At 43.9% G+C, this 63,613-nt stretch overlaps 2 protein-coding genes and 1 pseudogene across 3 annotated transcripts; 2 read left to right on the plus strand and 1 right to left on the minus strand.

Moving 5' to 3' along the window:
- Nucleotides 1–28,748: 28,748 nt before the first annotated feature.
- Nucleotides 28,749–32,710, minus strand: CETN2 (centrin 2). Its single transcript, XM_024551137.4, has 5 exons — nt 32,576–32,710; nt 31,500–31,658; nt 31,047–31,175; nt 29,786–29,923; nt 28,749–29,352 (listed from the first exon to the last, which is right to left on the minus strand). The coding sequence occupies exons 1-5, from the start codon at nt 32,576–32,578 to the stop codon at nt 29,263–29,265; spliced, it is 519 nt and encodes a 172-aa protein (XP_024406905.1). The 5' UTR covers nt 32,579–32,710; the 3' UTR covers nt 28,749–29,262.
- Nucleotides 32,711–32,835: 125 nt separating this feature from the next.
- On the plus strand, nt 32,836–60,642 carry NSDHL (NAD(P) dependent 3-beta-hydroxysteroid dehydrogenase NSDHL). Its single transcript, XM_024551188.3, has 8 exons — nt 32,836–32,989; nt 42,091–42,196; nt 46,090–46,248; nt 48,798–48,944; nt 54,277–54,405; nt 57,521–57,663; nt 58,958–59,060; nt 60,226–60,642. Exons 2-8 carry the CDS (start codon nt 42,134–42,136, stop codon nt 60,556–60,558), a joined length of 1,077 nt encoding a protein of 358 aa, XP_024406956.2. The 5' UTR covers nt 32,836–32,989; nt 42,091–42,133; the 3' UTR covers nt 60,559–60,642.
- Nucleotides 40,117–41,008, plus strand: LOC112296301 (large ribosomal subunit protein uL6 pseudogene; annotated as a pseudogene). The gene is made up of 2 exons (XR_011650755.1): nt 40,117–40,124; nt 40,406–41,008. The product of XR_011650755.1 is annotated as a large ribosomal subunit protein uL6 pseudogene (transcript).
- Nucleotides 60,643–63,613: the final 2,971 nt, after the last annotated feature.

The following is a 63,613-nucleotide window of genomic DNA, read 5'->3' on the forward strand; positions in this document are numbered from 1 at the left end:
ACCTATCGATAATAACCTTAAATGTAAATGGATTAAATGCTCCAATCAAAAGACATAGAACAGCTGAATGGATAAGAAAACATGACCCACACATATGCTGCCTACAAGAAACCCATCTCAGGACAAAAGACTTACACAGACTGAAAGTGAAGGGCTGGAAACAAATTTTCCAAGCAAACGGACAGGAAAAAAAAGCAGGGGTAGCAATACTCATATCAGACAAAATAGACTTCCAAAGAAAGGCCATAAAGAGAGACCCAGAAGGTCACTTCATAATACTCAAAGGAAGAATCCACCAAGAAGACATAAGCATTATAAATATATATGCACCCAACATAGGAGCACCCAAATACATAAAGAAAATATTGGAGGATTTCAAGAAAGATATTGACAGCAACACAATTATAGTAGGGGATTTTAACACCCCACTATCAAAAATGGACAGGTCTTCCAAACAAAAGATTAACAAAGATATTGTGTCACTTAACAATACCCTAGAGGAAATGGACTTAACTGATATATACAGAGCTTTTCATCCCAAAGAAGCAAAATACACATTCTTTTCAAGTGTCCATGGAACTTTTTCAAAGATAGACCACATGATAGGACACAAAGCAACCCTCAACAAATTCAAGAAAATTGAAATCATATCAAGCATCTTCTCTGACCACAAGGGTCTGAAACTAGAAACCAACCCCAAGGGTAAAAACCCAAAACAATCAAAATCATGGAGACTGAATAGCATGCTATTAAACAATGAATGGGTCAAGAACGAGATTAGGGAAGAAATCAAAAACTTCCTGGAAACAAATGAAAACGAACTCACAACAACCCAAAACCTATGGGACACAGCAAAGGCAGTCCTGAGAGGGAAGTTCATAGCAATACAGGACTACCTTAAGAAGTTAGAAACAGTTCACACAAACAACCTAACCCTACGCCTACAAGAACTGGAGGAACAACAACAAAGACAGCCCAGAGCAAGCAGAAGGAAGGAAATAACCAAGATCAGAGCAGAACTAAATGACATAGAGACTAAAAGCACAATTCTAAGGATCAATGAATCCAGGAGCTGGTTCTTTGAAAAGATAAACAAAATCGACAAGCCTTTAAGTAGGCTTATCAAGAAGAAAAGAGAGAGAATCCAAATAAACACAATTAGAAATGAAAGTGGAGAGATTACAACTGATACCACAGAAATACAAAGGATCGTAAGAAATTACTATGAAGACCTATATGCTAAGAAATTTGAAAACCTAGATGAAATGGACACATTTCTAGAAAAATATAATCTTCCAAAACTGACTGAAGAAGCAGCAGAAAACCTGAACTGACCAATATCAGCAAAGGAAATTGAAGCAGTCATGAAGAAACTCCCATCACACAAAAGCCCTGGACCAGATGGTTTCACAGGAGATTTCTACAAAGCATTTAAGGAAGAACTAACCCCTATCCTTCACAGACTATTCGAAAAAATCCAAACTGATGGAAGACTCCCAAACTCTTTTTATGAAGCCAACATCATCCTAATCCCAAAACCAGATAAAGACACAACGAAGAAAGAAAACTTCAGGCCAATATCGCTGATGAACATAGACGCTAAAATTCTCAACAAAATATTAGCAAACCGCATCCAGCAATATATTAAAAAGATCATCCACCATGACCAAGTGGGATTCATCCCAGGGATGCAAGGATGGTACAATATTCGCAAATCAATAAACATAATACATCACATCAACAACAGCAAAGACAAAAATCACATGATCATATCAATAGATGCAGAAAAAGCGTTCGATAAGATACAGCACCCATTTCTGATAAAAACACTCAGCAAAGTGGGAATAAAGGGAGCAGTCCTCAACATAATTAAGGCCATATATGAGAGACCTACAGCCAACATCACATTCAATGGACAAAAACTTAGAGCTTTCCCACTAAGATCAGGAACAAGACAAGGATGCCCTCTCTCACCACTCCTATTCAACATAGTATTGGAAGTCCTAGCCACAGCAATCAGACAAGAAAAAGCAATAAAAGGCATCCAAATTAGAAAGGAGGAAATGAAACAGTCACTGTTTGCAGACGACATGATAGTGTACATGGAAAACCCTATAGACTCCACTCAAAAACTACTCGACCTAATAAATGAATTTGGCAAAATAGCTGGATACAGAGTCAATACCCAGAAATCAAAGGCATTCCTGTACACCAACAACGAAACTGCAGAAACACAAATCAGGAAAAAAATCCCATTCGATATAGCAACAAGAAAAATAAAGTACCTAGGAATAAACCTAACCAAGGAGGTAAAAGACCTGTACTCAGAAAACTACACAACACTGAAGAAAGAAATTAAGGAAGATACAAACAAATGGAAGCATGTACCATGTTCATGGATTGGAAGAATTAACATCATCAAAATGGCCATACTACCCAAAGCAATTTATAGATTCAATGCAATCCCTATTAGAGTACCCATGACATATTTCACAGATATAGAACAAACATTTCAGAAATTCATATGGAACCATAAACGACCTCGAATAGCAGCAGCAATTTTGAGAAAGAAGGACAAAGCAGGAGGTATCACAATACCTGATATCAAACTGTATTACAAGGCCACTGTAATCAAAACAGCCTGGTACTGGCATAAAAACAGGCACATAGACCAATGGAACAGAATAGAGAGCCCAGAAATAAACTCAAATCTATACGATCAATTAATATTTGACAAAGGAGGCAGGAGCATAAAATGGAGCAAAAACAGCCTCTTCAACAGATGGTGTTGGGAGATCTGGACAGCTACGTGCAAAAAAATGAAACTCGATCACCAACTTACGCCATACACGAAAATAAACTCAAGATGGATAAAAGACTTAAATATAAGCCGTAACACCATAAAAGTCCTCGAGGAAAACATTGGCAGGAAAATCTCAGACATTCCACGCAGCAACATCCTCACAGACACATCAGCTAAAGCAAGGGACATAAAGGAAAGAATAAACAAATGGGACCTCATCAAAATAAAAAGCTTCTGCATGGCTAAAGAAAACAGCACCAAATTACAAAGAGAACCAACAGTATGGGAAAACATATTTGCCAATGATACCTCAGACAAGGGCCTGATCTCCAAAATATATAAAGAACTCACAGGACTGCACTCCAGGAAGACAAACAACCCAATTAAAAAATGGGCAAAGGACTTGAACAGACACTTCTCCAAGGAAGACATACAGAAGGCCCAGAGACATATGAAAAGATGCTCAGCATCACTAGCCATCAGAGAGATGCAAATTAAAACCACAATGAGGTATCATCTCACACCAGTCAGAATGGCCAACATAAACAAATCCACAAACAAATGTTGGAGAGGATGCGGAGAAAAGGGAACCCTCGTGCACTGTTGGTGGGAATGCAGACTGGTGAGGCCACTGTGGAAAACAATATGGAATTTCCTCAGAAAACTAAAAATGGAACTGCCCTTTGACCCAGTAATTCCGCTGCTGGGATTATACCCTAAGAACACTGAAACACCAATCCAAAAGAATCTGTGCACCCCAATGTTCATAGCAGCACAATTTACAATAGCCAAGTACTGGAAGCAACCGAAGTGCCCATCAGCAAACGAGTGGATCCAAAAACTATGGTATATTTACACAATGGAATTCTACGCAGCAGAGAGAAAGAAGGAGCTTATACCCTTTGCAACAGCATGGATGAAACTGGAGAGCATTATGCTAAGTGAAATAAGCCAGGAAGTGAGGGACAAATACCATATGATCTCACCTTTAACTGGAACATAAGCAATAGAAGGAAAAAGCAAACAAAATATAACCAGAGACATTGAAGTTAAGAACAATGTAACAATAGCCAGGGCGGGGGTGGGTGGTGGGGGCGGGGACAGTGGGTAGAGGGGATTACAGGAACTACTATAAAGGACGCATGAACAAATCCAAGGGGGAGGGTGGAGAGGGGGGAGGGAAGTGGGTTCACCTGGTGTGGGGTGAAGGGATGGGGAGAAAAGGCATACAACTGTAATTAAATAACAATAAAAAAAAAAAGAAAAAAAGAAAAGCTCCATGCAACATTATACACATATTTAGTGAGACTTTCTGCATGCCAGAACCTGGAATGATATCTGTTCTGGGCTGAATTGTACTCCTTCCCCCCAAATTCATATGTTGAAGAACAAATACTAGTATGTCAGAATGTGTCTGTATTTGGAGATAGGGTCTTTAAAGAAGTAATTAAGTTTAAATTGGGTTGTTAATCCAAACCCCATTTTAATCCAATATGACTCTAATCCAATATGACTGGAGTTCTTAATAAGAAGTAAAGATTAGGACACACAGACACAGATGGCAGACCAAGTGAGAGCGCAGGGAGAAGATAGCCATCTGTAAGTCAAGGAGAGAGGTCTCAGGATAAACCAACCATGCCAACACCTTGATCGCAGATTTCTCAGCCTCCAAAACAGGGAAATAAAACATTTCTGTTGTTTAAGCTCCCAAGTCTGTGGTACTTTTTTTATGGCAGCCACGGGAGACTAATATAATATTCTTCCCACTCCTATGCTGCTCTCACTCCTATGGGATAGAACAGGAATATCTCACAGAGGAGAGACCTGACCCTATGAGGGATTAAGTATCTTGCTTAGGGTCATACAAGCTACCCCACAGCCATGCCAGGACACAGACTCAGGTTAGTTTGACACCCAAGCCTGTGCTTTCAACTCAGCCAGCCTGGATGGGTTGCACCCCAGCTCACACATCTCAGAACAACTCAAGCCCTTTCCTGGGTATGCCTGTACCTCTGTTGTCTTGTGGGCTCAGGTACTTTTGGCACAGTTCATATGCCTCCAGTACCCATGACCAGCATATTTCTGCCTGGGGCTCCAGTTTCTCAAAGCTTCCTGGTGGTTGGCACCCATGACCCAGCTGAGATCATTGCCTTGGCTGGATTCTTTCACAGAAGGACTCTTGGGCCATATTGACATTTGCTGTCTTAGAAGAAACAAAAAGATGGATCTGAAAAAAAGTGAAAAATGTCACAAAGCAAAGTGGCATCTGCATGGGGTCCCTAAACCCTTCAGCACTAGGGGGACACCTTCCTTTAAGGTTAAAATGGCCACACTAGGAAATACCAGATTCTGCTGTCCTCATGTAAAGGAGTAATTCAAGTCTTTCTTTGACTCTCTCCTTTTATCTCCGAGGCAGTCAAGTATCTCCCTAAGCAAAGAGCTGTTTACTCAGAGAAAATCATGTAACTACCTGCAAAGCAAAGCACCTGCAAGTAGTTAAGGGGAATTGCTTCTTTTTAAAAAAATTTAAGCTAACAGGGCTTTTTTTTTAGGTATAATGCGCATATAATAAGCTGCACAGATCATAAATATAAAGCTTGATGTGAAATTTAACAAATCTATACTCCCATGTAATCATCTAGGTCAAAATGGTAGCTATGGTTTTAAATAGAAACCCCTACCTCTCTGCTGGAAGGTTTCCATGCACAGTGTACCAACTCTGGCCATGTCAGGTATTAAGTCCAAGAATGCAGAGTTGAGGCACAAGGTCAGTGAAGTAGATGCCTTACTAACCCACCAGCACCAGAGCTGTGATGTAGAAGAGAGGGGCTAGAGGAGCACTGAGAAGCACATAGATCCAGCCAGGGCCAGTCACAAAAGATTCCCCTAGAGCATGTGACAGGTAGGCTGAGTCTTGTAGAATAAAAATGAGTCTGCTGAGGGGAGAGGAGAAATAAGGGGACATTTTGGACATACAAATATGCAAAGACTTAGGGGTATCATACAGCTTTGGGAAAAGAGTTCACAGAATGCCATTGGGTCAGGAACAAGATGTGATTACAGAGAAATGAAACTGACTTCTTGTCTGAGTTGGAAGCTATCTCTGAGGCCAGACAGTCAGTGGCTCTCTAATGGTCATGTCAGGTATTATTGCTTGTGTTCAAGGGCTGCTGTTGCACAATACACAGAATAAAGCACAGGAACAGCATGATCTCATAGCAACGTCCAGAATAAATGTGAGTCTCTGCCTGAAAAGTCGCATTGCAGAGCAAGTTACATAAATGGAATTATCTAACAGGTCCCCAGCACAAATTGATCCAATTATCTACAATCACCTTAGCACTGATGTTTAAAGCAGTGAGTATCAAAGAGATGTTCAGGGTTATAAAACCTAAAATGCATGTTTCACTTCATTCATTGTCCCAACATGTCATTTTCTCCCTCTTTAAATATTTGTTTCATTTTGTCACCAGAATGTATCTTTTAAAGCTTCATTTAATCCTTTCTGAAAAAAAGAAAAGTACACACATAGATGACTACATACATACATGCATCAGAAACGGTCCATTGTGTCACACCATCCATGACATAAGCCAAATTGCAATATACACTTAAATCTGTTTCAAGACCATTTCTTCTGTTCCAACAGTCATTTATATCTGGCCGTATACCACACTGTTTTTATTTTCTGTGATTCCCCCCCACACTTTAAATATTCAAACATTCTCAAGTCTCGCCCATTAAAAAAATTCTCCCCCATGCCACTTCCATATGACTGCTAGCTATCTTTCTCTTCTTACACATTACACTCAAATTTCTCAAAAATGCTCTACATATAATCTTCTACTTCCTCACCCACATGTCACCCCTAATCACCACAATTTGATTTCTTTTTTTTATTAAATTTATTGCAGTGATATTGGTTAATAGGGTCATATATGTTTCAAGTGTTCATTACGACCACATGATCTATATATTGCACTGTGTGACCACTACCCAAAGTCAAATTATTTTCCATCACCATGTATTTGGCCCCCTTTCACTCATATGTGAGATATAAAATAAAATGCAATCTGATTTCCACAGAAATTGCTCTCACTAAGGTCTGTCTCTTGACACACTCTTTTCTTGCTTCTGTGACATTCCATTTCTTTGGGTTTCCTGAAGTTGCTTTCTTTATTTTCACTCTTTTCTCTGCCTCTCTTCCTCTGCCCATTTCTTTTTTCTTTTTCTTTCCAATTTTTATTGTTATTCAATTACAGTTGTATGCCTTTTCTCCCCTTCCCTCCCCCCCCAGCTGAACCCACCTCCCTCCCCCACCCCCACCTTTACCCCGATTTTGTCCATGTGTCCTTCATAATAGTTCCTGCAATCCCCTCGTCCCACTGTCCCCACCCCACTCCCCCCTGGCCACTGCTAGACTGTTCCCAACCTCAATGTCTCTGGTTGTATTTGGTTTGCTTTTTTCTTTTGTTGATTATGTTCCAGTTAAAGGTGAGATCATATGCTATTTGTCCCCCACCACCTGGCTTATTTCACTTAGCATAATGCTCTCCAGTTTCATCCATGCTGTTGCAAAGGGTATAAGCTCCTTCTTTCTCTCTGCTGCGTAGAATTCCATTGTGTAAATATACCATAGTTTTTGGATCCACTCGTTTGCTGATGGGCACTTAGGTTGCTTCCAGTACTTGGCTATTGTAAATTGTGCTGCTATGAACATTGGGGTGCACAGGTTCTTTTGGATTGGTGTTTCAGTGTTCTTAGGGTATAATCCCAGCAGTGGAATTGCTGGGTCAAAGGGCAGTTCATTTTTAGTTTTCTGAGGAAATTCCATACTCTTTTCCACAGTGGCCTCACCAGTCTGCATTCCCACCAACAGTGCACTAGGGTTCCCTTTTCTCCACACCCTCTCCAACATTTGTTTGTGGATTTGTTCATGCTGGCCACTCTGACTGGTGTGAGATGGTACCTCATTGTGGTTTTAATTTGCATCTCTCTGATGGCTAGTGATGCTGAGCATCTTTTCATATGTCTCTGGGCCCTCTGTATGTCTTCCTTGGAGAAGTGTCTGTTCAAGTCCTTTGCCCATTTTTTAATTGGGTTGTTTGTCTTCCTGGAGTGCAGTCCTGTGAGTTCTTTATATATTTTGGAGATCAGGCCCTTGTCTGAGGTATCGTTGGCAAATATGTTTTCCCATACTGTTGGTTCTCTTTGTAATTTGGTGCTATTTTCTTTAGCCTTGCAGAAGCTTTTTATTTTGATGAGGTCCCATTTGTTTATTCTTTCCTTTATGTCCCTTGCTTTAGGGGACATGTCTGTGAGGATGTTGCTGCATGGAATTTCTGAGATTTTCCTGCCAATGTTTTCCTCGAGGACTTTTATGTTGTTACGACTTATATTTAAGTCTTTTATCCATCTTGAGTTTATTTTTGTGTATGGCGTAAATTGGTGATCGAGTTTCATTTTTTTCCACATAGCTGTCCAGATCTCCCAACACCATCTGTTGAAGAGACTGTTTTTGCTCCATTTTATGTTCCTGCCTCCTTTGTCAATTATTAATTGACCATAAAGACTTGAGTTTATTTCTGGGCTCTCTGTTTTGTTCCACTGGTCTATGTGCCTGTTTTTTATGCCAGTACCAGGCTGTTTTGATTACAGTGGCCTTGTAATACAGTTTGATATCAGGTATTGTGATCCCTCCTGCATTGTTCTTCATTCTCAAAATTGCTGCAGCTATTCGGGGTCATTAATGGTTCCATATAAATTTCTGAAATGTTTGTTCTATATCTGTGAAATATATCATGGGTACACTAATAGGGATTGCATTGAATCTATAAATTGCTTTGGGTAGTATGGCCATTTTGATGATAATTCTTCCAATCCATGAGCATGGTACATGCTTCCATTTGTTTGTGTCCTCCTTAATTTCTTTCTTCAATGTTTTGTAGTTTTCCGAGTACAGGTCTTATACCTCCTTGGTTAGGTTTATTCCTAGGTACTTTATTTTTCTTGTTGCTATATCAAATGGGATTTTTTTCCTGATTTCTATTTCTGCAGATTCGTTGTTGGTGTACAGGAATGCCTTTGATTTCTGAGTATTGGCTTTGTATCCAGCTGTTTTGCCAAATTCATTTATTAGGTCGAGTTGTTTTTTAGTGGAGTCTATAGGATTTTCCATGTACACTATCATGTCATCTGCAAACAGTGACAGTTTCATTTCCTCCTTTCCAATTTGGATGCCTTTTATTGCTTTTTCTTGTCTGATTGCTGTGGCTAGGACTTCCAATACTATCTTGAATAGGAGTGGTGAGAGAGGGCATCCTTGTCTTGTTCCTCATCTTAGTGGGAAAGCTCTAAGTTTTTGTCCACTGAGTATGATGTTGGCTGTAGGTCTCTCATATATGGCCTTTATGATGTTGATGAATGCTCCCTCTATTCCCACTTTGCTGAGTGTTTTTATCAGAAATGGGTGCTGTACCTTATCAAATGCTTTTTCTGCATCTATTGATATGATCATGTGATTTTTGTCTTTGCTGTTGTTGATGTGATGTATTATGTTTATTGATTTGCGAATATTGTACTATCCTTGCATCCCTGGGATGAATCCCACTTGGTCATGGTGGATGATCTTTTTAATGTATTGCTGGATGCGGTTTGCCAATATTTTGTTGAGAATTTTAGCGTCTATGTTCATCAGAGATATTGGCCTGAAGTTTTCTTTCTTCGTTGTGTCTTTATCTGGTTTTGGGATTAGGATGATGTTGGCTTCATAAAAAGAGTTTGGGAGTCTTCCATCAGTTTGGATTTTTTCGAATAGTCTGTGAAGGACAGGGGTTAGCTCTTCCTTAAATGCTTTGTAGCATTCTCCTGTGAAACCATCTGGTCCAGGGCTTTTGTGTGTTGGGAGTTTTTTGATGACTGCTTCAATTTCCTTTGCTGATATTGGTCTGTTCAGGTTTTCTGCTTCTTCTTCAGTCAGTTTTGGAAGATTATATTTTTCTAGAAATGTGTCCATTTCACCTAGGTTTTCAAATTTCGTGGCATACAGTTGTTCGTAGTAATTTCTTACAAACCTTTGTATTTCTGTGGTATCAGTTGTAATCTCTCCTCTTTCATTTCTAATTGTGTTTATTTGGATTCTCTCTCTTTTCTTCTTGATAAGCCTACTTAAAGGCTTGTCGATTTTGTTTATCTTTTCAAAGAACCAGCTCCTGGATTCATTGATCCTTAGAATTGTGCTTTTAGTCTCTATGTCATTTAGTTCTGCTCTGATCTTGGTTATTTCCTTCCTTCTGCTTGCTCTGGGCTGTCTTTGTTGTTGTTCCTCCAGTTCTTGTAGGCGTAGGGTTAGGTTGTTTTTTTGAACTGTTTCTATCTTTTTAAGGTAGTCCTGTATTGCTATGAACTTCCCTCTCATTACTGCCTTTGCTATGTCCCATAGGTTTTGGGTTGTTGTGAGTTCATTTTCATTTGTTTCCAGAAAGTTCTTGATTTCTTCCCTAATCTCGTTCTTGACCCATTCATTGTTTAATAGCATGCTATTCAGTCTCCATGATTTTGAGTGTTTTGGGTTTTGTCCTTTGGGGTTGGTTTCTAGTTTCAACCCCTTGTGGTCAGAGAAAATGCTTGATATGATTTCAATTTTCTTGAATTTGTTGAGGGTTGCTTTGTGTCCTATCATGTGGTCTATCTTTGAAAAAGTTCCATGGACACTTGAAAAGAATGTGTATTTTGCTTCTTTGGGATGAAAAGCTCTCTATATTTCATTTAAGTCCATTTCTTCTAGGGTATTGTTAAGTGACACAATATCCTTCTTGATATTTTGTTTGGAAGACCTGTCCATTTTTGATAGTGGGGTGTTAAAATCCCCTACTATAATTCTGTTGCTGTCAATATCTTTCTTGAAATCCTCCAAGATTTTCTTAATGTATTTGGGTGCTCCTATGTTGGGTGCATATATATTTACAATGTTTATGTCTTCTTGGTGGATTCTTCCTTTGAGTATTATGAAGTGACCTTTTGGGTCTCTCTTTATGGCCCTTCTTTGGAAGTCTATTTTGTCTGATATGAGTATTGCTACCCCTGCTTTTTTTTCCTGTCCGTTTGCTTGGAAAATTTGTTTCCAGCCCTTCACTTTCAGTCTGTGTAAGTCTTTTGTCCTGAGATGGGTCTCTTGTAGGCAGCATATGCGTGGGTCACGTTTTCTTATCCATTCAGCTATTCTATGTCTTTTGATTGGAGCATTTAATCCATTTACGTTTAAGGTTATTATCGATAGGTAGTTATTCATTGCCTTTATTCCTACCTGTGTTCCTCTCTCTTTCTCTTTTCCTTCCTTTCCTTAAAGCAGTCCCTTTAGCATCTCTTGCAGAGCTGGTTTGGTGGAGCTGTATTCTTTTAGACTTCTTTTGTCTGGGAAGCTCTTTATTTGGTCTTCTATCTTGATTGAGAGCCTTGCTGGGTAAAGTAGTCTTGGTTGGAGGCCTCTGTTTCTCATTACTTGGAATATTTTTTGCCATTCTCTTCTGGCTTGGAGCGTTTCCATTGAGAAGTCAGTTGCTAACCTTATTGGGGCTCCCTTGTATGTTACTTCCTTTTTCTCCCTTGCTGCTTTTAAGATCCTCTCTTTGTCTTGGAAATTTGCCATTTTAATTATGATGTGTCTTGCAGTGGGCCTCTTTGGGTTTCTCTTGCTTGGGACTCTCTGTGATTCCTGGATTTGGGTGACTTTTTCTCTCCTCAGATTAGGGAAATTTTCCATCATTACTTTTTCAAACAGGTTTTCTATCCCTTGCTCTTCTTCTTCTCCTTCTGGTATTCCTATTATACGGATATTGTTACGTTTCATGTTGTCCTGCATTTCCCTTAATCCCTCTTCATTCTTTCTGAGCCTCTTTTCCTTTTCTTGCTCTTTCTGGGTGTTTTTTTCTACTTTGTCCTCCAGCTCGCTGATCCGATCTTCTGCTTCATCAAGTCTGCTTTTCATTCCTTCTACTGTGTTCTTCAATTCAGAAATTGTATTCTTCATTTCCTCTTGGCCCTTGTTGATAGTTTCTATTTCCTTTTTCATGTTGATATAGTTTGCAGTGAGTTCATTGTAGTTTCCCTGTAGTTTCTGGTAGTTCTCTTTGAGCTCAGAGAGCTCATTGAGCGTCCTGATGACCATTGCTTTGAACTCAGTATCTGATAGTTGACTTGCCTCTTTTTCAGTTAGCATTCTTTCTGATACTTCCTCCTTTCCTTTCATTTGGGAATTGTTTCTTTGTCTTCCCATTGTTTGTGAGACTCTTCTTGTTAGCCTCTGCTTCTTAAATTGCTCTATTCTGACTCCCTGGGTTTATGGTATGACCTTCTACGGTAGAATGCCAATGGGATGCAGTGGTGCTGTCTCCTTAATCTCCTGTGCTCACTGGTCTTGAGCTGACGTTTATGGGTGTAACACGGTCTAACTCTAGTCTTTTCAGCACTCCAGGTTTTGTTGTCTCACCTGTGGGAAAAAGAGAAAGGGGGCAAGGAAAAAAAAGAGAAAAAAAAAAGAAGGGAAGGAGGGAAAAAGGAAATAGAAAAGGAAAGGAAGGAAGGAAGAGGGAATAAAGAAAGATCGGAGGCAAGATAAGAAGGAATTTTAACAAAAATTAAAACATAGGAATAAATAAAAGAAGGCAGGAAGAAGGTATAAAAAAGGTAAAGGATGGGAGGAAGAAGGAATGAAAAAAAAAGAAAGGAAGGAGGAATTCAGGGGGGAAGGTGGAAAGGGGGGAAAAAAAGAAAAAAAAATCTTCTGCTGTCCTTAAACCAATCAGGTTAGTTCTGCTGGTCATCCTGTCTGTGGAATAGGAGGGGGTGGTTGGAAGGATTGGTTTCACTTTTCTCCCTTCCTGGGCCATACTCTTCGCTGTTGTTCAGCCTGCAGTCCAGTTCCTCATGGTCCTTCTGCTCCCCAGTAGGCCTTTAGTTCACCAGTTGTGCTGTCCTTGAGTTGCACCAATTAGGTGCAACCTACCTTCTTTGTCTTTGCTGTCTTAGATGCTAGGGGCTCTGGGTGCTGCTATGGGGTAGTTCAGCCCCCTACTGGGTTGTGTCTTTCCGGGGAATGCAGTCTCCCCTAGCCCTGCAGCTCCCCTCTGCTGGGTGTTCTGCCTTTGTCCTAGAGAGCTAGTAGGCCCTGCAGGGCTCTGTGCGCAGGTGTTAAGTAGGAGTTGTAGGTGTGGTCCCTGGCAGGCAGGCAGGCTGTTGATCAGCCAATCCAGCCGCTTTGTGCTTGACACGCTCGGGCGGAGGGGGGGGGGGGCCGCCCTGGGACTGAGTCACGCGGCACTCGGGTCCGCAGTTTTGGGCCTGTGGGTGGAGCAGCTAGCCTCTGCTCCAGATGCTCTCCCACCTGAGGTTTCAGGTGTGGGAGCCCCGCCGGGGTTTCATGCGTGGGCCCCCAGTTCGCTAATCTGCGTGTGCGCAAATGGGCTTCAGGTCAGCGCCCAGGCTGTTCATCCTGCGTTCGCAGTCCAGGGGCGGAGGGGGGAGGGGCGCCAGGGGCCGCGGCTGCTGCCGAGAGTTCTCTAACCAGCCCCTGAGTGTCTCTGTTTTCTTTTTCTTTTTGAGAAATTCTTCCTATTCAAGCCCCCCTGGTCCAAACAAGCACCTAGCTGCTCACAGCTCAGCCTGGCCCTCTCCCAAGACTCCTGCAGCAGCCCCTGTGCCTGGGCTGGGGCTTCTGCCGCCCTTGACCCCGCGCGGGTCCCGGGTCCCGGGGACCTTACCGTCCTTAAGCACTCTTCTTACCGTCAGATCTTTCAATGTCCTCTATCTTTGGTCTCTGATCTTCATATGTGCTGGAATACTGTTGGCTGTTCGCTCTGCTCCTCAGATCAGCTAGGTATTTCCCTGGCATTGAGGGGAAGTGGACTCCACTCCCACCTATGTTGCCGCCATCTTCCGAGAGCCCTCTGCCCATTTCTTGAACACTGAAGCTCCTGGGACTTCAGTTCTTGGTGGCCTTCTCTTAGCACGCCCACTACACAGTTACCCTAGGAATGCTCTCCACATCTATATTATCTGTGACGTAGGCAATGCTACATGTTCATCAAACACCATTTCCTCTTCCTCCTTTACTTGAAGCTAGACCACATTTCCCAGAATCCCTTGTGATTCAGTGTAGTCAGGTGACTGAGTTGTGCCCAATGGGGTATAAGTAAAAGAGACAATGACACTTGCAGGTCTGGCCACTCAAATGTCACACATGGTTCTCCAAGATCTATCTCTTCATTCATCTGCCAGTCAGGTGCAAAGAAGCCAGTGGAGACCTCCAAGTGCTTAGAGACCTACTGGACAGAAGGAAGATGGTTCTCTAATTACCAGAGTGGAGCAGAGCTCAATCCCCACTACAACCACCCCCACTGACTTTGAACTGTAACATAAGTGAAAATAACCCTTTAATGAGTCAGCTTACTGAGATACAGAGATTATATGATACAGCAATTTGCCTGCCCCAACTAATACACTATCTTTATGCTAATGTAGTCAAATATATGAATTTCAGGCCTGTATTTATTGTGCATTAAATAATTGACAATAGTTCCCAAAATGACAAGTTAGAGAATGGTTTTTATTAGGAAGTCACAGAAATTCATCAATTCGTTCAATGAATATTTGAGTGCCTACTGTGCACTAGACTTCTAGGCTCTAAGGTTACAATGATGAGTGAAGATAGATCCCAGTTCTCGTTCTGACAGAATTTAGCATGAACTAGATGACAGCAGATCCTTAGGTCTCCTTATGATATTCCAACTTTCCAACTGTCAGGAACTTCCTCGGCACTGCTGTGTCATACAAACACACCATCCATAAAACTGAAGCTACTCCTCTGTAGTCCCTAGAAACCATTTTCCCCTTTATAAAAGGGTACAACCAAATCTAATAGTACAACATCCCTTTCTCTTAAGATTTTTTCATGTTTTTAAAATTGTGGTAAAATATACATATTTATCATTTTAATGATTCATAAGTGTACAATTCAGTGACATTAAATATTTGACAATGTTATATAACCATCACCATTATATATACTCAAAACTTTTTCATCATCCCAGCCACCCATTAAATAATAGCTCTTCTTTCCCCCTTCCCCCAGCCCCTGGTAATATCTATTCTACTTTTGGTCTCTGTATATTTGCTTGTTCTAGGTATGTCATATAAGTAGACTCATACAATATTTGAGTCTACTTCAAATATCCTTTGCTATAGCATATATCAAGTGTAATTCCTTCTTATAGCTGAATAATATTCTATTGTGTATATATACCACATTTAGTTCATTCATCTGTCAACAGGCACTTGAGTTTTTACCTTTTGGCTATTATGGATGATGTTGTTTAAACATGGACATACAAATATCTTTTCAAGTCCCTACTTTTGATTCTTTGGTAATACACCTATAAGTGGAATTGTTTGGTCATCAGGCTGTTTCCCACAGTGGTGCACCAGTTTATATTCCCACCAGCAATGTATCAGGGTTTCAGTGTCTCCACATTCTTGACGACACTTGTTATTTTCTGGGTTTTTTTATTATAGGCATCCTACTATGTGTGAATTGTTATTTAATAATTTTTTTAAATTATAAAATCATACATGAATAAAATCTTGTTTTAAGAAATTCAAACCCATATTGGAATAAAAGAAGAAAGTCCATTTCAGTGTAGCTCCCTCCGAGAGCCTTCCTCTCTCCAGAGAAAACCACTGTGAAAAGCTTGGTGTGCATCCTTCCAGACCTTGTACTCTGCCTTTATATTTTTACATAGGTATAATTGTTAGATTAGACATAATGCATATGCATATATTATACCAGTAATATGTTTCCATCATCCCTTCTATTCATTCCACTGCTCTTTCTGTTAGAGAAATCCCATCTCTGAAATCCATCCCACTGGTTATAATGCAGTCTTGGATTTCCAGTGTTGGGTAATTTTGTCACGAGCAGAACTTCAGTGTTCGTCTCATGCAGAAGAATGCATTTCCTAGGATGTCTCAAGCTTGTTCTGGAATGACCTTTACCTATCAAATATACCAACAGCTATGTTCCTTTCTCTCTCTGAAATTACCATATTTTGGTTGGGGGGAAAAAGAATTAGAAAGAGTGTCTGCCTTTTGAAGAAAACAACTGTGCAACAGTTCCAAATGGGAAACAGGCAGCATGTGGTAGGAGATGGCCCTCTACTGGCTAAACCAGTCTGGTTCTCCAGAGAAACAACCAATAGGAGATTAGAGAAGTGGGGGGAGGAGATTGATGTATTGTAAGGAATTGACTCACACAATTGTGGAGTCTGACAAGTTTCAAGATCTGCAGGGTGAGTCAGCAAGCTGGAGACCCAGGAGAGCAGATGTTGTCATTCCAGTCTGAAAGCTGGCAGGCTTAAGACCCGGAAAAGAGCCCATGTTTCAGTTTGAGTTCGAAGGCAGGAAAAAGCCAGATCCCAGTTTGAAGGAGGGCAATTTGCTTTTTGCAGACTGTGAATTTAAATCACAGGTGGCAAACACAAGGCCCGTGGGCCAAATCTGGCCCTCCACCTTGTTTTAGCCAGCCTGGCACCTTGTTTCTACCCAGCAGGAGCACCGAGGTCCTTGCCCCTAGTTAAGGAGTAGTTACATTTATACAGTCCTAAAATTACATTTGGCCTTTTGAAGGCAACTGCAAGGCTGATGTGGTCCCCCAGTGAAAATGAGTTTGATACCCCTTATTTAAATGTTAATCTCAACTGAAAACACCCCCTCACAGAAACACACAGAATAATGTTCAACACCCCATGGCCCAGTCAAGTTGACACATAAAATTAACCATCGCACTGGTCATGTAAGCCTCTTTGGGGGCCTACACCCATAGCAGGAAGCTGTGATGCACTTAAGTAATTGCCCTGATGGTGTTGTAGACAATCAAAACTCTAAATAAGAAATTCACAATAGAAATCATTCAAACCAAATCAGAGAGAAAGAGAATAGGATAAACCATCTAGTTATCGCTTAAAAGTATTTACCATATTTTGCCATGTATAACATGCTCCCATGCATAATGTGCATCCACATTTTTGGCTCAAACTTTCAGGAAAAAATCTTTCATTTTAATTTTTTAATTCAATTATTTATTTATTTATATTTAGAAACAAAACTGATTATCATATTCCAAGACATTATTTTGCATATGGATATTGTATTGCTTTCCAGTTACACTTTTAACACATAACTAAAATAATTAAAAACATTTATATAGATATGGAATTAGTACTACCCATGTATAATGTGCATCCTTATTTTTCCCTCAAAAATTTGGGCAAAAAAGTGTACACTATACATGGCAAAATACAGGTAAGCTAATTGAAACAAGTAGCATATTGTCTTACTTAGAGAGCAGATTGATAGAGTAGAAAGAACATGAACTTTAGAGTCAGAAACTCTGAGCTTGAGCTTCAGCTTCCATGCTTAACCTCCTTGAGGCTCAGCAGCTTCATTTGTAATATGGGGTAACAATAACCCCTGCCTGATACTGAGAATGCAAAGATCAAGTCCTTTCTAAACCATAAGAGTTTGGGAAATCCTTACTCCCTTACTCCCAGGGTCTGGGAGTTATAGGCCACTGACCCTGGAATGATCTATGAAACCTGGCCAACAAGAGAGGAGAATTAGCTGTGGATGAAGAAGTGATTAAAACTTGGGAAAATAATGATGACATTTTGAAGTTTATAATAATAATAATAGACAAGCTTGCATGGACATGCATGAGCTTAGAGTAGAGGACCTGAGAAGGAAGACTCCAGGAGGAAAAAGGCAGAAAACACAATAGCATACAACCCAATCTGTGGTCCCACTGCTAGAAACTCTAGAAAGTAAGGTGGTTGCTGAAAGATGATGATTCTAAAAGGGAGAAATCTTTCTCTATAACTTTAAATTCCAGATCAAAATTTTCTCCAGAAATTTCCCAATCTCAAGTAATCCAAATGTAATTTTTTTTTAAAAAAAGTCAGCCATGTGGCTATGTAGGGAGATCTCTAAATGAGCTCATATGTGAAAGGATATACGCTTCTACTCCTGCTCCCATAGGCATTTCTAAACATTCTCAACACAGCTGCCAGCACAAAACTTTACAATTCAAGACACGTTACTTTTCTGCTCAGATCCCAGTGATGGTGTCCCATCACCCACAGAACATTAACCCTTACTTATGGGGTTTACGAAGCCTTACCTTACCCCTGCCTACTCTGCAACCTGTCAGTTTTCACTTTGTGCACTTTGCTCCAGCCACATGGGCCTCCTCATTGTTGCTCACTCACAACAAGCCCACTGGTGCCTCAGGGCCTTTACACTGATGTTCCCTCTGACTGGGTATCTTTCCCCAGATGCTTGCATAGCTTCAGGACTTTGCTTGGATGTCATCTCCGCTGAGAGGCTTTCCCTGATCACCCTGTGTACAATAGTACCCCCTCTATCTTTTTCTATTTCCTTATCCTGCTTTATTTTCTTGATATTTTTTTTCTCTGTCTCCTTCACTAGAATCCAAATCCCATGAGGCCAGGGACTGTATTTCTGTTACAGAACCCTGCCAATGCTATTCTGGAACAGCTGTGGGGTTTGACTGCCTGCTGCCAAGAAGCGTGACTCCCAATGCAAGAGTTAGGTGAAAAAGGAAAGGGGTTGTTTGTTTAAAGGTTATACAGGTTTAGAATAAATGGCAAATTTCTGCCATTAAGTCCCGCTCCCTTTAAAAACACCCCAAAACGCATCGTCCTGCCTCCCTTTACCAAACCAGGCCAGTTTCAAAATATACCAGTCAGAGGTACCATCTTTCAGAAAAGCAGAAGTCTGCAGCTTAGTATTCCCAGTCATGGTTCAGCTCCAAGCATCTCTCACAAATCACGTCGCTAGGCAGGTCCCTGCTGCTCCATCAGCTCTACTGCTGTCTCCTTTAGGCGGCTTCCAGGCCAACCTCCTCATGGTAGACTCTCTCACTCCACTCTTCATGGCAGACCTTCTCCTCTTTTAGCCCACCCTAATTTAAGTGCTTGGCCCAGCATTTCCTGCATGACTTCATATCCAGCCCTTCCTATGGTGCATTAGTGTCAGGCATTTTTGCCAGTTTCCCCCGTATTTTTTACCTTCTTGTGGCTGCCATCTTTAGTCAGGGCAAAAATTCCCGCTGCTTTGTCAACGGTTCCTATGCATTCTCACAATCACATACACAATTCGCCCTGTGCAGCAGCCCTCAGCCCTCTTCCCTTCAGTAAGGCATGCTTATTAATTTGCCATTGTTATGCAATGTATTTTAAACTCTGTACCATCCACTCCCCCCTTCCCCCAATGAAGGATTGTGGGAGTTGGTTTCCTATTTTCAGGGGACTTATGCTCTGCACCCTGTTACATTTCTTTACCTCAAGGTCTGGGTTAGAATAGGTGCTCATTAAATATTTGCTGAATGAATGAATGAATGAACAGACATAATGATGGATTTTTTAAAAGCAATGGTGTAGATCCCAAAGAATAATTTCAGGGAGGCTAAAGCGGAAATGGATTGAGGCTCTCCAAAAAAAAAAAAAAACAACAACCTTCTGAAAACAGAGAAGTAAAAGTTCTTTTAGGCAGTGCAAGGAGGGGAAACAGCTAGTTTTCAAGAGAAAAGAAATCCTCTTTTGTTGCATTTTTCCTTCAAAAAGATTGATTTTCAAGCTAAAAGAAAAGGCTGAATGGAAGGGAGGGGAGATGGGAGGAAACCCAGGTGAATCATGAAGTTGCTGGATCCCAAAGGCTCAAAGGAGAAAATGAAAATGATTGCCAGGAGGTCTAGATAGCAGCAGAGAACAGCTTGGTAGAGCTTTCCAGGACCCAGAGCAGTAGGGAAGCAGCAGTTTTAGACCCTTAGGCACAACAGGCAGGGCCAGGAAACAGACAGACCTCGGGGAGTGCCTATGAGGACAGAGGTTGTCAATACCAGTGCCCCCCACTCACATACATACACACTTGATAACACAATCCTGTGGATTCATATAGTTCTCTCCATGTCCCAAAAAGCAACGTCCAATTACAGGGCAGTCTCTGAATCTGTTTTGTTGTTGTTTCATGGACTCTGAACAAATCTGGTGAAAATTGCCCACCTGCCTGTACCCACAAATTGTGCATGTTGTTTCAGGAGATTTAAGAATCTCCACTGAAGTGTAAGTGTCCCAAGTGAGGAATCCCTGTTCTACCAGTATACCCCTAAATTGCACCACTGGAATAAATGATGCAACCTCTGAACCCTACAGTTGAAGATTGCAGCGAAATTTTGAATTTATTCATTCAACAAATGTTTATTGAATGCCTACCATGTGTCAGGTTCTGTTCTAAACTCTTCAGTTATATTAGCTTATTTAATCTTCACAGATACCCTTGAGGTTAGTTCCATTCATAAATAGAACTAACTCTGCAGATAAAACCAATGAAGTAACTTGCCAGAGGTCAGGTAAAGGAACTTCACTAATCCAGCTCCAAAGACATTTCACTGCTACTCAAGGTGCCCCTCACAAGGTTGGTGTCAGTTCTTTCAGATAGCCGGGTTTATCCCTAAAGCATTTCTTTTCAACTGTATAGAGCAGAAACAACCCCACCACCACCCCACATGAGTCTCTGTCACCTGGCTCTACTCACTCGTCATTCCCATGGTTTTCTAACTCAGTTTCTAGTCATTGGTGTAGCTGTTGGACCTCTTTGTATGAGGAATCGCACAAATATTTTCCCACATGCATCACCACACAAGGAGATGGCCTCACACCCATGTATTGTACAAGCTTTCAGGCAGCAATGCCTCACACCCCTATGTGCTCACGGATGTCACAAGAGAGGCCACATCTAGTATCCATGGAAAAAGAGTTCTGCAGTGCAGATTCCAAGGCTGGGCTTTGTTTCTTCAACATCACCATGTGCATTTCCGGTCAGGACACTTAAAGGAACAAAGAAAGTTTTCAGTAAGAGAGTAGGATGAACAAGTTTGCTGGTCTGCCAAAACACAGTACCCCACCTGGTGACTTAAAACAACAGAGTTATATTGTCTCTCTTCTGGAGGCTGGGAGTCTAAGATCAAAGCATCAGAAGGATAGGTTCCTTCTGAGGCTGTGAGGGAGAATCTGTTCCAGGTCTCTTTCCTTGGTTTGCAGAAGGCTGTCTTCTCTCTGTGTCCTCACATTGTCTTCCCTCTATGCATTCCTCCTGTCCAACTTGCCCCTTTATAATAAGGACACCAGTCATATTGGGTCAAGGCTCACCGAAATGACCTCATAATAACTTGATAAAGATCCTGTCCCCAAATACAATCACATTCTGAGGTATTGGGAGTTAGGACTTCAACATATCTTTTAAGGGAACACAATTCAAATCATACATAACAAGAGATAATGCTCAGAAGAAAAGAGCAACAGGATGCTAGAATATTTTAATGATTTAATAAATCCTTCCTAGCGGATCAACAAAGTCGGTAAATGAGTAAACCTGATTGTGAACAGAGCTTTATACAAGGCAAAAAGCACAGCGATGAAGCAATCAAAGGCACATCTGTGCTCTTGCCTTGAGAAATGTTCAGTGTACTTGAAGAGTCTCAGTAAGGCCATTTAACAGGTAAACAATTTTCTCTGCACACACTGAGAAATGCAAACATGTCATTTCATTCTCTTCTATTTAGACCTAATTGACCATCCAAACAGACAAGCTGTCATTCCATTATTGTCCATAACTGGTGGCTTTTTCTAAGGGGTCCACAACCCCTCCAGGAATCTCACCATTATGACATCCTTTCCATCACATTCCAAGGCTGTTTGGGATCACAGCTCGCTTGAGGCATCGAGAAGCTGCAGTTTGAACTCACTGGTGGATTCCAGATGATTCAATGCCTTGCAGCCTCTGTGTCCTGGCACTCCACCTAGTGGCAAGAGACATATCTGCAAGGCTGATATCAGAATTCCAGCTGGGAAGCAGCCCACCAGTCCCTTCTACTCTGAAACCAAAGCTTCTTCTGGAAGGAGGGAGCTCTGGAGTGTGTGTGTGGGGGGGGGGGGGACTTTCATAAGAAGAAAAGAACACAGATTTGGGGGAAAGATGGGCATAATATGTTATTAGGGACAAAAGCAGAGGCATAATAAGTACAGGTATAGAAATGACCTCTATACCAAGGGTAACACACATAGGCACTTACTAAGGACAGAACTGTCCTAGTTAAGGAAAAAAAGAAAAACAAGCTAATAGGCAGTGGTCACTGGTGGTCAAGGGTGGTAGACTGGCTCTACATGAGACTGTGGCAGGAGCATCACCTATTGTGTGTCCAGCAGGTGTCTGGCACTACACTAAGTACATTCATTAGCTCACTTTGATGTCATAGCACCCCTGTGTTCTAGATGAGGAAACTGAGGCTCAAGGCAGTTGTCATGTCCCCCAAGGCCACAGCTGCTGAAAAGAACCATTGTGATTTGAACCAGGTATTAAGGCCTTTCTGAGCCTTCCTGAGCAAGGTAGTGGCATGAGGAAGATAGTACCACAAATCATCTTGGGAAAAGACAGCACAGAGAAAGCAGCTAAGAAGAAATTGCAGCAATCCAAATTTGGTTTGACGTGGTGACTTAAGAAATGAAAAAGGAAGGGATCAATCAGAGCAACTAGATGTTCAATACAAAGAAGAGAAAGGAAATGAAAATGGCATGCCTCAAAACTGTAGCAACCAGAAAGAAAAAATGGGAAATGTTAAGGGGAGGCTCAAAGAGAAGACTGGGGGTCAGGAGGGAAAATTTAGAGGAGGGGTGACTTGGCTTACAGGTGTATCAAGTTCCCATGGTGATTTTTTTTAAATTTTATTGTTGTTCAAGTACACTTGTCTGCATTTTCTCCCAACACTCTCCCCACCCCAGCCATCCCCACCTCCGTCCCCTGATTCCAGCACCCCTGGTTATATACATGTGTCCTTTATAGCCATGGTGATGATTTCAGAAATGGGTCCGGTGTCCCTGTGAGAGTTTTAGGCACTGCTGATGTCATGACTAAGATGCTGTCACTGCTTCACAACTGCGATCAATTCAGGCTGACTAGTTTTGCTACAATTAAAGATGCACAATATCGAGAACCAAGATGGTGGCGTAGGTAGACACACTGCGCCTCCTCACACAACCAGAACTGACAGAAAATCGAACGGTAAGGAAGTCCGACACTAAGTAGATAAAAAAGAAAAATACATCCAGACCGGTAGGAGGGGCGGAGACGGGCACCAGGGCGGAGAGGACTCGCGTGGCCATGGCGGGACCGAGACTGGCGGAGTGTGGGACGAACAGGGCAGGCAGTCTGGCCACTACAGACCCTGCGGCCCCACATTCGCACACAGATAAACCCAGAGGGCCGGACTCAGAGTGGCGGAGAATGGGGCAGGCAGAGCGGCGGGTAGCACCCCGTGGCCCCACACTCGCTCACAGATAAACCAGGACGAACGGCGGGGAGCGAAGCAGACTGCGCAACCCAGGGCTCCAGCGTGGGGAAATAAAGCCTCAAACCTCTGATTTCAAGAGCCCGTGGGGGTTGCGGCGGCAGCAGGAGAGACTCCCAGCCTCACAGGAGAGGTCGTTGGAGAGACCCACAGGGGCCTGGGGCGTGCACAAGCCCACCCACTCGGGAACCAGCACCAGAGGGGCCCAGTTTGATTGTGGGTAGCGGAGTGAAAGACTGAGGTCCAGTGGAGAGTGGAGCGGGTGCCATTGCTCCCTCTCGGCCCCTCCCCCACGTACAGCATCACAGCGCAACAACCAGCGTTACCCCGCCCCGGGGAACACCTAAGGCTCAGCCACTTTAACTAACAGACGCGCCAAGACACACACACAAAAAAAAGTGGCCCAAATGACAGAACACTTCAAAGCTCCAGAAAAATTACAACTAAGTGAGGAAGAGATAGCCAACCTATCGGATGCACAGTTCAAAACACTGGTTATTAAGACACTCACAGAATTGGTTGAATTTGTTCGAAAACTAGATGAAAAAATGAAGGCTATGCCAAGAGAAACAAAGGAAAATGTATAGGCAACCAATAGTGATGCGAAGGAAACTGGGACTCAAATCAATGGTGTGGACCAGAAGGAAGAAAGAAACATCCAACCAGAAAAGAATGAAGAAACAAGAATTTGGAAAAATGAGGAGAGGCTTAGGAACCTCCAGGACATCTTGAAACGTTCCAACATCCGAATTATAGGGGTGCCAGAAGGAGAAGAGGAAGAACAAAAAATTGAAAATTTATTTGAACAAATAATGAAGGAGAACTTCCCCAGCCTGGCAAAGGAAATAGACTTCCAGGAAGTCCAGGAAGCTCAGAGAGTCCCAAAGAAGCTGGACCCAAGGAGGAACACACCAAGGCACGTCATAATTACATTACCCAAGATCAAACAGAAGGACAGAATCTTAGAAGCAGCAAGAGAAAAGGAGACAGTTACCTACAAAGGGGTTCCCATAAGACTGTCAGCTGATTTCTCAAAAGAGACCTTACAGGCAAGAAGGGGCTGGCAAGAAGTATTCCAAGTCATGAAAGGCAAGGGCCTACACCCAAGATTACTCTATCCAGCAAAGCTATCATTTAGAATGGAAGGGCAGATAAAGTGCTTCTCAAATAAGGTCAAGTTAAAGGAGTTCATCATCACCAAGCCATTATTATATGAAATGTTAAAAGGACTTATCTAAGAAAAAGAAGATAAAAAATATGAACAGTAAAAATGACAGCAAACTCACAGTTATTAATGACCACACCTAAAACAAAAACAAGAGCAAACTAGGCAAACAACTAGAACAGGAACAGAACCATAGAGATGGAGATCACATGGAAGTTTATCAATAGGGGATTGGGAGGGGGAGAGAGGGGGGAAAGGTACAGAGAATAAACAGCATAAATGATAGGTGGAAAATAGACAGGGGGAGGGTGAGAATAGTGTAGGAAATGTAGAATATATTAATTTTACATTAATATGTAGAATATTATAAGTATGACCCATGGACATGAACTATAGGGGGGGAATGTGGAAGGGAGGGTGTGGGCAGGTTGGAGTGGAGTGAGGGGGTGGAAATGGGACAACTATAATAGCATAATCAATAAATATTTTTTAAAAAGATGCACAATATTCCAGCAGCTTCTAGAATATAGGATGTGGAGCCGAGCAGGTCATGAGACATGGAATGGAAGAGGGAGCCAGTTGCTGTAAGACACATCACAGCGGGCATGGAAGACTCTAAAAGAGTAGTTTTGGGACTGTGGGGAACTTGGCATCATGTGGGAGTGCCATCCAGGAGCAAGCAGTTCTAATCAAACCAAAGAGTGACTAAGTGCATAGCGGAATGACTACTGGCTGTTTACTATGGAGGAGTGACTGAGTTGTCAGCATCACCAAAGTATTGTTTGGAATGTATTACTCCCTTTGAGTGTGCTGCCAAAAATCCTAGTATTTGAAAGTGATGAAAACAATAATTTAAAATCTGAGGGTGAAAAGACCTCAAGAGGGCCCCTTATGGTGATCAATGTGCATTTATTTCCACCCTTCAGTGTTCAGTCAGCAATCTGGGTCCAGCTGCTCTTCCGTGTCTGAAAGGATAGGATCTGAGTTGCCTCCCTTCTTTAAACAACTTCCTTAGATAGAATCTACTTATCTCAAGCCTGAGTATGGCTACCAATGAATCCAGCCATTCCTAGTGGTTGAAACAGTTTGGAACAACAAAAAAAGACTAATCCACCAGAGAGTTCATTCAAGGAAGCTTGAAATGTTCTTGAGTTACTAGGGAGGAACGCAAGGCCTCACAGGAATTGAGTTCTTCTCCCACCCCATCTCTATCACCTTCCCTCTCCTAAATCTTCCATTCCCTCCATCTGCCTATATCTCCCCACATCCTCATAGTAACTGACTCTATCTACTCCTCTATCCCCTACACCTCTCTGTTCCAGCTTTATAAAAAGGCACTTCTGCTCCCTCACCATCCACATTCCTGCCACCTCCCTATGACTCTCTGGTCCATCTTACATCAACTAATAATGGCTCCCTCTCCTTCCCAACATCCAGTCAACATGAAATGCCCCCTTTTACTCTCCATCTCCCCACGCTCATATACTTTTCTACCATACCTACAGGAACTAACCTCCACTCTTTCCCCTCAACTACACCTGCATATTTCTCTCTGGTCAAGCTCCATATGAAGGTAACTTTCCTCCCTCTTCCTCTCCCTTACCCTCACCCCCCATGAAGCCCTCTGGTTCATCCTGTGGTAAACAGATGTCTGTGCTCTCTGTGTCAAAATCCCACCCCCATTCCACAACAGCTCTCTGCTCAGGCTGAACATGAACTAACACCTGCTCCCTCCTCTTCCCCATCACCCCCAAAGCCCCTACAGCTCTGGTTCACCTGCACATGATCTAACTTTTGCCCCGCTTTTCTCCCCCTCCTCCCAATCACTCTTTTCTGCCCACAGGGATGACTTCAGTCCCTCTACTTCTCAGTCCCATCTCACTCCCCAATATCTTGCAGGTCCATCCTCAACTGAAATAAACTCTTCTATCTCTCCACTCTACACCCCCTACATCTCTCTGGTCCACCCACAGATGCTTATCCCTATTCCCTCTCTCTCCCTGCCCATCTCATCCGCCCTCTCTAGCACTGTAAATCATCCCCATGAGCTGACCTGCCCTGCCTTTTTCTCCCTAACCATCCCCACACCCCACCTCAGATTTCACCCAACCACTCCGCCTACATCTCCCTGGTCCAGCCCCACAGAAACTAACCTCTTATATTTCTCCACATCCCACCCCATCTCTCCATCTCTTGGTCCAGCCCCACAAGAGAGAACCTCTTCCCCCTTCCCCACATCACCCTCCACTCACTCTACAACTCCCTGCATCATCTTCACCTGCAGTGACATCTCCTACCATTCCCTCTCCATCCCTCTCATCCCTTCTATCTGCTCCAGTTCTACACAAACTGACCCCAGACCTCTCTCTATCCACATACTCCCATCCCCTTGCAATTCTCTTTTCTGCCTCCACATGAATGGGCCCCAGCTTCCTCCCTGTCTCCATCTTCCTGAACCCACTGTGACTCTGTGCTCCTGCCCTCATCTACTGATTCTGTGTCCCCATCTCCTCCACTGAGCAACTGCCAACCTATCTTAGAATGGCTGCTGGGCACAGATATGGCCATCAGCTTTTGCTAATTTTTATCCTCAGAGATGTTACTTGTCACTCTCCCTTCTCTCAAGAGATTCGTGGCTTTCAGTTATGCAAACATCAACCCAAAAACATGTTTCCAGGGTGATAGTCAACAGTAAAATGGGAAGTAGGGCCCAGTCTTTTCACTCCTTTCCAATATTGTCTGTCTTTTATCAGATCATATGCCTGTTATTAGAAAATAGCAATGTGACAAAGGTCAAATCCTCCCAAGAAATGCTGTCAACTCAACTTTGTGGACAGAAATGCTGTCAATTCAACTTCATGGACCCACCTTTAACAACAACGCTTAGGTGACAACCATACCAAAGGAATGATAGTGAAAACAAACACTCTGAAATGCCTCCTTCTTAGACACTGTGAAGCCAGGTCCTTTATATATATTTTCATTGGACCCCCAGCAATTCTAAGTTAAGCACAACTCTTGTCCCCATTGTACAGACAAGGAACCCAAGGCACCCAGACAGGTGGCTTGCTCCAAATTACCCAGCCAGGAAATGGTGGAGCCTGTGTGAGAACCAAGTTCTGAGGCTACTCTGGGCTCCCCCTGCCACATACCCTGGTGTTTCTCAAAGAGCAGTCCCTCTATAGGAGACTCATGGCTGGGGGGTGGGAGCAGTCTTCCAGGATGCCAGTGTTCAGGGACTGAGGCCCAGGGTGATGCCTCTTTAACATGCTCCCCACCTAGGGTTGCTGGTTGAAATACAGGACACCCAGGTAAGGTGGAATTTCAGATCAATAATGAATAAGTCAGCAGCAAAGTCCAAATGGGATATACTTGTACTAAAAAAATTTTGTTGATTTGAATTTCAAATTGACCTAGGTTTTGGGGTTTTTTTTTCTTATTAGCTAAATCAGGTGACCCTACCTCAGTTTGGACTAGAATGCCGCCTCAGTTTGAAATCCATTCTCTCTCTACCCTGTGTGAGTATAGGAGCATTACATCCTTGTCTGTTTTCCATCCCCCCTGCCTATTCATGCTCCCCATCCTCAGCCTGGGGCAGAGAGCTTATTGCCATCTGCCAGGTTTTCTGTTATAAGTCATCCTGTGTAGGACCAGGAAGGAGCTGAACAAGGTCACCCAGCTCATTCTGATGCCAATATTCTGAGACACCAACCAGCAAATAAACTGACAAGAGGTTGGCTGAAATAAACCAACTGTCATAATAACCTGGCTTTCCCCTATTTGTCCAAGCACAAATTACCAATAACTCTTTTTTGGCCTTACACTTTGCCAAAACTATATTTAGAGAATCATTTAGGTTTGTGTGAGATGGATTCTTCTAGTTTGCACACTGATAGGTTCCCAAGGCAAAAAATAAAAATTCATGCCAATAACAAAGGATTATTTCATTTTCTGTCCACAGGCTGGTAACGAGTTTGGGATCTACCAGGCTGCCTTCAATACAATGGTTTGGAACAGCGGTCCCCAACCTTTATGGCACCAGGGACCGGTTGTCAGGAGATTGAGCTCAGAGGAGCTTCACTTGCTTGCACGGCTGCTCACCTCCTGCTGTAGAGGGGGCCTGAGAGCAGAGATAGGAGGTGGAACTGGGGCGGGGCTGGGAGGTAAAGCTCAGGCAAACTTCACTGGGGCCCAGTTCTTAACAGGCCATGGGCCAGACCAGTACCAGTCCATGGCCTGGGGTTTGGGAACCCCTGATTTAGAAGATTAATTCATAGTCAAGTCTAAAGAACTCATTCTTAGACAAAAAAAAAGCTCAAAATAAGAAAGGTTTTATTCTTAAGACCAAACAAATAATAAAAACATATCCAAATGCAAGTGAGAAAGTTCACTGGATTTTTTTAAAACAGAAAGCTGTACTCAAGTGTCAGTGAAAACCAGAACCATCCAAGAGATGCCCATGGCTATGGTAGCACAGGTACATGTGCTTGTCTAGGAAGTCCTTCTGTGGTGGCATAAATGTGGGAATGCATGACAAGTGAAGCACTACAAGGCAGAACAGCAGGTGGGTGAAAGCTTTCAGACCCTTTACTCTAATGTGCTCTGGTTCTGCCTTGGGGAATTAGAGTAAGCAGCAGGTCAGCTCACAAAGAATTCTACTGTCAAACAACACATGCAAAAGTCTAAAACAGACGAGGTTGTTACTGAAGTTACACAGGGAGGTCAGTGGGGAAAACAGTTTCTGTTCTCAAAAACCAAGTTTCACATGATGGCAGGCACTAAATCTAGTGAGGTGTGCTTGCACTAGAAAAGAAGAGAATAATCTTAATAAAGGCTGGTCTTTTTCATGATGCGTAGGAACTCTTGCTCATTGACTTCTCCATCTCCATCTCGATCAGCTTCATCAATCATTTCCTGCATGACAGTAAGGATTCAGGTTAGATTAATGAAACTAAAATGTGACCAAGCAACAGGCTTTTATAGGCTACATGAATAGACAACTGTAGTCCGCCCAATGCAAATGCACTGCTTTTTATAATTGCTTGGTTCCTGAAAAGTTATCTGAAATCTAAGTCATACTTTGTCACACACACCACCTATAAGGGAGTTTGAGGGGGGATGACTAAAACCTAAAATTGTAAGTAAAACTGTCCATGTTTGTATTTTTCTGGGAGCAGGGTTCATAGCTTTATCACACTATCAAAAGAGAAATTAAGTGGTCAGCAGAGGGACAAAAAAACACTAGTTTTCCTTCAAAGCAGTGTACATATCGGAGAAAATATAACTCAGAAAAGTCACCCAGGGCTCCAAGCAGGAATTCTGGGTTCCAGTATGATGCATTACAAACCTGCAGCTCCTCATCAGTGAGATTCTCGCCCAACTCCTTGGCCACGCGTTTTAGATTGTTGAACGATATTGTCCCAGTTTCATCATCATCGAAAAGCTTGAAAGCCTTCAAGATTTCTTCTTTGGTATCTTTCTCAGACTTAACAAGCACAACATAAAACACATGGGTAGGAAAACACTGCAGTTACTCATGTCCTATAGCCCCCCACTACTGCCTAACCCCTCTGCCCTGCCTCCACATCATTGCATGGCCTCAGTGATAGCCTTCGTGACATAGGTCCTAGGTCACAGGGGATCAAGTATCACCCAGTGTAGAAAAAAAGAACAAACTCAATGATATCATACAAACCCAGAGGAACTTGATAAAGTACTGCCCTTAAACCATCCTTTCTGTACAAACCAGAAAAACTGGACTTGTTTTTAAAATATAGAAGGAGAGGGGTGGAGTTAAACTTAGGAGAAATATAGCTTCTTAAACTGGTGTTAGTCCACAAAGAAAAATATAGGTATGATTAGATTATTTCAAAGCAACAGAATTATTAGAGTATGAATAGACCTATGCCTTGGGACAGACACCTGAGATGCTAATGGAGATACTTTTCCACAGACCAGTAGAGTGCAGATGAGTCACACTAAGGAGGAGCTGGGATGCCAAAGAAAGAGCAATGGTCCAATGGGAACACACTTCCTGAGTGGGATGACACTCAGGGAAGTGAGGTGGGGTGACATATTATGGTCTCTCTTGACCCTTTGGACCCTTTACAAGAGCGACACTTGAGAGACTAAAGAATGGGTGAGCTAAGCCCTGGAAGTGCTAAAAGGCCAAATCCCCAGTGCAGCAACGGGTCCTCAGGCTAAGGCTGCCCAGAATAACAACTGGGGAAAGAAGAATTTCAAACTTTAAAGTATAGGGAATTCATCTTCTCAAAATGCAAGACACTGTAATATCATTGGTATTTATATGGTGTTTATAGGTTTTATTGCCCTTGGTTATCACATTGACACATCAGTTAGAGAAAGAGAATAGTAAAAAAGTGACAACAGTAGTACCTTCACTACTTAACAGAGGTAAAATGACTTCCTGTGACTTTGTGCCTTGAGGAAAGACAAGTAAAACTTAAGCACCCTAATTCTCAGTCACCAATACAATGCTTTTATCAGCTGAACTCTCCAGTTTCTATTAATGTTTCTTCAATGAAGATATTTTCATACCCAGATTCAAATTTGTCCATTGTGGGTAGAAAATATGCTGATTATCTTACCATTTTCTGAGTCATCACAGTCAAAAAGTCATTAAAGTTCATTTTTCCTGTCCCTTCCTTATCAATTTCAGTTATCATTTTCTTAATCTCTTCTTTCTTGGGTTCAAAGCCCAGTGCCCTCATTGCCACCTGCAATGAAAACAGGATCAATCATCTCAATACGCACATCTAAGTGGAGCAAGGGCAAACAGGACAGTGAGAGCATTAAGCCAGCATCTGAAACGGTCATGTTAAAATGGTTGGGAAACACTATAACATTAAGCACGTTGATATTTGCACTTACTTTATTTAATAACAGTTGGGGTAAGTAAAGCTAGGAAAACAGCACAGTGCCTTCTTCCCTTGTCATATTTTCCAGGGAGGAGAGGACAAAAGGGTAGAGTGGTGACAGGGAAAGAAGACACAGAGGCAAAGGAAAGGCAAGACAGCAGAGCAGGAATGTACAGGGCTTGCCTTAAGTTCCTTAACGTCGATAGTCCCAGTTGCATCAGTATCGAAAAGATCAAAAGCTTGCCGGATTTCCTGCACCTGCTCCGCAGTAAGCTCCGGCTTAGGACTCACTCTTTTTCGCTGGGCAGTCGATGTCATGTTTGCCTTCTTAAAGTTAGAGGCCTTTAGACGTTTTACAAACACATAAGCACAATATTATGTAATATAGTCCGTATTTTACATAAAATGAAGACAACCATATCTGTTTTTAAAATACTTTATACTAACCTATCCCAGAGCTTTGCTTAACTGTAGAGATAATTAGGGTTTACTGGGAAGGACAATGAATCTTTCTATGCACCTTTTTCCCTCTCTTTTTTAACTAGTTTGTAGAAGCAAGGAGATTCCTTGACCTTTTGGACATCCCTTATTGAAAATCATCCCGAAAGACAACTAGTTAGCTAAGGAGCAGATATTAAGCTCTCCCTGAATTTGAGGATCCTAATTCTAGAGATGTCCTTACAATGCCCACTCGCGGTACTCCACTTCCCTCTAAGTACTCTTTGTGACTACTTCCGATTTGGCCAAATATAAATCAGTTGTTAGGATGTATATTCTGTAAATACCGAATAACAAAACTCAATTCCATTGGCACATTTGTCTGTACCTTCCCCAAGAAGCCCAAAGCGTGTCCTGGATGGCCCTATATTTAAATTTTAAAATGCACGTTAACAAATGTCATCAACCTCCCCCAGCATCGTGTGGAAACTTTGGTAGAGCTTGGCGGCCAGGAGGCCAAGGTCTGAGAAGGGTCGGGGCTTTGGGGAACCCGAGTCTTCTTTACCCTGGTACTGGTCGCCCAGAGGGCCTGGGGAGCCAGAGGGGCGGCTGGGAGCCGGCTGTGGGTTAAGAGGAGCCAGCAGCGAATCACAGGCCCAGCAAGGTGGCTGGCGTCTCTTCCTCGCCCTTAGGAGAAAGATATCAGAGGAAGGAGGGGCGTGCCAAAGCCGAGAACTGCACAGGAAAGACTGCGGAAAGGCCGAGGCCTGTGAGGGGCTCAACCTCTGGGCAAGGGGCGCGACAGGAGGGCCGGCACTCACCATAACGAAGACTCTGCTACCTGTTGTTACGGCAACCGATGTACACACTAACTCGGCGCTGTTCCCGTCGCCCTGAGCGCGCCGCCCTGCTCCCCATTGGTGCTCCGCTCGCGGCCGCCACCGCCTCTCACCACACGCGTAGGGCTGCAATGGGTGGGACTAACCTGACGAAGGCCCAGCCTAACGCCGGCAGTGGCGCGCTGTAGGCGGAGCCGTGGCCTCGTTTGGCAGGATCACGCCACAGGCGCCGATTGGCTGAGCCCGCGCCCAGCCACGCCAGTCCGAGTGTTGGAAGAGCTTCCTAGAGCCTCAGCCCACGGCTGGCTGCGAGAAAAACGTGGCGGCTGGCGGCCGGAGCTCAGTGGATGAGGCCTGCAGTGTGGTGAAACCGGCAAGGGGCACTTCTACGTACAAGTAAGGGTTGCGACCTCTCCCCCTTGGAGGCTGCCTTGTGTTGGCGACTGGGCAGGAACGCGAGGGGCTGGGTGGGGCGGTCCGGGTCGGGGCTTTTTGGTCTGGCCTAAGACTGAGTTAGGGTCGGTGGGCCCCAAATAGATTAGAGAACCTTACGTGTTGGAGTGGAGACTATTCATGGAGAAACTGAGACCCAGAGAAGGGAAGGGACATGCCGAGCATTGTCGCACAGGTTCCGGCGGCTGGGACTCAGAAGCTGAATCCAGCTGAGGCTTTCTTTGAAGGTGTCCCTTTGAGAGCATTCCCTCCCCTCACCAGATTCCAAGAGAGACTCACTTGAGTTCACCCCTGGCGAAAAGCAGCCCAGGAAGCTAGCTGGGGTCCTGGGAACGGACTTTGAAGGGAGTGAAGGAGATACGAGCGAACGTGAATGAGAGAGAGAGAGGTCATCACAATACACTCTTTTTGACACCCAAACACTCAAAGGCGGATAGGGAGGAGTATTCCAGGCCTAGACACCCTCATAAATAAAGCCGCAGAGGAGTTTTGGAAGTGTAAGGCATGCTTGGAGAATTATAGGGGGGCGTCTGCAAGGGTTTGGGCTGAAACGGAGCAGCAGCAGTGGAACTAGAAGTCCAGCGTCAGCCTTCCTCAACCAGTCCCGTGTTAAGAGCTCTGCGTGACTCTCAGCCCATACCTGCTTCCCCTCTGGACATTGGAGTAGTTTTCAGGGAGGCAGGGGTCAGAGCAGAAGTTTCTCAGGCTGAGAAAGGCCTGAGGTTTATTAGCGTCCCTTAAATGAAAGTGTTCGAACGTGTACCCTTTGCCCTCTTCCCCTCTGAGCATGAACCAAGTCCAAACCTTTGTGTCATACATTTTTTTCCCTGTCCCCTCATTAACGAGCCGCCAAATTCTATCAGTTCTCCCCCTTAGGTGCCATTTCTTTTCTTCTTTTCCACCTCTGGTGCTCCACTCCCGATGTGAGCCTTTATCATCATCCTCCCAAATAGTCCAAGGCCAAGTTCTCACCTTAGTCTGCAAGGCCTGTCATGACATGCCCTCTCCTCTCCCCAGACCATCCAGCCCTGGGACACGGGCTTCCTTGCTGGGCCTCAAAAGCACAGACACACTCCTACCTCAGAACTTTTGCTGCAACTGTTCTTTCTGCCTCCTTGGTCCACTTCTCCCCCCTCCCATCTTTGCTTTACTGTTAATGAGGCACCCTAAGTACCCTGTCTAGCACTGCAGCCCCCAGCACACCCAAACCCCACACCGTGCTCTACTTTTTTCCCCATAGTACTTCCACTTTCTAACCTGTGGTATATTTTACTTATTTTGTTTTTTATTGCTCCTCCAGCAGAAGGTTAGTTCTGTGCGGGCAGATATCTTTGCTTTGTTCACTGCTGGCACTCCAGTACCTGCAACAGTGAGGGACCCATATTAGGTGCTCAGTAAATCTTGGTTGAAAGACTGGTGAGTAATCCTTCTATTTGCTGTTCCTCACTTATTTAGTCCACCCTGTTCTACCAGGTTAATTTTCCCTGTGAACAGCTCTGGCCAGATCGCCTCCATGCTTTTAAACTCTCAGTGGTTCCCTTGACTACAGAGTAAAGTCCAAACTCAGCCTAGCATCTGAGACTCCTGCCCAGTTTTGCCTCTGCTAGTCTTTCTTACTTCCTGTCCCTCCACACCTTCCCAGTCAGTCTGTAGGTGGCAGCCTGGCAGAGTAGAAGCAACAACTACAAGTTCTCTCTTGATCGTGTACCAGCTATGTGACTTTGGGCAGGTCACTTAACTTCTCTGAGCCTCAGTTTCTCATCTGTTGAATGAGACCAGTACTGTCTCCCAAACTGGATGCTTTTTGGATCTTATTGGCATAATATTTATAAAAGGGTCTGACATTTAGCAAATCTTCATGTAATATTAGTTGTTTTTTTTTTTTCCCTCTGATTTGTTCTTGTCATTCCACCTACCTGGCATACTCGGAACCACAGACTTTGCTAAAATCCCTTCTCCACACTGCAGCCAGAGTGATCTTTCTGATGTTAACATTCACCCTTGCTTACAGCGTCCAGGGGCTCTCTCCCACATCTCCTCCTAGGGTAACTCTTTAACTTGATAAACAGCCTACGTGTGCTCTCAGTTTTGCTCCCAGTCTTGCTTCACACTCAACATGACACAACTTGTCATAGTTTCCAGAACATACTGGCTCTGTACTGTCACCCCATCATTGTCACCCTGGGACTTGGAATGTCTTTTAGGACACCTGCCCTTTCTACTTGACTCACTTCTCCGGGGCCTTGAGAGCTCGGCTCAGGGATTGCCTTCTAGGCCAGGCTCTCCTAGGTCTGTTTCATCATGAAGTGGTGGGCTCCTTGTCTTGTGCAGGTTCTGCTTGGCAGCAGCCAGCATATACTGCCTTGTGAATGATGGAATATAGGAATGAGTGAGCTGACATGCCTGGCTATGCTTTTACAAGGTGCAGTGTCCTTTTGACACCTGGGACTTATTTGGGCTCCGCAGAAGCTCTGAGGTCAGCAGGCAGATTGCTGCCCTACAGGTGAGGTCTTAGACCAGCTGCAGCAGCACAGTTCAACCTGGACTCCATTCCAGGCTCTTTGCTGGCCCTCCAGGGGCTCACAGTCTGGCCAAGACAGACGTGGACGGGGGAGTATAAACTAGTGTGCAAAGTGATAGAATGGAAGCAGACACAGGTGCTAAGGAATCAGCTAACCTTTTTGGGGGAGGAGGAAGGGGTTTCACAGAGTTGGTAGTTGAGCTAGGCCTTGAAGGATGAGGAGGAACTCACCATGGAGCAGAGAGGGAATAGTATACACTAAGGCTCACAGGCATGCTGATGGGTTTCTCAGTGGCCACCACAAATTCACGGCCAGGGCCTTTGTATGTACTAAAAGTAAATATATAAGCAGAGAGATGAATGACAGAAACATACAGATACCTCAGGTCTGTGAAAGAACAAGGAAAGAACATTCATCTTTATCTGGTTTGAAATGGACAGATGATCCCTTCCTTTTCTCTCCAGGACTCAGTAGTGTGGAACTTTCCCCAGCAGGAAGGAGGAAACCAGGTTCATTCACTCCCGTCTTTGTTGAATCCTGTCAGCAACCCTCCTCCTCTTGCGCAGAAGTTGAGTGAGGCACTTGTATTTCACCAGGAGCAGGTAGTTCTCTTCTCCTAGATTCTTTTCAGCCTAAGACTTTGTCCCAGTGTGCATAGTAGGGCATACATTGCTGGTTTTTAATGGATTCGAAGACATACCATTTTAAAGGAGAAGATTTCAGGCTTCCGATTAGTGAATCTTAACAACCACAACCCCTGGAGTGTTGGTCTTTGGGGTCTTATTTTCCCATTCAGAGCTCTTCTTCTGAGTGAATGTGTGGTAAAATAGAACTGAAAATTTACCATTTTAACCATTTTCAAGTGTACAGTTCAGGGGCATTAAGTATTGGGTTGGCCAAAAAGTCTGCTTAGTTTTTTCCATAAAAAGACACATTTTTCATTTGCAACAATAACTTTATGGATTTGGATATTTTGAGTGTCTTGGTTATCTCCTGTGTGGTATAACGTTGATTGTCCTCAATTAATGTCTCAATTTGATCGCTATCAACTTCAACTGGTCTACCTGCCTGTGGAGATGCCTGTGGAGATGTCCAGTGAGACATCTCCAGCACACAACTTTGCAAAACACTTTTGATACGTTTGATCAATCACAACAACTTCTCCATACATTGTATAAATCTTTTTTGTGTGTTTCAGTTGCGTTTTTATCTTTCTTGAAATAATAAAACATAATATGCCAAAAATGTCACTTATTTTCTTCCATCTTCAATATTAAGATGGCTACACAAAAATTCACCAATTTTGTTAAGTTTTTTTAAGGCAAGCTGATATGACAGCTGTCACAATACAATCTAATAAAATTGTTTTGAATAAAGTTAAAGACAACTGAGCGCTACTAGAGCCATCTTAATGGGAAAAAAACAAATGAACGTTTTGGCCAACACAGTATGTTCAAACTGTGCAACCACCACCAGCATCCATCTCCCAAAACTCTTCATCTTGTAGAACTGAAACTCTATCGACTAAAGGGTCACTCCCCAGTTCCCTTCTCCCCCAGGCCTTGGCACCTAACATTCTACTTTCTGTGTCTATGAATTTAACTATTCTAGAGACCTCATAGAAGTAGGTTCATACAGTATTTGTCCTTTTGTGTCTGGCTTGTTCACTTAGCTTAATGTCCCCAAGGTTCTCATTGCACTTAACATAATGTCCTCAAGGTCCATACATCTTATAACGTGTGTTAGAATTTCTCCTTTTTTAAAAAATCGTCACCCAAGTATATGTTTACTGTTGATTTGAGAGAGAGAGGAAGGTCAGGAGAGCGAAAGAGATACATAAGTATGTATGTACATACGTACATACGTACATACATACATCTATGTAACATCTGTCAGTTGCCTCTCATACTCACCCTGACCGGGATCAAACCTGCAACCTTTTGGTGTACAGGATAATGCTCCATCCAACTGAGCCACCCAGCCAGGGCATAATTTCTCATTGTTTAAATGTTTGTTTTGGTGAATTGTGGTAAGAACACTGAACATGAACTCTGTCCTCTTAGGAAGTGTGTGAGTGTATAATACAATATTGTTGGCTCCAGATACAGTGCTGTGCAGCTCATCTCTAGAACTTATTTATCTTGGTTAACTGAAACTTTCTGCTCATTGTGCAGTGAACTCCCCGTTTCCTCCTCCCCCAGATCCTGATAATCAGCATTCCACTCTTTGCTTCTATGATTTTGACTATTTTAGATACGCCATATAAGTAAAATCATGCAGTACTTACCTTTCTGTGACTGGCTTATTTCACTTAGCATTATGTCCTCAAAGTTCACCCATGCTGTCACATTGTAGAATTACCTTCTTTTTTAAGGCTGAATAGTTTGCCATTGTATGCATATACTACATTTTCGTTATCCGTTTATCTGTCGATATTTAGGTTCTTTCCATCTTGGCTATTGTGAATAATGCTGCAATAAGCTTAGGAGTGCTCATATCTCTTTGAGACCCTGGTTTTAATTCTTTTGAGTATATACACAGAAGTGGAATTGCTGGGTCATGTGATAATTCTATTTTTAATTTTTTAAGGAACCTCCATACTCTTTCCCATAGCAGCTGCCCCGTTTTACATTCCCACCAGTAGTACATAACGGTTCCAGTTTTCCACATCCTAACCAAAACTTGTTATTTTCTGTTTCGGGGGGGGGGTTGTTTTGTTTTTTTTTAAATAACAGCCATCCCAGTGCATGTGAGGTGGTATCTCATTGTGGTTTTGATTTGCATTTCCCTAATGACTAGTGATAATGAGCAACTTCTCATGTGCTTCTTGGCCATCTGTAAAGTCTATCTTTTTTTGAGAAATGTGTGTTCAGTCAGAGCTATTCCTGGTGTTCATTTTAACCCAAGTGTAGTATCACATGGGAGATTTAGGTTGGGTGGGTTGCCAGTGGGATCTGACTCATTCCTCAGGATAGTCTTGGGTACCCTAGCCCCTAGAGACAACTAAAATATCACCAGAATTCTTACCTGGTTCATAGTATTCACAGACTTTGAAATATTTGTGTATAATTTGATACAACATAGATTTGGCTTTGTTTTTGTTTTCACAAGAGGCTGGTTTGCTGAGAGTTGCAGGAGCCTTGTTTGAATGGTATGGATACGTCGGGGGGCAGGATGTGTTTCTTCTTTCACCGCCTACATCCTCCCCTTGAGGTGGAAGGTGGGCAGGCTTTAAGATTTCTTGCTTTTCTAGTAGGGCAGGTAGACTATGGAATTAGCAGCTCTGCTGTTTGAGGGGGGGGGTTGTGTTTTTTTTATGTATTTATTTTTAGAGCGAGGGGAAGGGAAGAAGAAAGAGAGGGAGAGAAACATCAATGTGTGGTTGCTTCTCACATGCCCCCTACTGGGGACCTGGCCCAGAACCCAGGCATGTGCCCTGACTGCGAATCAAACCAGCGACCCTTTTGTTCGCAGGCCCGCGCTCAACCCACTGAGCTACGCCAGCCAGGGCTCTGGTGTTTTTGAAAAATATTTTATTGATTATGCTATTAGAGTTTTCCCATGTATTCCCCTTCCCCCAGTACCCCCCTTCCACCAGTATTCCCCCACCTTAGTTCATATCCATGGATCATATATATAAGTTCTTTGACTTCTCCATTTCCCATCCTGTTCTTTTTTTTAAACAGGCTATATGTTTTTTTTATTTTTTATTTTTTAAATTTTGTTGTTGTTCGAGTACAGTTGTCTGCATTTTCCTACCCCAGCCATCCATCCTCACCTCCCTCCCCTAATTCCACCCCCCTTGATTTTGCCCATGTGTCCTTCATACTAGTTCCTGTAAACCCCTCTCCCCACTGTCCCCTCCCCACTCCCCTATGGCTATTGTTAGATTTTTCTAAACTTCAATGTCTCTGGGTATATTTTGTTTGCTTTTTTCTTTTGTTGATTATGTTCCAGTTAAAGGTGAGATCATATGGTATTTGTCCCTCACCGCCTGGCTTATTTCACTTAGCATAATGCTCTCCAGTTCCATCCATGCCGTTTGAATTTCACTACTGTGGAGAATACTTGTGTTGATTTCCTAGGGCCGCTGCAACAAATGACCACACACTGGGGGTCTTAAAACAACAGACATTTCTTCTCTCCTGGTGCTGGAGGCCTAAAATCCAGGAGTGAGCTGGGCCCTGCTCCCTCTGGAGGCTCTAGGGGAGGGCTCTTCCTGCCTCTTCTAGCTTCTGGCGGCATTCCTGGACTTGGACTGCACCACTGCCAATGCCATCTGTCATGTCACTTCCTCATGCTTCCCTGAGGATCTGGGGAGATTGAGTGAGAAGCCAGCAGTGGCTATTTGTGTGTGTGAGTATAGCACCAACAGAAAAATGACAAACCTGTTTGCCCCCTTGAAACTCTTGCATCTTAGTTAAGTGCCCTTGTGTATGTGGTGGAGGGCAGGAGGGGTCTGCATGGGCATGTACACACTCCAAGTGCTCATGGGTCAGTGGATATGTGAGTGCCTGCTTTGTGCCAGGCACTGGGCTTCATGCTGAGATGCTGCAGTGAGGAAGACAGAATTCCTAGCACGTGCTGCTAGACCTTGCTGCAAGTGGCTAAAAACTCGTTCTCCAGCTGATAACACACTGAGCCAAATGAGTCAAAGCTCACCAGTCACGTCTGTTTAGGGTGGACAGATGACAGGGGCCCCTACCAACACAAGGAGGACTATGGGATAAAGACAGAGATGGGATAGGCGTAGAACTACAGGTCGGCTTACACATTGTGAAAAGATCTATAAAAAGTGAAGTTTTGGTTCTTTGCCACTTCCACTGCAAGGATGAAGAATCCCCGAGAATGTCGACATCACTCTGAAGGGCTGCAGTTATTGTGAAGGCCCCAGAGACACCCTGCGGAAGAACTTCAACCACATCAACGTAGAACTAAGTCTCCTTGGAAAGAAAAAGAAGAGGTTCCAGGTTGACAAATGGTGGGGAAATAGAAAGGAGCTGGCCACCGTTCGCACGATCTGCAGTCATGTACAGAACGTGATCAAGGGTGTTACACTGGGCTTCCGTTACAAGATGAGTCCGTACACTCACTTCCCCATGAACGTTGTTATTCAGGAGAATGGTTCTCTTGTTGAAATCCAAAATTTCTTGGGCAAAAAATATATGCACAGGGTTCGGATGAGGTCAGGTGTTGCTTGTTCAGTATCTCAGGCCCAGAAAGATGAGTTGATTCTGGAAGGAAATGACATTGAACTTGTATCAAATTCAGCTGCTTTGATTCAGCAGGCCACAACAGTTGAAAACAAAGATATCAGAAAATTTTGGGGTAGTATCTATATTTCTGAAAAAGGAACAGTTCAGCAGGCTGATGAATAAGATCTAAGTTGTCCAGGTATAGAAACAGCAAGACGCTGAATGATTCCTCACACTTACTTGATATATTCCTTACATTTATTTGTGTAATTTTAAAGATGCAATAAAATCTGTGTATTGAAAAAAAGGTGAAGTTTGGAAATATATTTTCTGATAACTTTCATATATTTTCCTGATAACTTTTAGAAGTGCCAGACCCTGTATATTTCCCCAAGCTGTCCCTATCAGTCATTGAGGATCCTAACATCTGTTTCCAGGCCATTTAGCCACCCACAAAATCAGTTCCTACAGGGACATTTGAGCATGACTGTGTGTATGCATGTGAGTGTGTAATTCGATGAGAACAATCATGCTATTTGAGACCCCAGTGCTGGCTGCCCTCCTGCCACCTCCTCACCAAAGAGTATTCTATGAATCCAGCCCTGTGAGCAGTCAGACTGTTCCTTGTCATGAATTTTGCTGTCTCTAGATGTTCGGGGATCTGTGATAAACTAGTCTTCTGTTGAGTATCACTGCGGGACCTGGTCAGCTCGTATGCTTCACTACTCTCAAGATTTCTGATGGTCCCAGACTCTCCGAGTTCTTCCATGGATAGTCAGGACGGCTTTAATTTCACCAAAAAGGAAAGGTCCATCTCCTTTTATACCCTTCCCCCTCCCAGCATCCCAGGCCCTGGAATCTCAGCGATGAGCACCCAGTCCATTTTATTGATGGGGAGACTGAGCTGCAGTAAAAAGGCATGACTTGAGCAGATTTGCAGTCTGTGATCAGGGCCGGGCTCCCTAGGTCAATGCATTCCCCACTGCACTGTCACACTATACTGATCAACAGAAGAGAAAGAGACAGTAACTGAAGTATGTGAGTGCCGTGGGAAAAGCTACAGTGCCAAAGACATTCTTTTTGATGTGACTGACAAATGAGGTCACTTAACTGGCCTCCCCCTCTGCCTCTAGTCCAAGTATACGGTGAGTTATGGGCCCAGTTATGACCTTCTCTAAGAGAGCAGCCTGCATCACAGGAATGGAAGCTGAGGGCTCCAGCCAACAGCTACACTAAAGTTCAGCTCTTTGTGAAAACTCAGCGAGGGATGGCATGCACACAGAATACCAACAGCTAAAACGTGTTTATGTTTAAATATGTCTTTCAGAAAAGAAGGGTTGATCACAAACAGGACCATATTTGGAGCTGAAATGGAAGAAGCATTTGGCAAGCCAATGAGAGACCAGGTCACAGGGACACAAGACAGCCTGAAGGTGAGCACTGACACAGAAAGGTTAGCCAAAACCGGAGAAAGGGAAAGTCAAGCACATACATACCAGCAAGCTATTCATAGTTAGTTGTGGGTTACACATTATATTTGGTACATTTATTAAATCAATTAATGTTGAATATTGTTTTTCTATATGAGATATACATCTTTATTTAAGGTATCAGTTACTGCTTAGTAACAATGTCAGTGGTTTAAAACAACACCCATTTCTTTGTTCATGATTCTGTGGTTTGGGCTGGGCCCAGCTAGGGGGATCCATGGCTGGTCTCCCCTGGACTCACTCCCAAAGCTGCAGTCATGGGGAGCCCCTGAGTTATATGTTCTAGGTAGCCTCACATGCCTGGTAGTAACTGCTAGCTATCAGCAGGGTGCCTCAGTTTGCCCTCACGTGGCCCCACAGGCTAGACTGGGCTTCTGAGTGGAATGGCAGAAGCTTTACCCAGGGGCACCAGGGGCAGTAGCAAAGCCTCCTGGAGATTTTCAGTTCACTTTTAATGAATGATAATACTTTAGAAATGTAGTCATGCCAAGGTAAAATGTGTTTATGTCAAATGTTAATAAAGGAGAACTCCCCAGGAGGGTCCCATGGGCCACTGCATCACCCTGGTTTGGGTGTGGAAGTCAAAGTAAAGCCTTCTTTGTGCCCCTGTAGTTGAAGGTTAATCTCTCATTCTAGTGTCCACACAAACCAGCAGAGTCATTTGCCAGCTACAGTTTCTTGTATGTATAAATTAGGATTTTACTGATACTCAGCAAACAAAAAAATGTCTAGATTCCAATGGTTATACCAAATATTGTTCTTTCTCATTGATTAACTTTATAGTAAGTAAAACCTATACATTTAAACTACTAAAATCAAAAGAACACTTTCATCTTATCTATACATTCTGTATGAGACATCATGGGATAAAAAGGAAAACAAATGTTTGGAAGAAACCCAGTTGCCTAGAACATTCTCTTATCTCAAGACCATACTGTTATTAAAGTAGGTCATCTAGCCCTGGCTGGTGTGGCTCAGTGGATTGAGCCCTGGCCTGTAAACAAAAGGGTCGCTGGTTTGATTCCCAGTCAGGGCACATGCCTGGGTTGTGGGCCAGGTCCCCAATACGGGGTGCGCTAGAGGCAACCACATATTGATGTTTCCCTCGCTCTCTTTCTCCTTCCCTTCCCCTCTCTCTAAAAGTAAATAAAATCTTTACAAAAAATAGGTGGTCTAGATGGCTTTCTTTCCTATACTTAAAACTCTCTCTGGAGCACAAGTTTTATTTTTGAAAAAGAAATTGGAAATCCTTAAATCACTTTTGTGATCAGGAACAAGATGACATAACTTTAGCATAGGAATAGCTTCTGAAATGTGAAAGAAATTTACACTAAAATAGTTGGGAGCAGTAGATAGATGGATACAGATATATAGATGGATAGCTAGATAAAGTAAAAGTTGGTCACTTTTTTAGAACTTTTTTCAATTACATTTGACATACAATATTCTGTTGGTTTCAGGTATACAGCATGCTGATTGGACATTAATGTGAATTGTGGGTGGTCACCCCAATTAGTCTGGTGCCCACCTGGCACCATGCATAGTTTGCAATGTTGTTGACTATACACATATTCCCTGTGTTGTACCCAGCATTACGTGTGATAGCCAAGACATGGAAGCAGACTAAGTGTCCATCGATAGATGAATGGATGAAGAAGATGTGGTACATGTATAAAATTGGTCACTTCTTGGTTTGGCTTATTACATTTAGTCTTTCTTTGTGTAAATTTAAGAGATATATCCCTGGATTTGCTTATATTTTTCAAGAAAGTTTGAGAATATAAATGACAGTGAATCAGAAAAAAACTCTCTAAGATAATTGATTTTATAACTTTCCTCAGTAACCCATTCTTGACTTTCGTTACCTGTTTTTAGTCTGGAGTTCTATTCTTACTTTCTAGTACATATTCCTTACCCATTGTGCCCGCTTCCCCGCACTGTCTTTTCATGGCCATGAAAATTGGTTATTTCACATGAACTCTAACTGTGTAGCATTATAGTTGTGATTAAAGACATTGGCCCCTCTTTAGGCCCAGGCAGACTTTGTGGAAACCAAGAAAAATAAGTTTGGGAAGCAGGAAGCTTTGGAGTTATTTGGAAAAAAAAAAAAAAAAACCTGAATTTACCTATACAACTAACTTGGGAGGAAGGGATGAGAAGGGTTTGCCAAAAACAGAATTGAATGGGATTTGTGTGTTTAATTTGCCTACGTCCTGGGGATATCTGAGAAATTTAAGTCAAGGTACAGATTACTAAGCATGATGTGATTACATGCACATGGGAGTAATGAAAACTGTAGACAAGAATGGGTTGAAAAGATCATTTGGTGCGAGTGGCATGTGAGGCCTGGACAAATGATACTAAAGCTCCAGAGCCATCTGCAGATGCTCAGTGGACTCCAGTATGAAAATGTCATTCCAGGTGGGACACCAGGGTGGCAAGAGTAGATCTGTAGAAGGGGCCCTGGCACCCTTCAAGTCTCCTGCTTATCTCAATTATATAGGTATGTAAGGAATAAGTGGAGGAATGAGTGAGTGAGTTAGTTTTTAATCAGAAACAGAATTTCTTTAAGGTATTTAATTTCTAGCCCCCCAACTCTGATTTGCTATGGACAAGCTTAGGAAAAAATGGTTGTTTGTCTTCTTAAGGAAGTCCAGATACAGTTTTAGAAAGACCTGAGGGTGTAGGGGGTCCTCATTTGGGGATACTTTTAGCATGCAACAGCCACAATTTTGTGTTGACTCCCTGGAGTGAGAATATTTAAGTGCTTGCACTTCCGTTATTTATCAGAGTTGCAATTTAGCCAGGAAAATGAATGTGTTGCAGAAGCTGAAATGTAAAGGCTAGAGCTCTCCCAGATTCATCAACCTCCTCAGACTTCAGAGAAGGCAAAGCAAAGCCCTGGCTAACAGCTCCCCCATCCTCACTGCATCCTTGCCAGCAGATTCCACTGCACTGTAATAGTCTTGGATATACTAAGGCGAGCAGGGGTTAGGCAGTGAGTCCAAGGCCACCTGGCTCAGCCTCATAGGGTCAAGAAGAAAAAGGGCCTGTCTTTCTCCTGAAAGTGTGGAGCCTGGGCTTGCGTCTTTCTGATGTTTTAAATGCATACTGTAGTTGAGTAGGGGTGTCTTTTGTTTTTGTTTTCCTTGTTTTGCCTTATAAGTGACCAATGATCAGCTATCAAAAGCAAGGAGACATCACTTTTTTTTTAGATTGTCCAGTTTTGATCATAGGAGGTTTAAGTTCTTTCTGAGATGCCTCCTTTTCCTTTTACTAAACACACAGCAGATATTGGATCATGTAATGTAGCCAAAGTCTTTCTCAGTCTCATTTGTGCTCTCTCTCCCCTGCTTCTCCCTATTTCCCCTCTCCCCGCTATGAAATGTAAAAGGCTACCTCTCCCCTCCTTACTGATCCCAAGACAGGAGGTTGCCACTGGTGATACGAACACCAGAATTGTGTAACACTTCCAACTTGGCTCAAGAAGGGTTTCTTTCTTTTTTTTTTTTTAAGATTCTTATTTATTTATTTTTAGAGAGAGGGGAAGAGAAGGAGAAAGAGAGGGAGAGAAACATCAGTGTGTGGTTGCCTCTCGTGTGCCTCCTACTGGGCATCTGGGCCACAACCCAGGCATGTGCCCTGACTGGGAATCAAACCGGTGACCCCTTGGTTTGCAGCCCGCACTCAATCCACTGAGCCACACCAGCCAGGGTGGGTTTCAAACAAAGAAATGGACCTGTCATTCTATTGGCTGATGACATGTGAGACCATGCTCTGTATAGGTTACAGTTCTCATCACACCAGTGTCCCTTGCCTCCCCTCTCTCTCCACAGGCCAGGAAGTGCACAGTGATCGGAGGCTCTGGGTTCCTGGGACAGCACATGGTAGAGCAGTTGCTGGCAAGAGGCTACACCGTCAATGTATTTGACATGCGGCAGGGTTTCGACAATCCCCAGGTGCAATTCTTTCTGGGTGACCTCTGCAGCCAACAGGTAATGGGCCATAGAGCCTTACTGATTTCCCATAGGCCCCCAAATGGAAACTAGTGGACTGCCCCTGCTCAAAGGCCAGACAAATTGTTGTTCCAAAAAAAAATTTATTTTGAAAAATATAAAAGTAGTGCAAAAGCAGCCTGGTCAATACATAAATGAATGGGCATGGCTGTGTGCCAATTAAACTTTATTTACAAATAAAGTTATCCATGGACTATAGTGTACCAGCTGCTACTCCAAAGTATATACTCAAAAGTACAGTTGCTGGGTCTATTTTAGTTTTTATTGTAATATAATACACATTCCATAAATTTCACATTTTACTTTTTTAAGACTTTATTTATTTTTAGAAAAGGAGGGAGAGAAGCATTTGTCATCTTAACCAGGGACTGAACGTGCAGCCCAGGCGACCTGACTGGCAATCAAACCAGCGACCTTTCACTTTGCAGGACAGCGCCCAACCAACTGAATCACACCAGTCAGGGCTGAATTTCACATTTCTAAAGTGCACAATTCAGTGGTTGTATAGCATATTTACAAAGTTGTGCAGCCATCACCACTACCTAACTCCAGAACATTTCCTCCATCACTCCATAAGAAAACTCCGGGCGGCTAGCAGTTGCTTCCCATTTCCTCTCCTACTCTCCCAGCCACTCATCTCCTGTCTCTGTGGATGTGCCTGTTCTGGACATTGCCTACCAGTGTAATCATATGGTGTTTGCCCTTTTATCACTAGCTTCTTTCACTCGACAGAATATTTGCAAGCTTTATCCATGTCATAAGAGTATTAATAGTTTGAATTTTATTAGATGTTGCCAAATTGCTCAACAAAGCTGCTTATGTCATCTTTTCATCCCCACCAGCAGTGTGGTAGTATCCCCATTGCTCCACATTCTTGCCAACACTTGGTATAGTTCGACTTCTTTGGCATTACTGTTCAGCAGTGGTTAGAGTCACGTGTCCTCCCTGTTTAGGAGCAATAATTAGATCATCACTGACTGCTGAAATCAATTGGTAGAAGGTTGCTGGGGAGGATATTCATACAGTTTCAAGTGATCGCCCCACAGATTTCTTTTTAATTACAGAAAGGGAAAGGTATCTTTTTGATGGCCAGAATCTGGCAGCCATCACCTTAACCAGTGATCGAAGTCAACACGCCAAAAGTATTAAACGTGAATCTAATCACAAGGAAACAGACTAACCCAAAATGAGGGACACTCCAAAATAAGTGACGTGAAAAGTGGCATTGCTGCAAAAGACAAAAAGAAAAAAAGATAGGGACATTCTTCCAGATTCAGTGAAGTGGGGGAGGTACGAGGACTGAATACGATGTGTGATCAACCCATGAATGGATCCTAGATCGAAATATAAAAATGTCTCTAAAGCACATTATTGGGGCCACTGAGGAAATTGGATAGACTAATTATTGGATAAGAGTGTCCCATGCGTTAATTTGCATATATGATGGTTGTTTTGTGGTTATTTAGGAGGGTGGCTTTTTTCTTAGGAGATGCTGGGTGAAGAGCTTAGAGGCAAAGTGGCACAATGTCTGCAAATTAGTCTCTAATGGTTTCACAAAAAAAAAATCATATCTATGTATATCTAAATAGAGGGAATTGGGACAAAATATTAATAAGTGACTCTAGATACTTAATTCATGGTTGTCTTTCTTTTGGTGATGTTAGTATGTACTGATGGTCCATCCCAGATCTTATTACTTAACTCAGGCTTTGCCAACTGGTGACATGCTGTCATTATTCCCTTTGTTTCTTACCTCAAATCTTTGCACCTTATGCAGATCAAATGCTTGACTCTTCCTCTTTATTTACTAATTTGCAGAATGTATTGTTTTCTTACTGGTGATCAAATTGTTCCCTCTTTGGCTAGTGGGAGCCTCTATAATTGGCTCTTAAGTCCTTTTAGCGGGACCCCAGGAGTCTTGGCTAGCTTTCTTACTTTCTGGTATGACAAGGTGTTCCTGGCTTATCTCGTCTATTTCCTGTCCCAGATCTGCAATCAACTATTGCTCTGCAGAACTCTGGTTCCTCTTAACAGTAAATTAAACATACCTGCTTTCAATCCCTTTCAGATTGCTGTTTTATGTCTAGTTTCACAGAGAAGAATACTCCTGTGTGTTGGCTATTTGCGCTGTGTGTCATGGTGTGGGGCTTTTTCATGAGATTCATAATTTGTGTCTATGAGCTCATCTTCCCCAGGAATTTTGTGTCCTGAATTGTGCCTCACTCTGTAGGGCATAATGGCACAGATGTCACCTTTTTCTGGATCCCACAGGCTTCTGATGCCCCAAACCAGTTTTTTATTAGGGACTAGTTAATGGGGAGGGGGCATTTAAAGGGACAACATTGTTTCTTTCCCAATGTACTCCTGTAGTTTGAATCTTTTACAACAAGAATGTATTTCTTTGGTAATTGGAGAATTATAAAAGGGCAAGACACCTATGTGCGACAGATCAGGGAGTGGGAATGTGAGGAGGCTGTTTACTTGTGTAAGGCAGGAGTGATTGGTGTTGTCTTTGTTTGCTTTTGCAGGACCTGTACCCAGCTGTGAAAGGTGTAAGCACAGTTTTCCACTGTGCGTCACCCCCACCATCCAGTAACAACAAGGAAGTCTTTTATAGAGTGAACTACATTGGCACCAAGAATGTCATTGAAACTTGCAAAGAGGCTGGGGTTCAGGTAAGGGGAAGGTTGAAGTGAGCACTGGCGCACATTTCTAAATGTGCGGGGGAAAGGGTTCTTGCTCTCCTCCTGGGCCTAGCGAGGCTTGCTTCCAAAAGTATTAGGAAGATCCTAGAAATTAAGCCCTGGAACAGTGGGGCCAATTTGGGCTGTAATATTCTAACTGCATTGGAGTAGATCATCTGAGAACCCTAAGGCTTATTATTATTAGTCTTTGGCTAAAGAGCTACAAAATGTAGATATTGCTTATATTTTTATTGTGACTATATATAACAGAAAAGTTACCATTTTAGCCATTTTTAAGCGTACAGTGCAGCAGCATTAAGTGCATTCACATTGTTTTGCAACCATCCCCACCACCCATCTCCTGAACTTCTTTTATCTTCCCAAACTGAGGTCTGTCTCCATTAAACAACAGCTCCCTATTCTCCCTCCCCCAGCCCCTGGCACCCACCTTTCCACTTTCTGTCTCTGAATTTGATCTCACACAAATGGAATCACACACTATTTGTCCTTTTGTGTCTGGCTTACTTCACTTAGCATGTGTCAGAATTTCCTCCTTTCTTATGGCTGAATAACATTCCATTGTGAACAAGACTACATTTTCTTTCCTCATTCACCCATCAGTGGGCCCAGGTTGTTTCTACCTTCTAACTGTTGTGAATCACGTTGCTGTGAATACAGTTATGAAAATACCTGTTCCTGTCTCTGCTATTGATTCTTTTTTTTTTTTTTGGTATATTATTGATTATGCTATTACGGTTGTCCCTTTTCTGCCCTTCACTCAACTCCATCCTGCCCACCCCCTCCCTCCCACATTCCCCCCCTATAGTTCATGTCCATGGGTCATACTTATAAGTTCTTTGGCTTCTACATTTCCTACACTATTCTTACCCTCCCCCTGTCTATTTTCCACCTATCATTTATGCTACTTATTCTCTGTACCTTCCCCCCTCTCTCCCCCTCCCACTCCCCCGCTGATAACCCTCCCTGTGATCTCCATTTCTGTGGTTCTGTTCCTGTTCTAGTTGTTTGCTTAGTTTGCTTTTGTTTTGGTATTAGGTGTGGTTGTTGATAACTGTGAGTTTGCTGTCATTTTTACTGTTCATATTTTTTATCTTCTTTTTCTTAGATAAGTCCCTTTAACATTTCATATAATAATGGCTTGGTGATGATGAACTCTTTTAACTTGACCTTATCTGAGAAGCACTTTATCTGCCCTTTCATTCTAAATGATAGCTTTGCTGGATACAGTAATCTTGGATGTAGGCCCTTGCCTTTCATGACTTGGAATACTTCTTGTAAGTCCCTTCTTGCCTGTAAGGTCTCTTTTGAGAAATCAGCTGATAGTCTTATGGGAAGACCTTTGTAGGTAACTGTCTCCTTTTCTCTTGCTGCTTCTAAGATTCTCTCTTTCTGTTTCATCTTGGGGAATGTAATTATGATGTGCCTTGGTGTGTTCCTCCTTGGGTCCAGCTTCTTTGGCGCTCTCTGAGCTTCCTGGACTTCCTGGAAGTCTATTTCCTTTGCCAGATTAGGGAAGTTCTCCTTCATTACTTGTTCAAATAAGTTTTCATTTTTTTGTTCTTCCTCTTCTCCTTCTGGCACCCCTATAATTCGGATGTTGGAACGTTTCAAGATGTCCTGGAGGTTCCTAAGCCTCTCCTCATTTTTCCAAATTCTTGTTTCTTCATTCTTTTCTGGTTGGATGTTTCTTTCTTCCTTCTGGTCCACGCCATTGATTTGAGTCCCAGTTTCCTTCGCATCACTATTGGTTGCCTATACATTTTCCTTTGTTTCTCTTGGCATAGCCTTCATTTTTTCATCTAGTTTTCGAAGAAATTCAACCAATTCTGTGAGTGTCTTAATAACCAGTGTTTTGAAGTGTGCATCCGATAGGTTGGCTATCTCTTCCTCGCTTAGTTGTATTTTTTTCTGGAGCTTTGAAGTGTTCTGTCATTTGGGCCATTTTTTTTTTTTTTTTTTTGTCTTGGCGAGTCTGTTACTTTAAGGGGCGGAGCCTTAGGTGTTCACAGGGGCGGGGGTAACGCTGGTTGTTGCGCTGTGATGCTGTACGTGGGGGAGGGGCTGAGAGGGAGCAATGGCACTTGCTCCCCTCTCCACTGGGTTTCAGCCACTCCCTCGGCTACCCACAATCAAACTGGGCCCCTCTGGTGCTGGTTCCCGAGTGGGTGGGCTTGTGCACACTCTAGGCCCCTGTGGGTCTCTCCAGTTACCTCTCCTGTGAGGCTGGGAGTCTCTCCTGCTGCCACCCTAACCCCCACGGGCTCTTTCAATCAGAGGTCTGAGGCTTTATTCCTGCCCCCCCCCCACGCTGGAGCCCTGGGTTGTGCAGTCTGCTTCGCTCCCCGCCATTCATCCAGGTCTATCTGTGCGCGAGTGTGGGGCCGCGGGATACTACCCGCCGCTCTGCCTGCCCCATTCTCCGCCACTCTGAGTCCGGCCCTCTGGGTTTATCTGTGCGCGAATGTAGGGACGCACGGTCTGCTGGTGGTCAGACTGCCTGCCCCTTTCGTCCCACACTCCGCCAGTCTCGGTCCCGCCACGGCCTCACGAGTCCTCTCCACCCTGGTGCCCGTCTCCGCCCCTCCTACCGGTCTGGATGTATGTTTCTTTTTTATCTACTTTGTGTCGGACTTCCTTGCCGTTGGATTTTCTGTCAGTTCTGGTTGTGCGAGGAGGCGCAGTGTGTCTACCTACGCCGCCATCGTGGTTCTATCAAAATCTGCTATTGATTCTTTTGGGTACATACCAAGAAGTGGACCTCCTGGATCATACAGTAATTCTTTCTTTAACCTTTTAAGGAACTGCCATACTATTTGCCAGACTTTGCTAATATTTTCAAAGAAAAATGATTTACTTTTATACAGGATAAACCTGTTAAAATGCAAACCCAAGGGGATATGAATGTTTACTGCGTCATTGCTTATTGTAGTGTTGTAAATCCTGGTTCTCAGAATCCCCTTCATGGGGTACCAGCCGCTGGACAAAGCAGCCCCCTGTCAGCCAAGCACTCCACCCTCACAAGTGTCATATGCCCTAGATGCTGTGTAAATGAGAAAAAGGACTACAGTGAGCCAGGGGTTTCTCTCCCAATAGTCCTGATGCTATCTGCCACCTCCTGGCACCAGCAAGAACAGGAGCTCTTCTGAACTCTGCACCCTGGGAAGGATCTGTTGTAATAATAGTGACCCCTTACACTTGGCAAATGACAAGAAACTTTCCCCTGCAATTGTCATCTGACTTGCTCTTCACTAGGTAGCCAGGGGCTACTAATATCACTTAACAGGTGAGGAAGCAGATTTTGAGGACTAAGTGCTGTCTCTGCTAGTAAGTAAAAGAAGTGGGATTCGAATCAGACCCTCCATTGCCAAAGCCCAGACCCCTTACTCCACCGTGCTTGAATAACACAGCACAAAGCACACTGCTGCTGGCTTTAAGTGGAATATCCCAGGCATCCAAAGAAAATTCTTCAATAATATAGCAGCCATGCACTTGTCACAGCATTTGAGAAACACTATCACTGGTAGAGTTGAAGCCCTGTGTGCCCTTACTCGATGCCATTGCTGTTCTTCCCCTAGCTATGGGGGGCCACTGCTGTGAGTTGGGGTTTATTATTTATTTGGTCCATGTGCAGCCAATATAAGGTATTGATTGCATGTTATAAAACTTTATAAAATGGTGTATTGAATAGATCGTCCTGTAACTTGCTTTTTTCCCCCTTAATGTTACATTCATCTACTGTATCCATCTTGATAATGTAGCTCCAGTGTATTCACTAAAGTGGCAGAAATAGCTTAGTGGGTAACAGTACAGGAAAGGATTTTTTGTGTTGTATTTAGGAGACGTTTCACAACACTGATATCCAAAGATTGTTTAATGTGGTTTTTTTCCCCTGAAAGGTTTAAGTGTTACTTGCCACATTTAAATTTTTCATCTACGAGGAATTTATGTTTATATTGGGCCTGAGGTAGAGACCACATGCTTTGATGTTCAGCACCATTTCTTGTGTGATCCATCCTTTCCCCACTTTCAGCACCCCATCCGGCACACCTCGCACGTTGGTGCTCTGCGTGGGTCTGTGCCTGGGTCTCTCTCCCACTCCGTTGGCCTCTGTCTATGCCCAGGCCACTGTGCTCTGCCTTAATTCAGTGAGCCTAAGGATGAATCTCAGTGTCTGGTAGGATAAGTCACCCCCAACCACGTTCTTCAGAATTCGCTTGGCTATCCTTAGCCCTTTGCTCATCCATATACTTTTTAGGATCAGCTTGTTTAGTTGATAAAACCTGCTGGAATGATTGTAATTGTTTCAAACTTAAAGGTCATTTGAGAGAGAATTGACATCTTTCCAATATTGAGTCTTCCTTATCCATAAATACATAAGATCTCTGTTTATCTCTTTAATTCCTTTCAACAGAGTTTTCTACTTCATAATGGTTTGTACCTCTTTTGTCAAATTTATTGCTCTGTACCTCATTTGTGATTATTAAAATGTCTTTCATATCACATTTTCAATTGCTAGTGCATAGGAACACAGTTAATTTTTGTATATTGATTTTGTACTCAGCAAGTTTGCTGACCTCTAACTTTAATATTTTCCGTATATTCATAGTGTTTTCTGTGTACACATATCCCATATCTCTGAATGGTGATGGTTTTACTTCTTCTTTTTAAATCATTATACATCATTCTTTGTCTTATCCTATCATGCTGGCTAGAACTCCAGGGCAATGTTGAATAAAAGTGGTTAAGATATAATTCAAGCTAATGATGTTCAATGTTGGAAGATGTACCTTTAACCAGAGGGCTGGGAGGTGGGGACCCTCATAAGAGAGCATCTTCCTTTTGAGGAGTATTTCTCAAATGGGCATGGGCATGTGCCCGCATGTGCTGACATGCCAAGCTTGGTATCAGAATCACCAGAGGCCTTTTTCAGACAGACATCTGTCTCAAAGTTTGTTGGCTGTTCTTCTCCCACACAGAATCACTCCCGTAGTGAGGTACCATGAATAGTGAAAGTGTGTCCTATCCCTCGGTTGTGAAAGGAGAGAAAAAAATGTAAAATCTGTTGTTCTAGAATGGAACGCCATAATGTGTGTAGAATCCACATAGCTGCAAAAGATGGTGATCTTTGGATTATTTTAAGGCCTGAAAAGCAAAGGCATTGCAGTAAATAATTTGTATGGTGACTTGCATGCGAAGGTCATGAACAAGTACCATTTGACTCTCTTTCATAAATGACCGTTGTAGTGCTTAAATAGTGATCATTCCTGACTTTTTTTTTTAATCTTCCTTTCTCCTCTGCCAGAAACTCATTTTAACCAGCAGTGCTAGTGTCATCTTTGAGGGCGTTGACATCAAGAATGGAACTGAGGACCTCCCTTATGCCACGAAACCCATTGACTACTACACAGAGACAAAGATCTTACAGGAGAGAGTACGTACCTGAGAACTGGTTGAGTGAGTGACAAGTGAGTTCCGTGAACATCTGAAGGGCCTAGGTTCTTAAGGAAAATATTTGTGAACATAATGAAGTTAGTGTTCTGAGGCCTAAGTACCTAACGTGGGAAGTAAAATTTATGGGTGAAATTCAGTTTTAAAAAATCATAAAAAGCCCTGGCTGTTTGGCTTATTTGTTTGGAGTGCCATCCCTTGCAACAAAAAGCTGTGGGCTTGATTCCCAGTCAGGGCGCATAGCTAGGTTGTGGGTTCAATCCCCAATTGGGGTGCATACAGGAGGCAACCAATTAATGTTTCTCCCTGCCTCTCCCTTTGCCTCTCCCTCTCTAAAAAATAAATCAGCCCTGGATGGTGTGGCTCAGTGGATTGATCATCGCACTGCAAACCAAAGGGTCACTGGTTCAATTCCCAGTCAGGGCACATGCTTGGGTTGCAGACCAGGTTCCCCCCAGTAGGGGGCGCACAAGAGGCAACCACACGTTGTTTCTCTCTCTCTCCCTCCCTTCCCCCTCTCTAAAAATAAATAAATAAATAAATAATCTTTTTTGAAAACACCCAAATCTGTAGAAAATTTTAAAAATCATCAATAAAAAAAAATAGCTTAATGTGGCCAGATACTGCTGAGTCTTTTACAGAAACTGCCTCATTTCAACTTCACAATGACCCCTAAGGTGGGTGCTACTGTCATCACCAGATTATAGCCAAGGACAGTTGATTCCCAGAAATTCAAAGCCTTCCTGAAGCCATGCAGCTACTAGGTGACTGAACCAAGACAGTTTACCTCCAGAGCCTGCACTCAAACCTATGCTGTGCAGGGTTACTCCATTGCTATAGAAATCAGCAATCTGACACATGGACAAAACCAAGGGGGAGTGGAATCAGGGGAGGGAGGTGGGGATGGCTGGGGTGGGGGAGAGTGTTGGGGGGGAAATGCAGGCAACTTTACTTTTGAACAACAATAAAATTTAAAAAGAAAGAAATCAGAAATCAGGCAATTTGTGATGATTCAAAGTGTGCAGGCAGAACTTGGGCTTAACACACAAGGAGTGTGTTTTCATTTGAAATACCTTCCTAGTGGCATTCCTGTTTCCCTCCTTTTTAAAAAACTAAACAGTGGAAGGATCTTGCTTTATCTGAAGGAAAGTTACTTTTCTACTTGACAATCTGGGTTCTCCTGGGAGCACCTGGTTTTAGCAGCCATCTGAGTTGAGGAACAGGCACCAACCCTTCAGACTCCTGGATTCCGGGAACCCTGACAGCAGCTAGCTCCAGGATTAATGTCCAGAGAGGACACAACCCTGAGGACAGCCTCAGTTGAAGGCCATGAATGCTTATAGGCCACAGGCAGCTTGCCTTAGATGGGTAGCAGTGAGTTTACCTCTCCCAGGTGTTTGTAGCACGTCACAGCTACTGAGGGTTCATTCACAGCCAGTGCATATGGAACCAGTGTAATGCTGAACCAGCATGGGTCTCCTCACACTACCTGAGAGTCTGCTGCCTGTTTGCTATTATTCCAGCTCAGAAAGTTGCAGAAGAACTCATCTTCAGAGAGACATGAGGTCCTCCCCAGTCCAGGGGGTGGAGGCCTAGCCTTTTGCAAGCTGGAGTCCTGTGTCTGCCACCCTGCTCCTTGGAGCACACCTGCTTTGACTTGACCCAAAGAGCACTGAAGCTTCTGCTGGGCCCTGTGCACTCTCATCCAAGGTGCCTGGGACTCCCACCCATTGTGTTGAGGAGCTGCAATTGGCAGCTATGGCTCAGACCATCAGTGAGTCATTTGCATTGACTTTTGGCGCCCAACTGGAAAAAAGCAAAGCTTACAAAAGCGTCCAGCAGTAACAACTGGGAGCCTGCTGTCAGCCGCCGTTGGCACACAGTAATTCACTGTTGGCTTTCAGACCTCCCAACACAAAAAGATGGAATGTGGTATTGATCTAGGACCACTTCACCTCTCTTCTTTTTAGTAACAGAGCCTTGGAAGAAGGCATTGGAAGGCTTATTGAGTCATTTCCCCCATTGCCATGGGACCAAAGGTGTGGCAGGAAGAGGAGAGACAGCTGTGGGAATCGGTTGTGAGACCACTTCTCCACTGTTGGGTAGCTGGAGTGCTTGTAAACTCAGTCAACAAGTAATGTAAACTCTCTAGGACCTAAATAGGTACAAAACTTTTTCCACCATAGAGTAGAAATCCTAGGTGAGGTAATAACTATCCTTTTTTTTAATTTATTTTTTTTAATTTTTTTTTATTTAAAAAAAATTAGATAACTCCTTAAGGATGTACTGACTGAGGTGGTTGGCTTGGGCCATCCCATTTAATCAGCACACAGCCCTGTCAGGGTAGGCATTGTCATGGTCCCCAGTTCTACCAATAATGTAACAAACCATTCAGGAAGTTTTGTTACTTTTGAGACAAACCTGTTTCTCTGTACTTTAAGCCCTTAACTTCTAGTTTGTCCATGAAGCCACACAGAACCCAGCTTTTCTCTTTTCCTGGTGGTGGATGACAAGAATAGTGGCTGCCTCTCCTTGAGCGCTTCATAAGTACTAGGCACTGCTCTGAGGACTTGACCAGTATTGGCTGCCTTGTTTCTTCCAGAACCTTCGCCTTCTCAGTCCCTTCTTCCTGGCAAACTTGGGTTCATCAGAGTCCCTTCCTGGGAAGTGGTAGTTAGAACTGACCAGAACAGCCCATAACTGGTAGAAACGTGCAGCAGCACATAAAGCTTAAGGCAAGAGCCCCTTTGTTGGTAGCAGACTCGTGGGAGGCTCACGGCTAACTGGCTCACTACAGTCCCCAGATCTTTTGCACAAACTGTTGCCAAGGCTCATCTTCCTCTGGCTACATTTCTGCATTTTAGTCTTGAGCCCAAACCCAAGCCTTTGGACTTACTGATTTTGACCCAGCTGTCTCTCCTGCATTTTCCAGTGTGGGTGGTGGGGGTGGATGGGGTAAAGAAGTAGCCAGAATTATATCGTCAACGATGCAGATCTTCATCCCAGGGCAGTGGGTGGTGTCTGTGTCCCCTGTGGGAGGTACTGCTTAGCTGGAGCGGCATGTCCACCATAGACACGCTCCTTCTGCTCTCCTACAGGAAGTCCTGGATGCCAATGATCCTGAGAGGAATTTTTTAACCACAGCCATCCGCCCCCATGGCATTTTTGGTCCAAGGGACCCCCAGCTGGTCCCCATCCTTATTGAGGCAGCCAGAAAAGGCAAGATGAAGTTCATGATTGGGTAAGTTGGCCCATACTTGCTCTTCAGGATGCCCTGAACTCACTGTAAGAAGGATCAGTCACATTCAGCTCTCTTCTTATGTGGCCTTCTCTGCTGCCCTCTTTATTTGTTTCCCGGGGCTGCCACAGCAGATGCGCCATACTGGGTGTGGGGGCGGGGAACCTTAAAACAACAAATAAATTCTCTCCCAGTTCTGAAAGCCAGAAGTCTGAAATCCTACTGTGAGAGGGTTGGTTCCTTCAGAAGATTCTGGGGGGGAATCTCTTCCAGTCCTCTCTCCCAGCTTGTGGTGGTGGTTGGCGGTCCCTGGAATTTCTTGGCTTATTGATGCATCACTCCAGTCTCTGCGTCCATGTTCTCATGACCTTCTTTTGTCTCTGGGTCTCTGTTTACATGTATCTTGTTTTGTAAGGACAGCAGCCATTGCATTTAGGGCCCATTCTACTCCGGTATGGCCTCACTTAACCTTGATTACATCTGCAATGACCCTATTTTGAAATAAGGGCACGTCCACAAGTTCCAGGGGGACATGAATTTGGGGAGGGCACAATTCAACCTACTATAGGAGCCTCTTAGGCAAACTGGGAAAATATTTGTGTCCTGGTTTGGAAATTGAGGGAACAGGCTCAGAGGGGGAAAACTGACCCAGGGTCAAGGGGCAGGCCTTCAACTCTCCTTGCATCTATGAAGCTAGGTGGAGGTGTTAACATTCCCCCTTGAGGAGGGTGCAGGTGAAGGGGCCTCTGCAGGTGCTGACAGTGTGGCTGTCTTCCCAACACATTTACTCTTCCTTCCTTCCTTTGTTCCATTTTCTCCCTTTTTCCCTTAGCCTTTCTACCTAGCTGGCCTGCCTCTCACTTGACTTCCCTGCCACCCTGTCCAATTGCTTTGAAGGACATGGTAGAAACATGTGAGGCCAGAGCAAGGCATCAGCCCAGAGTGTCCTGAAAGGAGTTAAGAGCTGCTGCCCAAATTGGACCTCAGAGCAGACTACACCAGTGTTGGCTGTGCCTGATGGTGCAGGCAGGGCACCGGTCTTTTAGATTCATTATTTGGCCCTTAAATATCCCACTGCCCCTGAGGGCCCCAGGAGACCTGGACCCCTGTACATCTTTAACTGTTACAGATATCCAGGTGTGCCAGGGGCTGGTATTGCCAAGGCAGGTAGCAGCTGTGTTGCAGGTAGCAGTCTTTTAAACAACGAGACTTGGGAGCAACCCCAGGTCCACATACAGGGTCTCCATGTGCAGCTGAGTACTCCCAGCCCAGTGGAACCATATCTGTATGCCCACAGAAATGGGGAGAACTTGGTGGACTTCACCTTTGTGGAGAACGTGGTCCATGGACACATTCTGGCTGCAGAACACCTGTCCCAAGACATGGCCTTGGGTGGGAAGGTAAGGCGCCTACTTCTCCCAGCTTGGCAGTGGCTGACCCACCACATCCTCCCCCTGCACATTTGCCCATCTGCAGATTTCTTCTCTGTGTGATTGGATTCACTGGCACATTCCCTCCATGATTCTGCGTCCTTGTAAACCTCCTTTAGGATCCTGTTTGGTCAAGGTTGAGCCCCAGTGGTTAGGAGCATGGTGTCATAGCAGTACCACATCGCACAGGGCAGCCAAAATCCAGAGGAACAAGCTGGGATTGAACAGGGATTCAGGACCTGGTTTCCCATGAATGTAACCTGGCTGCCCCATGGACATGGCTACTCTGGACAGAGTCCTGTGAACATTGGACAGAGTGTTTGCCATTTACCCTTTCTTCCACTCATTACAGATGTCTCCATTTTTCCCCCTTTCACCCCACCATTCTCATGCCTCTCACCCCTCCTGAGGAACAGATGTAGCTGAATCTCCTGGCATTTGACACCCAGTGTGCAGGGTGGCCATGTGGGGGAGGTGAGCATTCACCCAGAAATAGGAGAACACATGTGGGCCCCTTGCCATTTCCTCTCATTCTGAGGGCCCCCTCTTCCTTGTTTTACACTCCTGCCTTTGGAATCCCCTCTATCTGGGCCTCATTTTTCTCTCCTGGACCTCTGCCATTTTCCCACTCATGTAACTCTTAGGGTGGGTGTGGCTTTAGACCAAACACAGCACATTTGAGAAATGTAATGACCTGTTCATTGCATCTGAAGATGAAATGAGTTTTACTATGGTTAACACAATTACTAAATTAAATTAACAGGCATGCCTTCCCAAGTGCAATCTAGGCTTCACTTAAAACCCTGGCATATAGACGAAATTTTCATTGCCTTCCCTTTCTACACCTAAAGCTGCCCTAGCTGCAAGTCAGAATGTTGTCTCCGCCAGCAGCTGACACTTGCGGATTAGAGAACCACGGATATGCTGCAATCTGAATGGGCTTTATATTTGCCTCACTTTGGAGGTGCCCTGCAAAGGAGCTGGGGCAGAGGGGTGGGCAGGGAGTGGCCACTGGTTTCCCAAAAACATTGATCCTGGGCCGAGCCAGCAGCTGTGCCTGAGCTCCAAGTTCTGAATGTGGCCTGCTCATCCCTCCAGCTGGGAAGCAGTCTCTGACTTCTTGTTCTCTCTTCAGGCATTCCACATCACCAATGATGAACCCATCCCTTTCTGGACATTCCTGTCCCGCATCCTGACAGGCCTCAATTATGAGGCCCCCAAGTACCACATTCCGTACTGGGTAGCCTACTGTCTGGCTATCCTGCTGTCCCTCCTGGTGATGGTGGTCAGTCCTGTCATCCAGCTTCAGCCCACTTTCACACCAATGCGGGTCGCACTGGCTGGCACATTCCACTACTACAGCTGTGAGAAAGCCAAAAAGGTCCTGGGCTACCAGCCACTGGTCACCATGGACGACGCCATAGAAAGAACTGTGCAGAGCTTCCACCACCTGCGAAAGGTCAAGTGAGGCCCCCAACACTGGGTCCTCTGGTCACATTCCCTCACCAGTAGCTCTCCCCTGTGGATCAATAAACTAACCTCCTTCAAGTAAGTTTATTCTGAGCTTGGGTCCCTCTTGCCAGTTGGGTGGGAGCACACTCATCCTTTCCATGACCACAACCGGGGCAAAAACAGCAGACGCTTCTCTCTTTGTAGGATCAGATTTGGTCTTCTTGTAGCCAGAGCTTTGTATTCTGTTGTTTTGTGTTCTCTTCCATCACCCCACTCTCCTGGGTTCCTTATCATTCCACTGTCCTTGCACATAATTGAGGAAGCTGTAAGGAAGAAACAACCCCTTTGCTAATGGAAGATGGAGAAGTTGATTTATTTCCATGCAAACCAATACAAGAGTAGAAGTCGCAGACTGTTCAAGGAGCCACATACTACAAATATCCTAGAAGAAAAACAAGTTAGGGCCACATGATGAGACATCATGTGTACATTTTAAATAGACACAGAGTTTAGAGACAACACTTCTAAAAGCTTCAAACTTTCTGTCATGGGCAAATTTCTCATTATCAACAGAGTCCCGTTGTCCTGGGTGGCACAGTGGTGGTCTGTCCCTGTGGCATGCTATTTCAGCTATTTAGCTACTCTCCTGATGTAGGACATCTGGCTACTTGACAGAAAGGTTGGACAGAAGAGAGCTGCCTTTACCTGCTTGGAGTTTGGGCAGAAACTCCATTAGCTGGTGCAGAAAGGGCAACTTCCTTCATAGAACCCTTCACACTCAGAACCCTTCTGGCCAGTTTCCAGAAGGCCTAGCACATACAATGACTTAGCATTCTCTATTTTCTGGTAATGCTGTGCTTATAGAACCTGGTTTCTTACACTAACTGACATGTGATGTTAAAGACTTCTGTTTTCTTCTGTGCCTTTGTCCAAAGTTGGGGAGGCTAACATAAAGACATTGTATGTGCCATTTGGTTTGTGTAATATGAGCATGACCCTCAGCTGTGGGAAGACTGCTAAACCGATGGTCTGGGGGGATATAAAGAGAAATAAGACAAGGTCTGCCCTGAAGGCACTAAGAACAGTGGAGTTAAGATATGTTCGCAACCCCCTATAATAGCAGGCAGGAAATGATACAGACACTTGAGATGGTATACATTCAGAAGGAGACATGGCTTCTAGCCAACACCACCAAAAAGACCTTCATGAAGGAACTGACAGCATTGATTTGGACCTTGAAGGCCCCTAGTTGGCATTTCAGGCTAAAAGGTCAGGTTCACAGTCAATGGCTTATAGTAGTTTCATCAGTAGCATGTTGCCTTTCTCAGATTCAGTGAAGTACAGAACTGACCAGCCGGCTTGGAGTGGGAGGTCCATCAGGCTGAAGAGGTGGAGCACCTAGAAAAGAGTCATAGCTCGCTGCCTGATTTCCCCGGGGGAATGAGAGGGAGGGAGGGAGGAGGCCAGGGCACAGAACAGGAAGACTCCTGAGCTGCCTGGAGGAGGGGTCTCTGTTTGGAAGACTAAGGCTGACAGACCTTGCTGAGGAGCATCAAGGGCCAAATTGCTGTAAGCTTTGTCCTCCCAGCTTCCCTAGGAAAATGCTAGCGCTGCCATGACCAAAGATGTCCCTCATCAAACTTGACTGTACATGTTTCCACGTGTTTGTTGGGCAAGGCACAGGCTTCAGTGGTGAATAGCCCTCAGCTGATATTCTAGTGGGGCCATGGAAATCAATACTTAATTGGAAACTTGTGAAAGTTCCAGAAAGGAAAAGTGTGGGAGTGACATTGGGCTGAAAGTGAGCCTGGCCCAGGTGGAAATGGGGCAGAACAGCCATCAAAGGCTTCCCGAGGAAGCAATGTCTGTGCAAATCAGAAAGGTAAGACTGAGATCAGTAGGTAGCTGGGGGAGCCCTCCAGACAAACCCTGGGCCCTGCCTGGTGAGAGCTTTCGCCACCCTTCCTTGCTCTGCCCTACAGTCCTGACCTAGATCTATGTAAACCAACTCCTGTCACCTATTTGGAGAAAGTCTGGCTGCCAGGAAACCATAACCTCCAAGCCCTCCCTCAAAAGCTTGTTAGAAACTGGGGCCCCACCCCACACCTACTGAGCTGAGACTGGCGGTGGGCCTGGCAAACTGTTCACAAGCCCTGCCAATGGTTCTGAGCCACTGAAGTGGCCTCCCACCAGGTCGCTGAGTCTAGCTAGCACCTAACCTCAGCCACAGTCAGACTGAACTTGCCCTCTCACAAGTCCAAGGCCCTGGGCCACCCCAATCTATTCCTTTTCTGAAGGCTAATGATAGCCTTGCAGTACACCTCCCTAAAATGACCTCCTGGAGAACCTACCAATACCTGTGCCTCTCCTGTGGCACCTCCATCCATAGAATCAGGGCCAAGGGAAAGGGGACAGCTGAAAGTCCATGCCCAGTTCTGCATGTTCATTGGGGAAATCTCTTATTTCAGTTGTCTTCCCTCCCCATTGATGCCGACCTAGTTCATTCAGCACCTGGCTCTGTCTGCACCTTGGTCAGGTGTGCCAGGACAGCTGAGCTGATTTGTGTGCCTCCTCTGATCCAGCCTACTCTGCACATCCAGGGAGTCCTTCCTAAAAGAGACTTAGGTCTTCTCTCTCTTCCAACAAAAACACTTAAGTGGGTCCTGATTTTCTCCCAAACACATTCCATGGCCAGTCCATCATGGCCTGTGCTCAGCCCACCTTTCCAGGTTCTTCCATTGGGCTTCACACTTGCTGTGCTGCAGCCAAACCACCATGCCCTGTCATACATCCCCTTGCTCAGGTTGTCCTGGCTCCCTGCAATGTCCTCTCCCCCATATATTCCCAGATCCAGAGTGGCCAGCTCCCTACTCCCATCCTCCCAATTGGAAACTTCTCTGGACTCCCAGCCTGTGGCTCTCAAGCTTTTGCCTCATTTAGTATATTCCCAGTGTGTGCTTTCTCCCACCCCCATTAGGCCAGGAGCTCTTTCAGGGCAGAGCCACCCAGTGTCCCTTCAGCACAGTGGGCACCCAGGAAACATGGGTAACCACTTGCCCGGCCTAGAATCC

Source organism: Desmodus rotundus, chromosome X, assembly GCF_022682495.2.
Source record: "Desmodus rotundus isolate HL8 chromosome X, HLdesRot8A.1, whole genome shotgun sequence".
NCBI classification, from domain to species: Eukaryota; Metazoa; Chordata; class Mammalia; order Chiroptera; family Phyllostomidae; genus Desmodus; species Desmodus rotundus.

Bases quoted from the DNA above. Each gene is read 5' to 3' on its own strand.
- NSDHL (XM_024551188.3), top strand. From the start codon at position 42,134: ATGGAAGAAGCATTTGGCAAGCCAATGAGAGACCAGGTCACAGGGACA. The intron at 46,249-48,797 runs GTAATGGGCCAT...TTGCTTTTGCAG, and splicing joins GTGACCTCTGCAGCCAACAG to GACCTGTACCCAGCTGTGAA. The intron at 54,406-57,520 runs GTACGTACCTGA...GCTCTCCTACAG, and splicing joins CAAAGATCTTACAGGAGAGA to GAAGTCCTGGATGCCAATGA.
- CETN2 (XM_024551137.4), bottom strand. The intron at 31,176-31,499 runs GCAAGCCCTGTA...TTTTCATTGCAG, and splicing joins TCGACGTTAAGGAACTTAAG to GTGGCAATGAGGGCACTGGG. The intron at 29,924-31,046 runs GTAAGATAATCA...GTGCTTGTTAAG, and splicing joins CTGTGATGACTCAGAAAATG to TCTGAGAAAGATACCAAAGA.